Source organism: Chenopodium album, chromosome 17 (genome assembly GCF_948465745.1).
Source record: "Chenopodium album chromosome 17, dcCheAlbu1.1, whole genome shotgun sequence".
In the NCBI taxonomy this organism is placed as follows: domain Eukaryota; kingdom Viridiplantae; phylum Streptophyta; class Magnoliopsida; order Caryophyllales; family Amaranthaceae; genus Chenopodium; species Chenopodium album.
The window spans coordinates 9,788,328-9,860,416 of record NC_137850.1 but is presented as its reverse complement, the minus strand read 5'-3'; the positions used below and the strand labels follow the sequence as shown (position 1 = coordinate 9,860,416).

The window sequence follows — 72,089 nt, the reverse complement described above, 5'->3', positions numbered from 1 at the left end:
TTGGTGAACAGCCTTCTACGTTCGCCAAGAATATAACCAAGGCGGCCCAACCGGCCAAGGTTAAGAATGTGTTGGTGGGTACTTATGATGGTACCACCAACCCTGAAGATCACCTGATGGCATACACTAACCTTATGTGTTTACAGGGTTAGGACGATGCCACCTGGTGTCGTTGTTTTCCGGCTACATTGAAGGGCATTGCCCAACAATGGTTTGGCAATTTACCAGCCGGATCTATTGATTGATTCAAGAAGCTAGCCTTCTTGTTTGCCACCAACTTCTCAATGAACATCCCTGCTAAGAAAACAAGTTTAGACTTGAGCACCATTAAGCAGGGAGAGAGAGAAGGGCTACGCTCATATGTCAGGCGGTTCAACCTGATCAGAATCCAGATCCAGGGGCTGTCTGACGAGGTGGCATTTACACACTTCTTTAAGGGTCTGAGAGACGGGTCGAACTTCAAGTTCGACCTTGTCAGAAAAGGGGCATTTACGGTGCAGGCGGCCCTGAGGGAGGCGGAAAGCTATATTCAAGCAACCGACCTCTGCACGCCTGGCAGCCAGTCGGGCTCTAAGAAGTCCGACAAGCAAAAAGAGAGCCGGTCAGCTCAGCCGACAAAGAAAAAAGAAGAGAGTAAGAAAAGAAAAGAAGTCTAGGCGGTCAGTGATTTTGAGCAGCCGTCCCAAAAGAAGAAAAAAGAGTTTAAACCGTACGTTCCCCGGTACGAGTTTAACAAAGACTGCAACTCCATCCTCATGGAGGTAAAGGACCGGCTGTCTATTGAGAAGCCGAATCTAATGAAGAGTTCCGTCCAGTTACGAAACAAAAACAAATACAAAAACCAACGACTACTTCAGTCTTCAGCGGGCGTTGGACCGTCTGGCTGACAAAGGGATGTTGAAGTCCTATATTTCTAAGTCCCCAGCCGGGGCAAAGAAGAAAAATAAGGGTCAGTCCTCCAAGACAACCCACCAGCCTACTAGTAGCTCGGATACCGATAAGGATCCGGTCTACACTATAGCAGGCGGATTCTCATGTGGTGGCCCTACCATCCGGGGTACCAAAAGCCATCTTCGAAAGATGGACAAGGATGATGACGAGCAGGCGTCTGCCAGTTCCACCTTCCCAGATGTCCTCATCACTGAGAAGGACAGGTGCAGCGTCCGCCGTCCGCATGACGACCCGGTCGTCATTGAATGTAAGGTCGCCAACCAATTGGTTGGACGCATCCTTATTGACACCGGCAGCTCGTCGGACATCATCAGCCTCCGGTGCTTGCAGAAGCTGAAATACAACACCAGCAGCATGCATCCGGTCACCCACCCCTTGGTTGGTTTTGGGGGTTGGATGGTCTACCCAGCCGGAAGAATTAACTTACCCATCCGGCTGGGAGAAAAAGGCCAGGGGCGACATATTGTCGTCAGATTCTTGGTCGTTGAGGAGTTGACCGCCTACAACATTATTCTTGGTAGGCCAACCCTCAACGAAGCCAAGGCAGTAATCATCCTGTCTCTCATGCTCATCAAATATGAGCGGGATGATGGCTCTGTTGGTTCCCTGAACGGGGATCAGAAGACGGCCCGGGAGTGCTACCTCTCAGCCGTCAAAGATACTGTGGCCGTAGACGGCCAAGGGAAGGAACCAATAGACCTTGACAATGTCAAGGATGCCAGTCCACCCCCACCAGCAGCCGAAAAGAAAAGGAAAGTTGCACAGCTGGTGGAGGTGAAAAAAGAAAAGAAATAGCAATCACTGACCGATGAACGGTCAGAGGAGCTCCGTCCCCAACCGGCTGGTGAAAGTATTGATCTTGCTCTGGATGACAGCCATCCAGAGCAAACTGTAAAGGTTGGGACGGTTGCTCATGCTGTTCTGGGTGCAGATTTGCACCTTCTGCTAAAAGAATTCAAAGACATTTTTGCCTTTGAAGTGGAAGAGATGCCTGGCATCAGCTCGGATCTCGCTGTCCACAAACTCGCCGTGGATCCAAGATTGAAGCCCATCCGGCAAAAGAAAAGAAATCACGGCGAGAAAAGAAGTCAGGCGGCAGCTGCCGAAGTAAAAAAGCTGCTGGATGCTAGGTTCATTCGGCCATGTAATTTCCCCGACTAGGTGGCGAATGTTGTGCTTGTAAAGAAGCCGAATGGTACATGGCGGATGTGTGTAGATTACACAGACCTCAACAAGGCATGCCCTAAGGATAGTTATCCACTTCCAAAGATTGACAGCTTAGTCGATTCTACAGCCGGTCATGCCTTGATGAGTTTTATGGATTCCTATTCCGGCTTCTATCAGATACCCCTGTGGAAAAAAGATCAAGAGAAGACGGCCTTCGTCACTGATCAGGGGTTATTCTGCTACACTGTGGTGCCGTTTGGCTTGAAGAATGCGCCGGCTACGTTCCAACGGATGATTAATACAGTCTTCATTAATCAAATTGGGAGGAACGTAGAGGCATATATTGATGACATGATAGTCAAATCCAAGCAGCAGGCGGATCACCTTGCTGATCTCCGAGAAACCTTCACCACACTCAGGCGGCATAAGGTTATGTTGAATCCTAAGAAATGCGTCTTTGGTGTTGAGTCTGGGAAGTTTCTCGGATTCCTGATTGATCAAAGGGGGATAGAGGCTAACCCTGAGAAGATACAGGTGGTGATTGACGTGAAGTCACCCCGCACTGTCAAAGAAGTTCAGAGACTCACCGGTTTCCTGGCCGCATTGGGAAGGTTCCTCAGCCGGTCAGGTGACAAATGCCTTTACTTCTTCCAAGCAATCAGGAAGAAGACTAGGTTCGAATGGGGGGATGATGCTGAGGCGGCCTTCCAGAAATTGAAAGAACACTTGCACTCTTTGCCAAGGCTTGTTAGTCCTTTGCCTAGAGAAAAGTTGTACATGTACGTAGCCGTCTCAGATCATGCCCTCAGTGCTGTTCTCCTTGCTGAACGAGACGGCATCCAGCTCCCGGTATATTTCATTAGCCATGTGTTAAAGAATGCTGAACTCCGGTACCCCATGTTTGAAAAATTTGGTCTTGCTCTATATATGGCCTTCAAAAAGCTGAAACCATACTTTCTGGCACATCCGGTTGTAATTTACACCGACCAGCCCCTCAAGCGGTCAATGTACACCTTGGAGTCATCCGACAGAATGTTAAAGTGGGCTATTGAAATGCAAAGTCTTGAAATCACCTATGAACCAAGGAAGGCAGTGAAAGGTCAGGCGTTTGCTGATTTCATTGTTGAAATGACTCGTCCGGTTCCTCCGGATAATGTTAATCAGGTTTGGAAGGTGTATGTAGATGGGAGCTCTACAAAGAACGGCTGTGGTGCAGGTATTATCTATGAATCTCCAGAAGAAGATAAGTTTGAGTATGCACGACGGTTCAAGTTTCAGGCCTCAAACAATGAGGCAGAGTATGAAGCCCTGCTAGCCGGAATCCGCATGTGTAAGGCAGCAGGGGCAACAAAGATTGACGCCTTCTCTGATTCTCAGTTGGTCGTTAGCCAGTATGAGGGAAACTATGAAGCAACTCACCCGGCTATGATCAAATATCTTCAGGCTGTCAAAGAAGAGGCTGGGTCACTTGAAGAGTTCCGACTGAGTCAAGTGCCCCGGTCAGATAACAACCAGGCGGATGCATTGTGAAAATTGGCATCCTCCGCCTACCATGATACGCCTCGGTCAGTCTTTTGGGAAGTTCTGGAAAAAAGAAGTATATATGAAGAGCCCATTGGAATTCTGGACCGAAGTTCTACCTGGATGGATGGCATCCGGGCGTATCTAATAGACGGCACGCTCCCTGATTCACCACAAGAAGCAGATGTCATGAAGAAGAGAGCAACTAACTTCGAGATGAGAAGCGGAGAACTCTTCGAGGCTGGATTTCTCAAGCCCTTATTGAAGTGTGTTACCCCAGAAAAGGGGAAAGAGGTTCTCAAAGAGCTGCATGTGGGATTTTGCGCCTCCCACATAGGCGGCAAGTCCCTAGCCGTCAGAGCCAGGCGGCATTATTTTTGGCCTACCCTTGAGGCAGACGCCAAGGAATTTGTGAAGAAATGTGACAAATGCCAAAGGTTTGGCAAGCTTATACATCGCCCGGCTACTAATCTGAGAGCAATCCACAGCCCAGTCCTGTTTGCTAAATGGGGGATGGAAATTTTAGGTCCTTATACGCCTGCTCCAGGCGGAAAGCGCTATATTATGGTGGCTGTGGATTACTTCACCAAGTGGGTGGAGGCGGAGGTAGTTAAGAATATCAAGACAAAGGATGTCATCTCTTTCATTTGGAAGAACATCATCACCCGGTTTGGGGTACCTATGTCTATGGTATTTGACAACGGCCCTCAGTTTGAGACGCCCCAGCTCAAGACTTGGTTGGGAGATCAAGGGATCTCAAGTTACTTTGCCTCAGTCGGCCGTCCTCAAGCAAATGGCCAGGTTGAGGCTTTCAACAAACTCATCTCATACGACATTTTAAAGAAAATTGAAAGAGCCGGTGGTTTATGAGCAGAAGAATTGATTCATGTCCTATGGGCCATCCGGACAACTGCCAAAGGGTCAACCGGGGAAACTCCATTTCTCATGGTGTACGGTGCTGAAGCCGTCTTGCCCATTGAACACTATGAGCCCACGCTCAGAGTGATGCTCTATGATGAAGAGGCAAATTGGGAGGCCATGCGGCTGACATTGGACTCTCTCCCGGAACGCAGGGGCAATGCTGCCTTGCGTCATGAGATTTATCGTCTGAGAATGACCAGAGCCTACAACAAAAGAGTACACAAACGCCCTTTAAAAGTGGACGATTTTGTGTTACGCAAAATGGAGGCAATCGGTAGGGCTAATGAGCTTGGAAAGTTAACTCCAAATTGGAAAGGCCCCTACCGGATCTATGAAGAAGTAAGAGACGGCACCTACCGCCTGGAAACCCCAGATGGTAGACGTCTGCCTAGAACTTGGAATGTGGACAACTTGAAAAAGTACTACTTCTGAGACCTGTAAATTTTTGTAACAAAGAGTATTAATGAAAAGTGCTTTTTGTTTTCAATTATATTTTCTTTTCTTAGCTCCGTCTGGGTTTTCCCCATACGGGTCATTTTCTTAAAGAAACAATGTCTAAGTTTTAGTATCTCGCTTAAACGTCTGAATGACATGAGGCTAATGGCCAGATAACCAACTAAGTTTGAAACTTAGTATTAAATTCAAATGTCCGTAGTGACACGCGGCCTATAGCCAGATCCTAAAGCTAGGCACAAAACCGCCTAGTGGCTACGCAGCCGGTCTCCAACTAGACCAGAGGCCAATGGCCGGATGGTTGTCTTTTTCATAAATTCGCCTATCCCAACATGGATAAAGGCGTCCGGCGACACCCCTCCGGGTGCAATCGTCACAAAGAACAGCCTACCTGCTCATTCTACTTATCCATACAGACGGCAAAGATTGAACGGTTAAATTAGCCAACTCATAGCCGTCTGACTTGAATTGCTCCTAGGAACGTTAAAGACTGTGAACTTCCGGATGCCCTAGACATCAGCCGGAGTTTTATCACAAGCTCTTACTAAGGATTTTTTCATTATATAAAAATTATGTACTCACCCAATTCGGGCAAAACTTTTCGCGTAATGGCTATGATTGTTACCCAGACGGTCAAATACCACCTGGGGCAGAGGTTGTGTGCCTGTTATTTGTCCAGCTGTGTACTTGGTTTGGGGCAATCACCATTGTGATTGATTGTCTTACAAACATCTCATACTCTCTAAGTATAAGAAGTTTTCAAGACAATCAATCAGTTTCAGATGAAACCAACCACACAGTCGTCCAGGGGCAAGGACAGCCGGATTTATACCTGCCGCATGCTTTTCATAAGTGAGGCAAAATCACAAGTATATATCAAGTATATATGCAAAAGTGAAAAATTGAAAAAATTGTGCAAGTATAAAAACCGACTGAGTCGATATACTTTATAAATAGTTGAAATTGGCACAAAGGCCAAAATAATTGTTAACCGGAATTACATCCGGTGAAGAAACCAATGTTACCCGACTCCACAGTCGGTAAAAATGCATAACCTACTTGGCACATAGGCCGGAAAGACAAAGAAATTTGGCATACTGCCGCAGAAATACAAGAAAAGGAGAGCTACTCAGTGGGTTGCTCCGGCTGGTCCTGGCCTGTAGGGGGAACTCCCTTCGGATCAACAGCTTCTTCAGGCTGGACATCCTTGTTTCCCTGTTCCCCCTCTTCCTCCTCCGGCTCCTCGTCATCCGAGACCTCAGCCCCCTGCTCAGCTACCCAAGCCTTGAAATGAGGTGGAGTTGGGTCACCAAGGACTTGGGCATCGTACACCGCAGTGGTGTAATTATACCGAAGTTTGTACACCTCGAAGTCAACATCCGGGTAAAGGAGCCCCCAAGCCATTTTCAGGCGGACTTCATTGTCCCGCTCATTCTCATTGATGAGACGGCTCTGCTCAGCGTCGAGCTTCTCTTTGTGCTTGGCCTTCAGGGTGGCCAACTCAGCAACCAGCCGGGAGTTATCCTTCCGGAGATTCGCATTCTCCTTATCGGCTCCCTCCAAGGCCCTAAGATTCGAACCGGCATTTTTCAGCTGCAGCTCAAGATCATTGATCCGGTTGGTAGCCGCGTCGTTAGCAGCCGTTAAGGTCTTGATCAGCTCCTCTTGTTTCAACTCCACTGTTTTAATGGCAAGATCAGACATATAATATGCATATTCAGCAGAGTTGAGGTTTTGTTGAGCCCTCTTCTTGGCATCATTTACCTCATCTTGTTTTTTCCTGAAGGGCACCCGGAGCCCATCCACCTGGACCATAACCTACATAGGGTCAGCCGGTAAATCAAACGAAAAGAAACGAAAAATGAAACGAAAAGAAGCTAAGTGGCAAGTCCAACTTACCTCCGCCAGCTGACCCAGAATCTGGTCAAAATCTACCTTATGGCGGTTGGGGACGGAGTTCTTCTCCGACTGGGTGAGAGTTTTCACCATTCTCTTTGCAAACCCCGCCATGTCCGGGGGCCCAGAAGTAGCATCTGCACCATAAGAAGTACTTGGTGATAGACTAACAGCATATTTTGGCATTCATTCTTTGCCGGCTGCTGACTGACCCCCCGGAAGGGTCGACCATTGTCTTGACTCACATAAAGTCAAGCGGCCAACGAATATCAATCTTACCTTTGGCGTCAACTCTCCCCGTCTCCTCCCCTCCGGCTGCAGCACCACCTGCAGCTTTGAGTGGCTCGCCACTCTTTGATGCTTCTGGGGCATCCGGCTTTTTCTTGCCTTCTCTCTCTGAGCTTTCACTCAGAGACTTCAGGGCGGCGGGGCTCTTGCCTCCGGTTGTGGGGTGGTCTTTGGCAGTAGAGCTAGAGACCGATGAGCTTTTCCTCCCGGCTTTGGCAGCCGGTACCTTCAGTTGCTCATCCCCAGGTCTTTTTAAGACCTTTGTAATGGAGCGGGGGAGAATGCCAGTAGGAGCCTGCAAAAAAAATGAAAGCTAGTCATCCGGCATCAAAGGAACTTGAAAAAAATTCAAGACAAAAAATATAGATGATCTTACCTCGCCTTTCTTAGCCTCTGCGGCTGCCTTTTTGGCCAGCACCGGCTCCTTGCAGAGCTGCGCGGCAGACTTAGCCGGTGTTTTTGCAGGGTCCACCATGTTTCTTGCTTCTTCTGCAAAAAACTCAGAAAAAGGATTAGAACAAGAATAATTGAAATCACTGAAGTATAAAATGCAGACGGCAAATTGCCGGGTGGGTGAGTGAGTCTACCCTTGGGAAACATGGTGCTCAACATACAGGCGGACAAGAATCTCTCGTTCGAGAAAAAATCCGGATGGGGGATCCAGTTTTTTGGTACAACTATATGAGACCCATCCCCCAAGGGATCAGTTGTAGTCTTGAAAAACTCCGGCTCTATTATTTGCTCCCTGGCCTTGGTAGACAGAGCCGGGCACACACATTTCTGGCCCACCAAAGCCGGCTCCTTGTTGTAGCGCCGGAGAATTTCATTCATCTTCAAGGAAGGGGAGGAGATCAAGTACCATTTGTCTTTCCATCCTCCCCATTTGGACACCTTGTCCAAAGTCATCAAGTATTCCGGGAGCTTGGAAATAGTGTACCACGCCCCGTATCCGCCTGGGGCACTCTTCAAGTATTGCATATGGGCGAAAGCAGTAAAGCTGGGCTCAATATCCTAGAGCTCGCAGGTGGCAATGTAGCTCAGAATATTGACCCCAGAGTTTGGGGTTAGTTGCCACACTCCCAAATCGTACCCCTTCAAAATTTTCCGGATGCCTCTGTGAAGGGGGGAAGCGGAGGTCGGCTTCTATTACCACCTCATAGCAAACGAAATAGTTGTTTGCGTTGTCAATATCTTCCCCCCAAACCATTACAGCATTGGCAGGCGGGACTATGATATCCCATCCTTCTCCAAAGGGATGTTGCTGCTTGAAGGCCTTGAAGCCACTTTCCAGGAGAGAGATATCTCCCGGCCGCATCCTGGTCTTCGTAGGATCCGGATTTTCTATTACTTTTGCTGAATGGCGATACGCCTCAGCAAGGTCCTCTTGGTCAGAGCCGGATGCCTCGGCCTCTGACCTCTCAGCGGCTTCGCCACATGAGTTATTTTGTTGCTCAGGAGAGGAGGCGGTTTCCTCACCGTCTCCTTCTTCCCTTTCATTGCTCGAGGAAGTGGAGGGGGCATCCTTCTGGGAGTCACTTTGCTCAGGACCTTCATAGTCCTCTTCCCTCACTACTTCATCAGCGGGCACTTCCCTAATGCGCCGCCGCCTGGGTTTAGTAGCCGTTTGTTTTACTCTAGCCATTGTGTCCTGCACAAACACAGAGAGGGAGGAAGCTGGAGATGAGCAAAGCATTTCTGAAACTCCAGACAAGGCACCCCCGGTTCTAGACTCAGCCGTACTAGGAGACCGGCTGAATGTCCTAGGCAGTGCCGTGTGTGTGGATGGAGAGTCCATTTTATTTTTTGAAAAACTAATGTATACAGCCGGAAATGAATGTATACAGGCTAAAAGAAGAAAAAACTGAAAGAAGGGAACGGATAGTTAACTTGCTTTAAGTTCTGAAAATCTGAAAACAAGCAACAACCGGTGACCGGGTGACTTTGAGAAAGCACGCGGAGATCTTGAATTTGCTAGAACGCAACCGGGATCAGAGCACCTCTCTCTAGAATCTCTCTTTCTCTCTCTAAAAAGTCAATAAAAACTAAAAAGTGAAGAGGAGAGGGGGGGGGGGTAAATCCCTATTTATAGGAGGGTGAAACGGTGGAATCCCCGTCACACCTCCGTTAAAAGAGCCGTTTTTACTGTTCACCTTTCACTGGTGGACACGTGTCACAGGCGCCACGTGGCCTGCCACGTGCCACCTGTGAGGGGCAAATGTTTGGGGTATTTTTACCCTAAACACTTGGACCAATGAGGGCCTGCCACGTGTTAGAGGCTGACAAGTCACCTCTGACCAATCCCCAGCTGACACGTGGCACTCCCAGATCAATTCTCAGAATTGCTGCCTTCAAGGGCCCAATTCCCCAAAACCGCACTTTTGCGGCGCAGCCCACCTGCCCTAGGTCAGACTTACCTAGTGGAGGGCACTTTTCCCCATGGCCCTATAAATAGGGAGATATTCCCTCATTTTAGGGGCGATTGACAATCATTTATTACATCCATTTTCTCTCACATCAGAGAATATCTGAGCTTGGAATCCAAGCAGATCCCCACCTTAAATTCCGCACTTTTTATCCTCCTTCAAGTTACTAACTTGATCGTTGGAGGCGGAGCTCCACCCATCCGGAGTCTCCGTTGCTTTTGCAGGTATAGAGCCAGTCGGACCAGTCTTTGAGTTGTAACTCTCCCAAGGGACAAAAACACCCGAAACACTATAAGTTTGCACGCTTTGGGATTGCCATTGGTTGACTCTAGGATAAGTTCTTGCTAAGGTAGTCGGTTTAGAACTCGTAAGGCCCATTGAACCCAAATTCACTTGTTTGTGGTAAGAAGGTGTTGCTCTCATTAGGGGATTTGAAGCCCTAGAGGTAGTTTTTGTAACCTGATGTGAGTTTCATTGTTCAAGCCTCCAACAGTTTTTGTAAGAGCGGCAAAGGATCCTTACCAAGGCATGCTTAGATCTAGAACTTGGCGTTTAGCTTCCCGAGATCGCGACCGAACTAATTTAGGGATGACATGCAAAGAGCATTTTTCATTCAGTGACTATTTTGTTTTCTAGGATTAGCTTTTATTTGTATTGTCTCTTGTATTTTTGGCTGCATTTGCCCCTTTTGCTTGCCATGTTAAACCTTTTCCTCCTTGATTATAACACATTACAAGCCCACCGCCTTTTGTTTTACTTTCACCCTTAGGATCATGAAGCTCAAGCCGCGAAAGCTTATTGAAGTTTTGATTTGAAATGTGGAAGGTAATGGTTCTAAATGGAAAGTGAAATAATGATGTTGCGAATGTTTGTTCAATAAAAGCAAGTGCAAATCCTAGAAAAAGCAGTCCATACTTATAAAAGGCAAGGGCATCCAAAAAAAAAAAAAAAGAGAAAATTTGCCAAAAAAAAAAAAAAAAAAAAAAACGAGGTGTTGTATGATGATGAAAGAGGAAAAATGAAAATTCAAAAATAATTGGCAACGTAATTCAAGTTTATGGCAATGTAGTTTGAAAATTGGTAGATGTTTGATTTTGGAAAGGAGGCTTGATGACTATGATTTGCATGTGTTTATTGATTCATCCTCTTGTTTCCGCCTTTTGGTTTGTCTTGAACGCAATTTTGTGAGAGTTGTGGGTAAGCTCTTTGGAAACCCTCACGAGATCACAACTCGTCCTCATTGGCGACCATGAGGTTTAAATGGCTTGTTGCTTGCGCTAAAAGCAAATCTGATTTTTCTTTGTTAGCTTTAGCCTTTTCTAGCTTTCCTTGCTTGAGGACAAGCAAGAGGCAAGTGTGGGGGAAGTTGATGAGTGGCATTTATGCCACGATTAAGGTCTCATTTTACCGACTATTTTCCCATACTTGTAGCTTGTTTGTACCCTCTTTATTATCTTTAGTTCTTCTTTCTTTTGTTCATATTCTTTCCTAGTTTTTACTTCCTTTGTCTATTTTCTACCTTGGTTTCCTCTTTTGTTTTTTATAGGAACCATGGTTTTGAAAAGGAGAAGGTTCTAGCTAAAGGGAGCTAAGGGAAGCAAGATCAAGAGGAGCAAAGGGAAGGAGAGGAAGAAAGGGAAGCAAGATCAAGAGGAAGCAAGGGAAGCAAGTTCAGGAGAGGTGTGGTCGAACCTCCCAGAGGTTCGGTCGAACCAAGGTGTGGTCAAACTTTTCAAAAGTTTGACCGAACCTCCAAGGTGCAAATGAAGCGGTTTCAAATTAGTTTTCAGTGTTTTTGCACGAGGGGTTGAACCCCCAAAGTTTGACCACACCAGGAGCAGGGAGGTTCGGTCGAACCTACCTATGGTCCGACCGAACCTACCTAGAGTCCGACCGAACCTACCCAGTGTTCGGTCGGACCATTTCCCGATTATAACCAACTTTGTACGGATTATTTAAATCCCTCTTTAGAATGTTTTAGAGAATGAGATTAGCTTAGCTTGATTTTCTGATTTTTGGCTTAATCTAGAGAGAGAAACACCATTAGTTTTGGCATTTTAGAGAGAGAAAGTGTGGATTCCTCCATTGTTGAGCTTGGATTTTGAAGAACAAGCTTAATCAACCTCTTTGTAGAACTTCAATTTCAATGAATGAGCATTTCCTTACTCTTTTCTCTTTACTTTGTTGTTTGATTTTGTTTTATATTGCTTTTGCTTTGTTAATTACTCATTAATTATGCTTTTGCTTGTTAATTTCATGATTGACTTGACGATTGCCATGGATAGTGAGTAGTTATCTAGCCAAGGGTGTGGGGATGATGTAGTTGGAATTTGTTCATGTTATAGTGTTGGGATTCAAGTTGATTGTGATTAAAGTCTTTACATGCTTGATTGTTCTTCAATCTTCTTGCAAAGTGCACGTTGTTAGTTGATTGAAGGTGAATCTTTGCTAAATGAAACGATAGTTGACTTAGCTAAGTTCATTTGTATCGATTGTTACTTGATTGCACCTCCCAATATATGGTTCTAATGTGAAGAGCATGGAGGCTATGTTAGGAGAAGCCAATTGACCCCGAAATGTGGCTAGATTGGACCCCTTATATCGATATTCATGCATGTTTAGTTCATTATCGGTTTGTTCCCATGTTATTGCATGTTCAAGTAAAATCTACATCTACCCATTCCCCTTGGTGTTCTCTTTATATTGTCTCTAGTTTATTTCACTCTTAGCTCTAATCTCTTAGATAATTCCGTTCTTTGTCCCGAGATAGCTTAATTGATTAGTAGTGATCACAGTGTTTAGCTTCTCCCTAGGGTTCGACCCTTTGCTTACCTTATACTTGTATTTGGTTCGTTTAGGTTATATAAATTTTATTTGATTTAGGGTTAGGCACTTGACGACGTGTTTATTTTCCCTTGTTAATGGTGGGCTTTGTTCTTGTTTTGTTTTTGTTTTTGTTTTTTGTGTTTAGTATGGTATAAGTTGTTTCATTGGTAAAGATTTGTGCAGGATTAAAACGGAGGTTAATCCTTCAATTAAAATTAGATGAATCTGACAAAAATCTTCTTCACAACTACAACATATCAATAGATCTTCTCGTCGAAAAAGGATGTAAATCATTGCGATATGAAATAGGGTATAAAGAATGTTCGATTTGCAACAATAATCGTAGCTTTGCTGAAATGATGTTTTTATTTTGATTCAATTGTCATATATATATTAGATTTAAATCTCTTTGTAGATGTCGTATGAATCAAAGATACTTTGCCAAAGTATTTGATATATTAAAATTATAATGTATAATTGTGTGTTATTATAATCAAAGTAGTACAAGCAAACTTATAACAAGCATACTATATGTTAAATTGTTCACATATGCTTAAATTAGTTAATAATAGTTAAGATTATCAAATTCAAATAGATATATTTTACCCTTAGCCTATATTAAAACTAGCCCTATATGCACGCAATTTGTGCATGCAATAGTCTAAAAATGATTTATTTTATATATTTATTACGATTTTGTCACATATATATAATGAAAGCAAATGTTAGTAATAGTATATTATATGAAAATAAATACTTCGTTTATTAATTCACGAATATAAAAGTATGAAGGCTGACAATTAGGTTTGGTAGCTCGACTAACAATGTAGATGTTATGAGTTTGATTGACAATATTTCGTCATCGACATGTGAAGATCAATTCAATTGCGGAGTATAAAATAAAATAAAATAGCATTTACTAATATATAATCTTAAAATTAAGTTAATAATGTAAAGAACATGTTTTTGATTGTATAAAGTTATTGATTGATTGATTGAAAATTTAGAATTATGTATTAAGTTGATTTTATGGACATAAAATAAATAATATAATATATTTATTTTTGGACATAATTCAAGTAATTTATTTTTATTTATGTAATTCTTTGCTAAAAATGCTAATTGATTAATCTTTCTTTTTTCTTTGCTGATTGAATAATCTTTCATTATTGTCTTTGCTAATCATTTGATGTTTTTTATAATTATCTTTATCTAATTTTAGAGGAAAAGTAGTGTTTTGGTATTTTTAGGTGGATACCACAACCTCCTCTATTCACTTATTAATAAATATACTTGATTTTTTAAAGGCTTGGATTATACCACTTGTCATAATTTGATAAATAAATCGTTTAATATATAGATAACCTTTACTTAAATTCTAGTAAAAGATTTGTTTTAATTCCTTTGTTATTATATTCTTTCGAATAACTACATTTTGGTAATCTCATTTAATTTCAAGTTTTTTTGGTTGGTTCATCATCCATTTTTACAATCGTGAATTTGTATTATCGTGGTTTTTTACTCTAATCTCTCCTACTTTGTATTTGGTTAAATTTCAAAACAACAATGAAATAATCTTTTCAAATGTCAATTTGTATACTTAGTCATTGTTATATCTTCAATTCCTCTTGTAAATATACTCTTTAATTATAAACTTTTGCGTTAGTATTTCAGAATAGTTTCAAGAACTTTTGCAAATAATGATATTACGTGATTAGCAACACTCATATAATTTAAATTCTTGTAGAATAATTTGATGCGCGCGTAATTAATTTTCATAAATTATGTTTCTGTAATTTTTTCAATTATGCAGTTGAAAAAAAATTACGAATTATGTTGATTTATGTTCGTAAGTGATTTCAACAAATTTGATGATTACACTAAATTAGGTTACCATTTTATCAAAAATACATGTCGTGAGATCATGGAACTCAATCTAATATTTCTAATTTTGAAAATATTCATTATTACCTCTAACCACGCAACTTAGTTTTAACAAATGGATAATATATAAAGATCTGTGGTGGTCCAGTAAATAAATGAAGGGAGATTTATAGAGTTAGGTTAGGGTGGTCAGGACTCCACTAACCTTTTTAGTTACATCATACTGTTCAAACACAAAGTTTAAATAAAAAACAACCCAAATAAATGTTTATCTTTAGTTTTTACGGTGTTAACATATGCGTATTGTTCGTTGTATACATTTGTATACATGAACACCACGATCCACACATTGCATGATTTTTTAAAGGCAAAATTGGCCTCAACACTCTGAACTATGGCTTAGGTGCACTCAGCACCCTGAACTAAGCAGCATAGCCAAAACACCCTGAAGTATTAGCTTGGGTGCACTTAGCACCATAAATGAAAATTTCCGGCCAAAAGTGGCCGGATTCCGGCGATTTTTTTTTAATAAAAAAATGTTTTTTTATTTTTTATTTTCTTATTATTATTATTATTATTTATTATTATTATTACGAAAATATCTCGTTTAGGGTGTTGTTTTTTTTTTGACGAAAATTACCCGGGTAAGATTTTTGGGGTCATTTTTACCGTTAATGGGTCCAAATTAAGCTCGGAATTTGCAAAAAATAACGAAAATATCTCGTTTTACGTTCAAGAAATACCGTTATTTTTTTGCAAATTCCGAGCTGAATTTGGACCCATTAAGGGTAAAAATGACCCTCGAAACCTTACGAGAACAATTTCTGTCACAAAAAATAACAACACGCAAATTGAGATATTTCTCGACATGCAAAACGAGGTATTTCCGTTATTTTTTTGCAAACTCCGAGCTGAATTTGGAATCATTAAGGATAAAAATGACCCCCGAAACATTACCAGAACAATTTCCGTCACAAAAATAACACGTAAATCGAGATATATCTCGACACGCAAAATGAGGTATTTCCGTTATTTTTTTGCAAATTCCGAGCTTATTTGGATTCGTTAAAGGAAAAAATGACCCCCAAAACCTTATCTGGGCAATTTTCGTCACAAAAAATAAAAGGAAAAAAAACAACACGCAAAATGAGGTATTTCCGTAATAATAATAATAATAATAAATAATAATAATAATTATTATTATGAATAATAATAATATTAATAATAATAAGAAAAAAAAAACATTTTTTTATTAAAAAAAAAAATTTGCCGGAATCCAGCCACTTTTGGCTGGAAATTTTCATTTATGGTGCTAAGTGCACCCAAGCTAATACTTCAGGGTGTTTTGGCTATGCCGCTTAGTTCAGGGTGTTATGTGCACCCAAGCCATAGTTCAGAGTGTTGAGGCCAATTTTGCCTTTTTTAAATAACGGTGTACTGTATGCGTTGACAATGGCGGAATGTAATAAGTAGTTTTCGATCGATCACTTTGTTTATGAGAATAATTTCGTTTTGGTTTCAATGTAATTTAATTGTAATTTTTTCACATTCAAAATTTTGATGTAAGTTTTTTTTTTTTTTTTTTTTGAAGAAAACCGGCCAAGATATTATTAATTACGATCAATTTCTGCTAAAGTAATGAGAATTTGAGGAAAAGGACCCAAACATACATATTCATTGTAATCCCTTGTATCCCGACTCGCAACAAGGTGAGCCAAGGTGTTTCCCGCCCTTTTTACATGAGTGAAAGCAAAAACATCAGAACTAGAAGAAAGACTAATTATATCATCAATGAAAAGGATATATGGAGAGAAGCCCGCCACTCTTTGCTTGAAGTCCGAAACCACCACACTAGCATCACTTTGAACTTCAACCTTATGAAAACCCAACCTTCTAGCCGACCTGACTCCAAAGCTACAAGAAGCAACTTCTTCCATCTCCACTGATCAGCCTACACCTTCCCATCTTACAGCAGTAGCAATTAAATCACCTCCTTCATTCCTAATCACAACCCCAAGCCTTGTGTTACTACCAAGGTGTGCATCACAATTGAATCTTCACCATGCCATTTGAAGGACAACACCACGAAGTAGCACTCTGAAGTTGCATCCTACAGGAGCTCAAGGATACCCTTTTATTATACATATTGTGTTCCCTAACCATGCGAGTCATACCACCAGCAAGCATGATCGGATCAAAAGGCTCATCCTCAAATACGGACTTGTTCCTACAGCTCCAAGCAGCCCACATCAAGGACGCAATCACAACCAAATCATCCTTCGCAACATTGCTAGTGCACCACAACAGCCTAGCAGCAAAATTAGAGGTTGGAGCAGAGCTCAAAATACCTCGGAAGATTCTGGCCTCTCATATCTTCTTAGCTGAGCTGCATTCAAAGATCGTATGCATCATGGTCTCATCCTCCATGCCACAAACCAAATAGGTCTTGTCTTGCAGGATATGTCTATGGTAAAGCCTCTCTCGGGCAGCAAGAAAGCCTTTGCATGCTCTCCATAAAATACGACAGATCTTGGGAGGAGCTTTTAAGATCCAGACAACCTTCCAAACATCATCCCACACATTTCCTTAAATAGACAAATTAACCTCCTTGCTCAGCCAAAACAAACACTACACTCATACTCCCCTCTTCTCAAAGGCCACCAGAACATGGAGTCTTTTGGGCATCGGTTTGATAGTGGTATAGAAAGGACTAAGGCACACTCGCTAGCATTGAAAGTTATTTTGACCACTTCAACATCCTAGGAATAATTACTATGATCAATCGAGTCAATCACACGCAACTCCAAATATCGTTGCTGCTATTAGGAGTAGGAACCAATGCAAAGAAGAAGAGTTCCCAGGGAGCCAAGCGTCACACCACAAATTTATGGCACTTGCATTTCCCACCCTCCATTTAAGACCCTCAAGAATAAGGTACTCAGCACCCCAAATATTACGCCAACAGAAGCTAGGGTCGTAACCCACATTTGACTCCAAAACGTCACATTTTTTAAAAATATTTTGCTTTGAGCAAGGAGAGTAAAATAGTACCCGGGTTATGATGGAGGCGCCACAGTTGCTTCGCTAGTAAAGCTTGGTTAAAGCACTTCAAATCTCTAAACCCCATACCCCCACAACTCTTTGGTTGACACAAAAGTTCCCATCTTTGCCAATGCATCTTCCGAGAAGTAATTGTGGATCCCCACCAAAAAGGAGCCAAGAGAGCATGCATCTCATCAATCAGTGTATCAGGGATTCTTAAACATACTCATCATATAGGCCGGGATTGCTTGTGCAACGACTTTAATAAGAACTTCCTTTCCTGGCATACACAACAATTTCTTTTTCCAACCCTGCAGCTTCTTCCATATCCGCTCTTTCAGTACAACAAATAATGTTTTTTTCGATCTCCCAATGATGGTCGGAAGGCTAAGGTACTTCTCACGTCTTTCTCAATCTTGTACACCCAATGTATCAATGATTTCCTTTCTACAAATAGTATCAACCTTCTTGCTAAAAATGACATCGGTCTTGCTTAGATTAACTTTCTGAACCAAAGCTCTTTCATACTTGCTGATAATATCGGTTATAACGGAGCATTCTTGCAAATTGGCTCTAGCAAAAAGAATATTGTCATCTGCAAAAAATAAATGTGACACCCGAGGAGCACCCATGCAAACTCTAACACCATGAATGAGCTTATCCATAGCCGCTTTCCCTAACAAAGTTGAAAAAGCATCGGACAAAGCAGAAAAAGGTATGGAAAAATAGGATCTCCCTGTCTTAACCCCCTCATCAGAGAAACAGAACCTGAAATCTGCCCATTAATTTCAAAGGCAAATTTAACACTCTCCAAACATCTCATAATTATGTTAATCTATAGATACAAGAACCCATTTTTTCCATTACCTTCTGCAGAAAAATCCATTCGACTCAATCATAGACCTTACTCATATCTAGTTTCATAGCAATATTTCCATCCTTCCCTTCCCCCTTCTTTTCATTGCATGGAATACCTCAAAAGCAACAATAGCATTATCTGTAATACGGCATTGAGGTATAAAAGCACTCTGATTCTGAGACACCACACTCTCTTAAAAACTCTTTAATTTATTGGCCATAGTTTTTGAGACAATTTGATAAACTAATCGGCCTATAATCAGAAATAAACTTAGGGTCATTACATTTCGGGATAAGAACAACATAAGTATCATTGATCTCATTTAATTACCTTTTTTCCCCTCCACCATTATTTCAAAAATTAACAATATCAGACACAATAATATGCAAGCATTTTTGAAAAAAGAGAGCATGCATACCATCCGGTCCCGGTTGTTTATTAGGGTGCTTTTGGAATAAAGCTTCTCTAATTTCGTCACCCGATGGTTCACGATCAAGCACTGTATTCATATCTTCCGTCACGACCTTATCCAGCCCATCTAAAGCCCCCTAAAAAGCCAGTTGGATAGCTGGTAGCAAAAAGGTCCTAAAAATATGCAGCAATGAGTCGTCCGGGTCATTAGTGTATGTCAATCCCTTAATCCGGTTCTTGGCTTTACGTTGGCTTGCTTTATGATGAAAATATTTAGTGTTTTTTCTCCATTGCGAAGCTCATTCTCTCTAGCCCTCGCAAACCAGAAGGATTCCTCTTGCATATGAAGATCATCAAGCTCATGTGAGAAAGATTTACAAAGGTCAAGAGTTGGACGATCCATTGCATTACTCTTCAGTTTTCGCAGCATCCTCTTTACCTTCTTGATTTTATTTTTGATTGACCCAAAGGTCTTTTGTGCCCATGACTGTAAGAACTCCCCACATTTTTCAATTTTTTTCTTTATGCTCAAATCATAAGTTGCTGCCTAGCCATTACTCACCACGATCCCACATTCCTACTTCGACAGCCAAAGAGGCTCAAACCGTGCACTTCTAGCTACTACCCCCTCCATTTTCCTCTTCTTTAGCGTGACCATAATAGGTGCATGGCCAGAGCTATAGATAGGAAAGTTAGTAACTTCAAACTCAGGAAAATAAGCACACCAATCATCATCTTTTATGAATCTGTCCAACCTCTCTCTCACATAGGTAGACATTGAATTACCTCTTCCCCAAGTAAAAAAACTCCCTTTGAACCCCAAATCACGTAAGGAACAATCATTGATCGCCCCTCTAAAAGCATCCACGAATTGCGCACTTCTCGGCACTCCTCCCTCCTGCTCCGATAAACTAGTAATTTCATTAAAGTCGCCAAACATAATACACGGTAAATTACTAGTCGCCTTTAAAGAAGTCATACGAGACCAAGTGAGATGTTTTTGTGATTGTTTCGGCCACCCATACATACCAATATATAGTGCGCCAATACGGAGCATTATTCTCATCAAGAATATTTGCCTCAACATGATGGTTAGAGTACGAAACAATTTCCACATTAACATCTTTCCACCAAAAATCCATTCCTCCGGACCTTCCATTACTACTAATACACATCCCATCAGTAAACCCACACCTATTTTTTATTTTTTTTAAAACACTATCATTTAGGGGTGAAAGTTCGATTTTCGATTTGCTTTATAGGCCAAACCAAAACCGAACCACTCTAAGGCCCCGTTCTTTAGAGCTGCTCTGCTCTACTCAGATCAAATCTTCTCTGCTCTACTCTGCTAAAAAAAAAATCTGCTATGCTCTGCTCTGCTGACAAATAATAATTAATAATAACAATAATAATTAATATTCAATAATAATAATTAATATTGTATTGATGATAATAATTTATTAGTTTAAATAATTATAATAATTATTTATATTAAAAATAATTATCATAATTATTAATATTATTAATAATTAATATTTATTAATCATAATAATAATAATTATTAATAATAATTATCAATAGCAATATTTAATAATTCAAACTATTAAGAATTAATATTTAATAAATTAATAATTTCTAATAATTATATCAATTCTTTCAAAAAATAAATAAATAATAATAATAACAATTAATAACAATTTTTTTTTTTGAAAGAAAAATAATAACAATTTAATGTTTTGCCGAGAATAATAATAACAAGATGGATTAATTACTAATATCTTTGTCAACCAATATCTTTGTAGTCAAATGTTGCCAAAACCAATTCACAATATTGTCCCCAATTACCCATACAATTGTCTTAAAATTGGAAATAAAAAAAATAAAAAAAAATAAAACAAAATAATAACTTTCTCCATTAAAAGTCTACACTGCCATCAAAGTCCAAAAGCAACGTCTACAATGCCATTCAAAATCCAAAAACAAAAATACCCTTCAATTCGATAACACCGAAGCTTAGCACCCACAGTAGCCGCCGCTTGACGACCTGCCACCGAGTTCTCTCCCGACGCCGCCTGTCGACCAGGAACCTTCGATCCAGCCGCTCTTCCTGCCTAAAGAATTCCATCAGCAGCCCCTTACTCAACTTCAGGTAACATATTACCAAACTGTGATGTGGATTAATAGAATACAGTAGTTGTTTTTCTGTGCCCAATTCTCTCGATTAAATTGAATGTCATCTATCATTTCCATTATCTTTTTGTTGTTTGGCTGCTTGTAATTTATTGTTGTGGAACTTATTGCTCTTTTGGCCTTTGTCTTCCATTGACTTTCTCCATCAAAGCATGTTTGTTTGGATGCTTGTAATTCTGTTATTGTTGTGGAACTTTTATTGTTTGGAGGGCTAATCGACATCATATAGCACTCCGAATTTGGAGGGCTAATCGATCGGAAAGCGACAATGAAGATGATAACAACCAAGATCAAAGCAACAATGAAGATGATGAAAATCACAATCATATGGAAGTGGATGGTTAATTCACTACGATGTTAGACTCTAATCTAATTATGTTCCTAGTTTGATACGCGGTTGTAATAATTTGAAGATGTTAAACTGTTGTCTTTTATCTTTCTACTATTAACATATGTTAAATATGGTACATATTTATTTATGATTTCACTCACCTAAATCAATGGTATATGCACTTAATAATAATAATAATAATAATAATAATAATAATAATAATAATAATAATAATAATAATAATAATAATAATAATAATAATAATAATAATAATAATAATAATAATAATAATAATAATAATAATAATAATAATAATAATAATAATAATGTTGAAATCTGCTCTGCCCAGAAGCTCAAAAGAACAGGGCCTGATTCGGGTTTTGGATTTTACAAACCACACCACACCACACCACTCCAGATTACTTTTGAAACCTAACCAAACCAAACCATATAAATTTCGGTTTCAAAAAAAAAAAAAAAGAACCAAACCGAATTTTTTGGACCTTGTTTATTTAGGCCTTAATCTGCAATTTTTGTGGGCCATATAAACTAATCTGAATTCTAAAAGATCATATTCATCGACATAGTAGTAGCATAATTAGATTAAAACAACATTAACAAGTTCTAATTCAAAGTTACAAGGCCAATTTGAAAAAAAAAAAAACAAATCAACACTTCATCCAAAAAAATAAAATAAAAATTGTTCAACATTACAACAATTTTATTATAACAGCAGCAACACTTCATCATCACAGTATCATGCTAGCAGTAAGCAGTACATGGCAGATTGGCAGCAGGTCAGCAACACTTAGAGATCGACAGTAGCTACAAGCATAATCTCAAGTATAATATGTAAATCTTAGAAAAAAAAAGGCAAGCATTTGAAAATTTGAGCTTAGCAATTGATATGCAAAGATTAAAACTTAAAATCATACCTTTGGACGGTGGAGTGGGTGGACGGTGGACGGTGACGGACGCCGGTGGACGGTGAGTCAGTAAGTAGAAGAATAGGAGAGTAAGAGGCTGAGAGAGTGAGAGAGGATGCATGTTAGATTAGGGTTTTTTTTTTTTTTTTTACTTTATATACTTAGCAGTTTTGGGCTAGTGAATATTTGGGGTTTGGTCTGAAATTTTGGTTTGGTTTCGATTTTTTCAGTTTGTCAATTTCTCAAACAGAAACCGAACCAAAAGCCTATTTTTCTTTTAAAAAAAAAACAAACCAAACCACTTTCGGAAAAAAAATTAAATCGTATTTCTAATTCGGTTCGGTTTTAAACCAAATTTGTCTCACCCCTACTATCATCTAACTTCGACTCCATAATAAAAACTAAATTTGGCCTTTCCCTCCAACATTTATCATGGAGGGCATGAACTCTCCCCGCGTTGCCAAGCCCGTGGCAGTTCCAACTGAGGATTTTCTTTGTCCTTCAAGGGCTTGGGTAACACCAAGTCCCTCTACTTGAGAAATAAATTCCTTGTTATTATCATACTCATCATGCCCCCCCCCCCTTTTCACTCACCATACTGCCAAGATTTTTCCCATATTCCCCTAGTATATCCGCACTCCTTTTATTCCCAATCATCAAAGGAACGTTGTTCTCAAAGGTATCCATATCCATCACACCCTCATTCCTCCTTTTATGAACCACCCTCTGTTTCTTTGCTATGGCAGCGTTAGTAGTCATACGTGTAGAATGCACTACCTTTTCCACCACATTCTCTACCTCATTCTCCCTCTCTTTGTTCACCAAAGGCACCATCCATGTCTCCTTCATGATTTACATTCTTCACCGAAGAAGGTCTAAGAACAATATTACCATAATTCTCTGTAACAACAATCAATCTTGCCTCTCTGGATTTCGGGCTGTGATACACATTCAGTTTAGGAGGAGTAAAAAGAAGCTTTCTTGCAGCACTAGGTGGGCCAAGTCTAATAGCCTTGGGGTTGTTGTATGAAACTTTGCTACCAACTTCTTATTTGCCAAATTCTCCACCAAAAGTTTTTCTTCTTCTCTCTCTCCATCATAGAGCCATGGTTTCTTTGGTGCAGGGGTGCCACAAGAAAAGGTCCATATTGAAAAACTAAAGATTTCCCCTCCTCTCCATTTCCCTGCTCACAGCAATCTCTATCTAAGTGACCTAGACGTCCGCAAAAGTAACAGAAGTCACCAAGTCTTTCGTATTTGAAACTAATCCATTTCGATACGAAATATTTTATAGTAATCCTCACACCGCGCCTCAAAGGTTTTGTTATGTCAAACACAATTTTTATTCTCATGAACTCTTCCCATCCCAAAGGTCCGAGTCATCATACTCCAAAAAACCACCAAGCGCATCACCAATCTCACGAGAAAAGGTAGCAGTACGCTTCCCAAAAGGCACATGCATCAAGTAGTCTGACCCAAAAAGGCGATATGTCGAAAGAAACCTCCGAAGGCTGCTCATCACCATCGATGAATTTCAGCAAGAGAATTTGTTGGTTGAATGTCCAAAGTCTTTCTTCCAGAACTCTATTTTTATCCTCGTTATTGAAGAATCGGAATATGAACAGATTTGTTTCAATTGTTCGGATGGCTACTTCATCATGTCAATCTCCATAAACCCTTCAACACACGCTTCAAAGCTTCTATATTGTAATTTCATGGTTAACAATCTTTCCCACTAGACATAATTCCATCCTAGTATTCCCGGTATCATCCCCCTCTCCATCTCTACACTCTCCAATTATTAGGTTCTCCTCCTCCGTAAGTTTCATTGTCTCCCAATATTTTATCAAACCCTCCTCCATCTTCACACACAAGGCAAAATTCAAAGAAAAGGAACAATAATTTGATTGGTGTTATGATCAATTATGAAATCAGAGCAACAAGAGTAAAGTTGAACGAAAGCAATTTGACTTACGAACAACGAAACCCTAATGGGGACTTCGCAAACCCTACGCAAGGGACTTTTTGTAATTATGTTTTATCAGGTGTGCTCAAACTTTGATATAAGTTTTTTTTTTAATTTTTCTATTTTTGTTTGTATTATAGGTTTAGGATGATATAAAATTAAAAATTAGTTTTTTAATTTTTTCTCAAATCCTTTCTTTAGATTTTGCTTTTTTTTTTTTTTAAATTGAGAATTTGGAAAAATAATAACCAAATTGTTAGTATTAAATTATTTGAAAAAGAAAATGTCAACTAATACATGATTGAACTTTGTTTGTCACTAATTTGGTGCATTTTAATTTATGAAGGAAGTTTAGATGGGAAGTTAGTCATATTTAGTTGAAGTATATTATTCGTTAAGGAAATCAGACACATGTGCCATCTTTAAAAATAAATTGTACCCAGGATATTAAATTGTGAATTACATTTTTTTCTCCTCTAATTAAACTCTAATCATGTGTAATGTAACTTGATAGCAATACATACTTTGAGTAATTCAGATACATAAAAAAAATATTGTAAATAACCACTCCTTAGAGCACCTAAAATTGATTTTACTACCTTTTTTTTTTTAAAATAACTAACCTTAGAGTATAAAAATTAGAAAAACCACCTCTTTACATTTAGTTCTATTTTTTAAAAATAAAAACATTTGATTTTCGTGCCAAAACTTGGTCTATTAAGGTTTTGGGGGTCACTTTGAATTCAATTTGGGAACAAAATTTTTTTTTTTTATCGAAAATGCATTGTTTTTCATGTTGAACAATTACCTCGATTTGCATATAACTCTCAAATTGAGGCATTTCTGATACTTTTTGTGGGTGTTTTGAAAGAGCCAAAGTGACCTCCCAAAGCCTTAATTGACCTTGGTACAAACATGGATAACTTTTAGTTAAGAGGTGGTGATTTCTAATTTATTTTACTTTAAAGGGTGGTTATTTAAAATAAACAACAAGAGGGGTGGTAAAATCAATTTTAGGTGATTTGAGGGGGTGATTATTTACAAATTTATATACATATATATAAATTGACTAGGATTATAGCTTAGTAAAATAAATTGACTTTATGTTACTTTTTTTTTCATGTTTTGCACTATCTCTATTTTACAACAAATACAAAGTTTTGACTATGTATATTAGTTATCTAACTAGTTTGACTACATATCTTAAAAATTTATATAAAAATTAAATATTTGAATGTAAATCAAGTTTGATTGATCACAATGTACATTATCAAAAATATATGATTTTAATAATTAATGTATAAAAAAATTAATGGTCAAAATGGTGTGCTAAAAACACAAAATTCATTTTCGATAAGCAAACGAGGGGCAAAGCCCCAAAAACATGAATAACAACCAAACTATGGGGGAGGCAAAGCCACACTTATAAAACCTATACTTTTATATATTAAATAGCGTTCCTAAAAAGTTATATGCCATGTGGCACCCTCACCGTGTCATATTTCAACTATGAGCATATTCTAATGAAAAAGGTATATCATGATATTTGAACTCACAACCATAAAACTATGCATTAGAAGTCTTGCCATCTCATTTATTAATTAATCATGCTTTTATACTCGATTGGAGATCTCATATATATATATGGATTGGAGATCTGAACATTTAATAACTGCAATCTTAAAAGAAATTGATTCTATTATTTGCTAATTATGCTCATCGAGGTAATACATAAAAGAAAAAATAATAATTGTTATAAATTAATTTTAGCTATTTTTTTATTTTAATTATATTATAAATTATGTACAAAAGACATGTTTATGTAATTAGTCAATAGTTGTTCCATAAATAATTTATTCAAAGGTTTAATGAAAAACTATTATAAATAAATAAATAATTAAGAATGAACCTATCTATTCAATGACAAGTGTTCAAAGTAACAACCTGGGGCATCGTCTAGGTCACACACTAGTTATTATGTAAAATACAACCTCAAGCTAAAGGGGAACTTGAATCAACTCTATCTTGTTGTTTAACTAACTCTTTGATTGGCCAACAAATTTTCCGTGCGATTCTCTTCTCAATAAACATGTATCACCTTAACTTACCAAGTCGGATTAGCCACCAAATTTCAACAATTTATAATATGGTGGACACATTCTCCACCATACTCATCAGAATTTAACAAGGCCATAACCACTGCTTGCTTGGTTGTCTAACTGAACTAGCAACTTAGATAATCCCATTTGAACTAGTTGATAGGTTGTTGTACACATGTCAAAAATAAAATCCTAACAAAACCTCCTAAAAATATAGTAGGTAGGGTAAGTAAGGTCGATTCCATAAAGAGGTGGCTATTTAGTATGACTTTTAAAGATTTAAAATAAATAAACTATGTAACGAAATTGGAATATAAAGTCTAAACTAATGAAATAAGAATAAAAATGCCTAGGGTCATAGTTCAACAAGTTTATAGAGCAATTCAATAAAAATACCATTAACATTTCAATTAATCAAGTATCTAGAACAATTATCAAGCCTATGGTCGAGTCTTAACGCTCTCAATTCAAAATATGCAGTACAATCGTTAACATAATCAAAATTGCTAATTGTAGGTAAGCTAAAGGTTATCAACATTGGCCCGACCCGTTAGCTCGGCCCGATCCAACCCAAAAATAGGGCGGGTTTGGACAAGCATAAAACACATTTTTAGTTAAAAAGCCCGAACCCGGCTTGAAAAGCCCGCTTTGGCCCGAAAAGCCCGCTACTTTTTGTGGGTTTGGGCACGAGGAATTGTGTTAAGACCCAGCCCGGCCCGATTTTTTATCACCTCTAAGGTAAGCATCTAAAAGTATGATCTTTCAATACAAACTCTTATTAACAATAACTAATCAAACAATTGTTCAGGTTGCAAGATTAACAATAAATACTATCAATTAGTAAAATCAACAATAATCAAAATATCAATAACATCAATATAAGTCATTGTATAAACATGGATTCCCAAATTAAACCCTAGCAATAAAACTACTCAAATATAAAATAAATAATATAACTTAAATCTAATAAAGAAATCATAATTAAAATAAAGAAATAAAATACCTCTATGAATTAAAGTAACAAACTCAAGAGCAATTCATGGACGAATCCGTAGAATTTCCTAAGAGAAACAAGGTCTAGATAGAAAACTAAAACAATCGAATGTATAAAAAGAATAAAAGAAATAACGGAAAAATGATAATCCCTTGAGTATTTATAATATCCTAAATCCTAAATAAAAATAAATAATATAAAATAAAATAAAAAAAAATATAATATATATATATATATATGGAAATTTTGAAAAATACCACCTTCTATAATAGTAAAATTTTACATTACCACCTCAAGTTTTTTTTATTGTATCATACCACCTAGTTTTGTTCAAAACACTAAAAACTACCACCACTTTTCTACATGATGTCATATTGGGTCCCACTAACAACCTCCTATAAATTTTCCCTCTCTCTTCTCTCGATTTCCCCTGTTCTTCCCTTTTTCTGTCTCTTCTTCTTGCAAATTTTAATTCATTTCTCGCATTTTCACAATTTAGGGTATTAAATTCTACGATTATAACTTCAACCAATTGACAATTCAAAATCGAGGGGAAAATTCATGTGAATTTAGGGTTAGTGAAATCAAATTGGGGTTTTTCTCAATTCAAATTAGGGTTTTTTTTTTTTTTTTAAAAAAAAAAAAAAAAATCTTATTCATCCAATTAATGCACTGCCTCTTCAAAAAGGTTGCATAGTACAACGATGTTTCCGAGAGATGTGTGTCAACTTTGACTATGTCAATTATTCAAATACGGAGGGAGTATAAAGTCTGTAAAAGTTACCCGTTTATATATAAAAGTCACGCAGCTTTCTCTTCTCTTTAGTTAACAAGTGTGGAAAACTCGTTTTACATTAAATTAATGTAAGCCCGTTGTATGTAAGACGAATTGAAATTCATCCAACCCCTATTTTCCCCATCAACTCCTTATTTTCGGAGTTGACTCTTTGTGTAAAGGTCATGTGACATATATTTGTTTATATTATTTTCACCTCTTTCTTCTATTTCCCTTTAATTATATTAAAACACTTTACTCTCTAATTTCTTCAATAAAGAGGCAATTACTCTTCATCAATTACGCCTTCAAATTCTTTTGATCCTGTGCAACCATCTTCATCTCTTTCAAAAGCATATTCTTTCTCTCGTTCTCAACCTCTTTCATGGGGAATCCACCTTGAAAATCGCAAAGCGCAAATAAGGGAATCTGATTTGGAGGAAAACCCTACAGCCCTCGAAATGCTCAACCGATGTTAACCGATCAAGTGGAGTGATACACCCCATAGGTTAAATTAATGGATTCATGAACTAAAATTTCTAATTTTTTGAATTCAAAATTTTAAATTCCAACAATTAGCCCAATAATTGCCCTAGTACCGATTCAATAAGACCCGTAATATCAATCACTTAGGGATCTAATCAAAAAGTAAATGCTCTCGGATGGATATGCAACATGATTGCTTAAGACATCTTTCTCCGATTTTTTAGTTGACACTTTCTTTAGTCACGTTTGTCAATGCACAAATTCAACATTAATAACTTTAATTACCGATAAGCAAAATTATAAAAATTGATATTTGAAAATACATATCGTGATAAAATTAACAAGATACCACATAACTATATTATTCATTACGTAAAATACACAAAACACGATCGACGGAAAGTGTGTGAATAATGTTAAAATTCAAAACGTATCAACTAACAAAAAAAAAAATAGAAAACACCACGGAAAAAAAAATGCTAAAGAAAAAGTTATGTATTAACGGAGTACTTTCTTTTTGAGGTATCTTCACAATTTGCTACTGCTACACTTACAAAAAATTTTGCAATCAATCTACCTTATCACATGGTCCAACAAACTAAATGGTTTTTTTCCTAAAAAAAAAAAAAAAAAAAAAAAAAAAAAAAAAAAAAAGCCTAAATGGTTTTTATCTATTACTACGTACAAAACTTCAGTTTTGGACTTTTGGTACCTGTATTAATCTGATATCAAATGTAAATTCCCAAATAAGCCATACAAGAACTTGAAAGGATTGGAACTATCAAGGAGAGACATATGGTGAAAATTTTGATTCCGGGAAAACCATCTGATTAATGTATCATATCAAGCAGCTCATCAGCAAAACTTGCTACCCCGGGATGGTATTACTATCCTTCTTCCCAGGATTATAAACGCTGAATTCTCCAAAACCTCTCTTTCCACTAGAAAAAAAAAAAAAAAAAAAAAAAAAAAAAAAAAAAAAAAAAAAAAAAAAAAAAAAAAAAACCCACATAAATAAGTATCAGAACCTCATAAAATTAACAATAGAATGAACAAAAAAGTAGCTGGTAAAGGAATAGTTCAATAACTCTTAACAGAAATATCAGAACAAGCGTTTACATGGTCCAGATAGCTTCTAAGTCAGTATGAATAAGTATGTATATCAATAAACTTTTGTCCCAAAAGAGAACATAAATAAGCAAACCAACAATTTACTTTCAGAGAAGTCCAAGAAAAATACCAAGTATTATACACATTTTATCTTCATCTTCCAGCAGGATGCAACAAAACCACCACCCATTGAACAATTTTAATTTTTACAATATTAGATAATCTTCTTTTCAAGTTTAATTCAATTATAATCTTAACTTTCAAGAAATGTCAAAAAGTTTAAGGAAAGCAGCTTAATAACAACGGAATTTTTCCACCAGCATGCAACATAATAGCCTGGATTATAGAACCTTAACTTTGACCATACTAGACAAACTTCTAAATAAATTCCAAATCTCATACGTGAGTGACCCTAACCAAAAGCAGCTATATAGGAATATTAAGGAATTTTACTTAAGGAGCAAAGCAAATACCAAGCAGTTACAAAACATCAATGCAGATCAATAAGACAAGAGTAGAATCTAATGCAGACACAAGAAAATGCTGATGGATCTGACAGTTGAAATATATAGCAGAGTTTGCTAGCTATGTGATTTTCCCTCCGGCAAGTTTGTACATTTTGGAATATTTCTTTTTGTTGGGCTTATTATTTTTATGTGGATAATCTTGCAAAGTTGAGGTCTTTGAAATGACTTCTTTATCCTATCATTATTACATTGACCTAAATGTTAAGAGAGCTGTTTCATAATTATCAAGTGCTGTAGCAATTGATTTTTCACGTGTAGCTGAATACATTATAAATTTTTCCTCCCAAAATGATGAGCTAATCTGCATACATAATTTGTAGTATAATTCAGCCCATATTTCTAAGAAATTGACAGGGTTAGCCCTTTGACAAATCAAGCCATTTTCACGGTATATTTAGAGCATCAAGGAGAAAAAGTCAATCCAAAGATCTCAACTTTGCAAGACTACACAAGTAAAAACATTAAGTTCAATACTCAATCCAAGACATATCAACCTGCTAGAGAAAAATTATGTAGCTAGCAAACTCATGCAGCCCATGCAACATGAACAACCAGCCCAAAAGTGCCTCGCTCAGAACTTACAACATTTCAAGATATACATTCATGACATCCTTTACATCTCTCAATTCATACATCATATGTGAGCATTTAGGAGATTAGATGGGTGATAATGGTCAATATGCTAATGAGTTGTATGTTACAGATATAGATAGGCGGTTTGCTTCCAATTGCACTCCAAAGAAAACAACAGACAGGATACAGGAGCATAGTATGGAATCAGAAAAAACTAGTAATACAGGGCCCGACAAAGCGATAATTTGAAATTCAAAATTTCACTGACAAACAGCCTTTGTAGTTTGTACACTATATATGCTGTCTATGCATATGCAAGTCCATTAGTATAAGAGAAGTGAGGGGTTGGAAACGTGGGAAGTTGGAGGACACAAGAGAAGCATTAAATAAAATGATAAGCATGATGTAGAACAACTTACCTGTGCTTTACATCCCATCCGCCAGGAAGATAACGGGGATGAAGAGCATCAATAAAGACTTGTCGCCACCTTTGACAAAATACATGAATCCCATCCTCTCCATGGTTTTTGAGCAAATAATCCACAACTTTTTTCCCATGAGGCCCATGTCCTAACAATGAAACCTTTGACTTACACTTTCTACCATCAACAGCTGCTTGCTGAGGATTTCTATTCTCACAGGTATTTTCAGTATCCAAAAGCATCACATCTTTGTCATCAGAGGTTCCACTGTCGGATGAAGTCAGAAGTACACCGTTTACAGTAAAAGCATCCCCGCTGATGTCTTTCACAGAAAACGAGGGTGTCTTTACATTTGTTTCAGGCTTGTTGACTAGCTGCAAATACGATGCTTGATATGTTGCATCCAGTGATCCACTGGGCTTACTAGTTACTAATGAATAATGGTTGCTTGGTTCAAGCATGTCAGCAGAATTGTTCCCAGGTACCTCACCTGAAAATTTTTCTGCCAAGGAATGTTTATAGGAAGCCCCTCTTTTTTTCTCAAATTTTCTCCTTTCATTAGGACTCATGCCAACATGTAAAGCTGCCTCAAGGTCTTCATGTGATATCTCCCTACCTCCATAATAAGTCCGGACAACCTTTATAGATCCCAGGTAAAAGATGAGACATTATCAGAAAAACAAAATCTTATATCACACTATTAAGCAGCAAATGCTTTGCTCTGGAGTTAAAACACATAACATAATATAATTCAATTTATTATGCAAAGTAACGCAGTATGCACAATGGCTGAAGATTGAACGCTGGGCATATAAGCAAACTTGGCTACCCATCCTCAGGCAAAGGAAATTGAGAAATAAGAAGAAAAGAAAACACATCAGATAAAAAAGTTACGACCTAGTTTATTTTTAAGTAAGTGTAGTACAAGGAGATGATTTGAGTATATAGTACACTATATTGTTCTACCATAATAGTGTAGATACACAGACAAGGAAAGTAGGAAAGTGAAGACAGTTGAAAGAAAAACTGTGGATAACCTTTGCTAGCAAAACCGTGAGTGAAAAGCATGATAATGTGTGTCATGATATTTGTTGTAAAGAATGATTAGGATCCATAATAATGGAGGTTACTTGATTTTGAATCCTATCTTATTTATCCACTAGATAAATAAATTTCGGTATATAAGTTCTTCATATCATCCCCACATGACCGATTGACCATTGAGGAGTATTTATGGCATACTACATGCAATCTACCTTGTTCTTCAATATCAGCTTTTGAATTCTAAATCTAACAATGCAATCAATTCAAGCAATGAATTAATAATAGCAGCGCTACAACCTTCTAACCCAGTGCACACAAAAAGTAAGGTTATACATGAGAATGATTGAATGAAAGAGTAAGTTTCTAAGCCAACCTACATTCACAAGCATGCTGAAAAAGTGGACAAAGCAGTCAAAATCCCATTATCAAACAAGAAAGTTTGCAACTTATACCATAGATGTAACATCAATTGATAGAAAAAATAAAATAAAATAATTTAAAACCTGGAAGAGGCCACCAGCGACCAGGACAAAATAATCAAGATACAACTCACAATGATAATACACCATAGACTTAAATTTTATGCTTCCATACAAAAAATAAATTAAAGATAAAAATGAAAAAAGTTCCACACCTTCACCAATTCCTCATAACGTTTGGATGGCATCCTTGGTCCATGCCTCAGAAGCGCCATTGCTGCTGTTCGCAGTTGCAATGGTGAAACACCTACTTCCTGATCTTGCAGTTCAGGTGTCTCAGTATGTTGCAGTTGTCCTGAATCTACCACTTTTGTCACATAAAGTGGTATGCGATATTCAGCAGCAACAAGTTTTTTATACTTTTCAGCAGCGGCGTGAGCAACTTCGTGGCAATCAACACACAGCAAGACTATATCATGAGAACGGTGACTTTTAAGGTGCTCGGGAAAATGCATTCTGTAGCAAGAAGGTATTATCCGATACCTTAAATAATGTTTGTTCTCACCACAGCTAACACACAAGTTTCTTTTACTTTGGATGTAGAAATCATTGTCTTCATCTTCTGGGCGTCCCTTGGGTTCAAACAAAAGCATGATAGCTTGAGGGTTGTCATCCATAAGTTTTGCTAATTTGCGGCTAAGGTACCTATAGATGCAATATTATTAGTAGCAAATAGAGGGGTAGATGTAGCCAAAGATATTTAATCACGACCAACCATTCAAGCTTTTTGTGATCACAATAACATAGCAACCGGCCGTCACTAGCATATATCCTACAGTTATGATAAACTGGAGCTTTGCATGAGAATTTTTGAACAAAGAGCTCTCTTGAAGCCTTGCGTGTAACTAGCTTTCCACTTCTCACCCCATTTTTCGTCGATATTGACCCATTTTCAAGTTTCAGGTTGGAACCAAAGAGAAGATTGTAGTTGTAAGTAGACAGAGAGCAACTCCCATTTGGACCAAGGTGCTTATGAAGAAGCCTTCTCAAAATATCAACAGAGTTGCTTTGTTCTTCTTTCAACAATCCATGGACATCATCCCAATGACTGTAGATCACAGGAGATGGTGATATTATGCTGGATGAGGATAGGTTTAAATCATTATCTTCATCAGCTGCAGAAATGACAGTGTAGATTTCTGTTTCGGATACTGGGTTCTTTTCTGCAAGAGCAACAATAGCCTGGTCTGATAATACATATCTCAAGCTCTCATCATGAACACGAGCCTGAAATTAAGAATTGAAAATTGCTGAACAGCACAATTGACAATATGATGTAAAAGGCAACTAAAGAAGTAAAACTGTTAAAGAACACTATACCAAGCTAATTTTTCTCATTCAATTGAAAAAGCACACAATAATTTTCCAAGTGACTCATAACAGTACAGAAGCTGTACAAGACCCAAACTCAAGACAAACAAAGCGATGCAACTTCATAGTGAAGAAACATAGATTTCATCACCTTTCAGACAGTACACAGGCATCTAGAGGTATTTAATGTCTGTTATTAAGGTATTTTCGTCTCAAGGATAAGTTGGTATTGATTTAGTCAGAGGTTAATGTCCAAAGTATTCCCTATTCTTCTTCGATATGATATAGAACAGAGGTCTATTGAAAAAACAGAGAAAGTTGATATTTCTGAAGTTACATAATCTCATTCTATGACAAATTTTAACAGCAAAACCTAATCCTTCAACTTGAAAGAGCTCTAGAAGAATTAAGGTTTGTGCATCATATACTATACATGAAGTTACTTTATTTTAATTCAACAAATCTCAATGGTCCAATAATCTAGTGTTATTGAATTAACAGAGAACGATGCAATTACCATCAGGTCACATGACTCATGGTTCAAAAATATGGTTTTCATTGCGATCGCGGTTTTGCAAGTGCGAATATGATTCGTCAATCATGAACCATGTTACGGTTTTCACAATGCAAATCTAATTTCAAAGTCTTTAGGATTTGATAGTAGTTGTACACTATTTGAATAGTTAAAAATAGAATAGTAAAGCATTATAGTCACTAGTGGTGACTGGTGAGACATGGGGAATCTTTCACTATATCTATAAATCAAAAGTAACTTTTGAGTGACACAAGGAATTTAACGTTCAACACGGGGTGATATAAGATCGGAACATTTGACTCAACCAAGGTTGTGGGTTTTTGACATACTCCTTGTTGATACAAACAATTTCAGTTCGGTCAATTGATAATTCTTTACAATACAACCCAACCAAAATATTGCGGCTTTGTGTTTACACCATAAATGCAAGCTTTTGATTGCTTTAAAATCCAGCCAATCACAGTTCGCCAAGAAGCAATATCCCTGTGGATGTCCAGAATTTAGGGCTCTAGTCTTCAGGTGGCTCCTGATCTAAAGGCTACCTTAAATGTTCTTTTTTCAGTACAAACATAGTGATCACAAATAAATGAGGAAGCCCTTATTAATGCTTACATTGTATACTCTTCCATTTAAGTGATTTAACCATTCATGTACTTATTTCCTCAAACCCCGTACTAGCTTTGACCATATAAGAAAATACAATTCCCAATTCCTTGGTACAGCTCTTTGTAGCTCACTTTTTCATTCGCAATAAACAGCTTTCTAGATCTTCCGTTCACTATACCCTCATTTAAGTTATCACATGAAAGATAAACCACAACACCTTGGTTACACTGCTTTTGGACTGTACATAACTAAGCTGGAGAAACATAAATTAAATCCACTAATAGTTTTGATTTATAACATTATGGCCATTCAATGTAAAAACCTAATTTCTTGACAGAGTTACCTAATCGAGTAATCGATGTAATATCAGTCTAAAAGCTTTTCGATTCTCAAGCATTAATTAGAGGCAGAGTAGGGACTCCCTTTACAAATTTACTATTTGAAATAATCAAGAAAAAATATTTTTAAAATATGAAAGGAAAAAAAACACTCTCCCAAACAAGAATGGAACAATAAATAAAAAAACACACAATCTCCTAAACAAGAATTGAACAAAGCAATTCTGTTTGTGTCTAAGGATAGATGTACCAACCTTAAAGAATACAGTTGTGAAAACTAATTTGAAAAAATAATGTTAATTTGTGTTTAACAGTGCACATTGTGCAATAAAATGTAATCTTGGATGTAGGCATGAACATGTTTCTGATTGGATGTGCCAAACTGGCAACATCTAAGAGAAATTACCCACTTAATAAACAACGATCGAATTGATGGTCCATGCATATTTTAAAAAGGAACCGTAAGTGTCAAAACTTAATTACTAACCATTAAGTCTCTCCAGGCGCAAAGTTTTCTTATGTGATTCTGGACCTGGTAAAAGCATCAGAATAGCAATATTAGTATTTCAGGCATAATAGCTACATCATAACAAAAATTTAACTTGTGTACCTGTGGTCCTGAAATTTCAGAGACAGAAACTCCTTGATTATTCAAATAACGAGAAATTATTGATGATGCTACAGATTCTCCAGGAAAAGAATCAGACTCTTTGCAGAACAGTTGCAAACTAATCATATTTGACCTGCGAATAGCCTCGGGGAGGAATTGGAACCTGACATCCTGAGGTGTTGAATCTTTTGGTTGACTAGTATCTGTTGACATTTTTTTCTATGAAGAAGATGATGAACAAATTCTAATCTAGAACATTCAAGGCTGATAATGCATACAAACAAAGCTTCCAAAGTACTTTTTCTTACATGACAAATTTATCTATACTTAGGGCATGTTTGGATTGAGGGAAATGTATCATTAGGGTAATAAAGTCAAACTAAGCAAAATCAAAGTAAATAGGGAAAGAGGAGATAGCGATGGTGTGTTTGTAAGAAAAATTATGTAGTGATGGTGAGGTATGAGGTAAAGAAAGAGGCTCATTTTGGGGGTAATAGTTACACTAGGGGAAGTGTGTGTAACTATTACCTCATTATGAGGGTAATAATTCCTCCATCTCTCTCTTTTTCTCATGGAACAACTACCTTATTTCATTTATAAACACCATAACTCCTACAACAACACCTCTAATTACTTATGTTTTTTCAAGTTTGACTTTTATTACCCCTTAATACATTACCCCAATCCAAGCATGCCCTTAGCCTATTTTCTCTTCACCTTATATAAGAAACTTAGGCCTTGTTCTATTCACCTTTAAAAATAAAAGAATTATAAACAAGTCAAACAAAATAAATTAAAGAATTTTTTTGTATTCTACCACCCAAAAATAACCCACTTTTTGAACTAACCACCCATTTTAAATTTTCAACATAAAATGCCACCCAAAAAAAAATAAAAAAAAATAAAAAATTCACCACCACTAAACACTTTATGACAATCTGTCAAGAAAACCGTTAAATCTAACGTTTTAAAAAAATTTCCTCAATTTCCATGCCAAAAATATGCTGCTTAGAGATTTTGACCCTAATGGGTGCTATTTAAGGTCAAAATTAACAAAAAAAGTATTGGAAATGCCACGTTTTGCATACCAAGATATACCTCGATTTGCGTGATGCACACAAATTGAGGCATTTTCGATAATTTTTTGTCAATTTTAACCTCAAATCGGGACCTTTAAAGTCAAAATAACCCCTAAAACTTTAATAGAACAAGTTTCGGCACGAAAATCGATGAATATTTTCAAAAATATGAAACTTAATGATTTTTTAACGGAAAGTGGTATATGGTGGTGAAATCTAATCTTTTGTCTTTTTTTGGGTGTTATTTTAAAAATAAAGCGGATAATTATTTCAAAAAGCGGTTATTTTTAGGTGGTAAAATACAAATAAACCTAAAATTAAATTTAGTAAATATAACTCAAGTTCAGTAAAATAAGTTTTTAAAATCAGTAACTTTAATGAACAAATACACTACATCAGTTCTTTTATGTTCAACTAAGTCTATGGATATGCAATTTGAATATTGAAAAATGTGAGTGCGTGTAACATAAAGTAGGATTAAGTGAGAGAGAGTTTAAAAAGGTGGTTCGGTGTAAGAAAAGAGTGGTTAAGTAAAAAATAGTGTGTGGAAAGACGTAATTATTATGGAGTAAAAGGGGTAAGATGGAAAAGGAGATAATCTTAAAATAGAATAAAATAAAGTGAGTAAACGACAAAAAAGGGACTATAATGAGAAGTGGGTAGAACAAAAAATAATAAAGGGAGTAATACTATAATATACTGAATCAATAAAAGTAAGATTTCTAATTGATGAATCTAAACCAAGTTCAACAAAAAATAAATTAATTCCGGTAAAACTAATATAAGTTTTAGTTATGTAGATATAGGTGAAAAGGGAGTAATACTATAATATACTAAACCAATAAAAGTAAGATTTCTAATCGATAATTCTAAACCAAGTTCAACAAAAAATAATTTAATTCTGGTAAAACTAATATAAGTTTAAGTTATGTAGATATAGGGTGAAGAGAATAGGATAACACTCGTTAAAAAAAATTATGCGTGTAATTCGTAAATCTTGTAATATCCTTGTTTGGATCAATTCAAAAAGACAGGTAAGATATGTATATATATATATATATATATATATATATATATATATATATATATATATATATATATATATATATATATATATATATTGCAAGAATATTCTTAGTGCCCAAGGGAATGGAATTTCCCCATGTAAAGCTACTTGCCCAAGTACATCATCTCCCTTCAGATTTGGAGAGTTTTCTTTCAGCTAAGTGAAAGTAATTCTATGTTAACACTTTAAAAAAACATATATATATAGCAGTATTCAGCTTGAGTTGATGAAGCTGTCATTTGGAAGAATTCTTTCCCCCACCCGCTATTCCTATTTATATCTCTGAATTATCATGAGCTTTCAATCACTCAGTTTAAAGAACGATTTTGTTTTTAAATTCCGAGTAACGTTTTTTAATCCTTAAACAAGGGGAAAACATAATATGTATTATGCAAAGTATTCATCCGTGATAGATGTGGAAGGATTTTTCTCATATTGAGTTTTTAATCATTTAGTATCTTTTTTTCTACTGCATCTATTATAAAACCCCAACAACTTTAAAATAAATAGTAGAATTATACCTTTATCTTTTGCTTCAAGCTCCTTGATCAAGCATCGTGCTATATAAAGAAGAAAATGTGCATCTAATCGGGCATACTCCACCATCTCTTCAGGAAGAGGGCGCTGTCTCCAATCTTCGCGCTAGACAAAGTGGCAACATCACATCAATAGTTACTCTATATTAAGATCTTCTCCTTTGATCCTCTCTCCTTAGGGGTATGTGGAAAAGAATAAAAAATGATATAGAAATTTCAAACAGATTATGAAGAATCTAATAGGTCTGTGCGTAATATACTAAATTACTAACATTAATACTTGTAAATCTAGAATTATAGGGTTATGATTATGCCTTTCATGATAAGCTTATTAATACAAGTATTATATATTCCAAATATTAGGAATCCATATGCCACTTACATAGAATTGCAGTTTACCATAAACACCAGTAAATTGGATCTTCTGCTTTGGCAACTATTCAATATTAAAAATTAGCCAGGGAACTAGCAACAATATCAGAGATCAATTTAAGCTTAGTATCTTAATCTGCTCTGCCTTATTGAAAAAATAGTCAACAATTCATTATCTGCATTATTCAAGATGTGCGTGTACTAATTACAGCCTTAAATTCCCTACTAGTCTACTTACACAGCTTAAGTTGAAAAAATATTTAGAAAGCATCCTTCTGCAAGGCAAATGCTAGGACAACATCCCTTTTCTAGACGTGAAATTTTGTTAACTTTGATAATTCACCAAGAAAATTTATTGTCTTTAAACTAATTATCTTACCCTACATAATTAGAACTTACTACACAGTTTGAAAAACTAAATACACTTTGTTGATTTGTTCCCACCTCATAGATGCAAACACTTAAGTTTCACCTTGGAAAAACTGAGGAAAATCACCAAAGTTCATATTCCTCTTTTGTGAATGTAATAAACTAACCTAAGGAGGGACACTATGGGTAGTCTTGTATTTTTAGGTTAATAGTCTCCAATTTTATTATAAAAAGGGGGGGGGGGGGGGGGGGGGGTGGGGGGCGGAGGAAGAGGTAGGCAGATTTTTGGAGTGAATCCTTAGGAGAGTTGTGACCTCAAGTCACTATTTGAGAGTTGTAACCTAAAGTCACTAGTGGAGACTTCCAGCCTAAAGCCGCTAACTTGTGAAATCAAATGTTATCAATCAAAGCTTCAATCTTTGCTTTTTAATCTCATTTTTTTTTGCAACTTACCTTGAATCTATTGCAGTGTATCAGAAAGACAGAAAACTCAAACAAACTGATGGAGACAAGTGCGATCCTGAAAGAGGGGGTTCTACTTCAGACTACCTATGCCATCAGGATGCAAATTCGTAATTCCAACTTTCTGAACATAAATGTCAGTTCCTTATCTTCTTTGCACAACTCTTGCAAAATCAATAGGTAATACAAAGAAAATCATACTATTTAAAAGCAAAATGTAAGCCTGAACAATGAAATGATATGATCCTACCTGTAATAATTTGTTTGTGGTAACACCACAATAGGTCTCAAGTAAGTATGCCAGAGATTTATGTGGTTTAGATAGAATTTCACATGCCTGCACAAAAATAAGGTAGAGGCATCAAGGCATGCATCTTCAAAAACAAGCACCCAAACATGATTGATAATCTACAATAATATAATACAGTATAACACTTTAATAAACCTAGTTTATGCTACAACAGACCTTGTAATAGTACTGGAATAACTGATATTCTAATGAATTATCTTAAGAGATTTTCAATAGGATCATTAATTGTACACTTCATTATTCCTTTCAACCATTAGACTTTTAAAAGATTTTGCACATGAGGATAATTTATTCTGCATTTTATTAACTTTTACAACCAATTGACCTTTAATTGACAATGTGATAAGGGAAAGGACAAAGACCTTTGCAGTATCGAACATGTTAACCACATAAATGTGGAAGTCTCTTTGCAGCCAAAGCACATCATTGTCTGCACCGTGAAACACCTGCAAGTGAGGAAAAATGATCACTGAAGCCTGTATATTTCTGTGAGTATAACTACCTAGTTATTGGAGGGATAGGCAAATAATCCACAGCAAAGGCATTACATTCAGCAATAAGTCAGACTCACTTAACTCTTAAAACATAAAGAATGAAAAAAAGGAAATAAATGCGCTTCTGCTTGTCTACATTTGTATAATCCAGTACCATAAGTCAGACTCACTTCTGTTTATTAAACCATTAGCTACAACAACAAACAGATGTCAAAGTCTTCAAATCAGAAACAGCAGGCCACATTCTGCAGTGTACTTTGGAGCCCAGTACGGATGTGCCCCCCAAATTCCAGGGACCAGTAGCTTCTGTCTAACAGCTATCAGATTAGAGCCTTTCCTCCCATAGTTTCTTTGCATGTGACTTCAAAACATGTTCCGAAGCTTAAGTTCAAATCAACATCAACAAAAATAGGGGATCAAGGAATGTCCAATTGCCCTCGAAGTACATCAAAAATCATAAAACACCCTCTCAAGTATCGTATAACTCAGAATAATGAACACTACACAAAATTAGCACTAAGAACTTGTTCACTTTACCTTATTTTTGTTGAACTGGAATTACTTTTATTGTAATGAAATTCTCATCACTGAATTGAAATTATTTTTGCTGAACTAAAATTATTTTTTATTGATTCTCTATTATATTTCTTCTTCTAAGTTACAAATTTTTACTAAACTGAAATTATTTTTGTTAAACTAAAATTATTGTCACTCAACTGAACTTATTTTTATTCAACTGAAATTATTTTTACTGAATATTTTTTTAAAGGTGAAGTGAATAGGGCCTAAATGCTCTTCATTCATGTCAAGATGAGGACTAAAATACATTAAAAATAATGTAAAAATGACCACTTATCAAACTACCCCAAGGACCAAGGTTACCCAATTGTTTGTCCCTAAACAGCCAAAATGAGGTAATGTTTTAAAGAGATCTTTCAGAAAGGCTTGGCCTGCAAAAATTCATTTTTTTCCAAAGCTGCAAAAGAAGACCATGAAATGGATGCTAAAGGAGGAGCATAGTAAGAGACTAATTTCTACCTAGCAAGCCAATAAGAACAATATTCAACCCTTTTTTGTTTTAACTGATTAAAACATCCTTCTTCTAATCTTCTATGAATCTCAAATCAGTCCTACAAGGTGACATCACAAGACTCTCACACAGGAGCCACAAAATTAAAACCGCAAAGTAGAGACCAGAGACAAAGAAAGTAGAACGAGCACTAATTATCTCATCATTTCAATTTCCTCACTATAAGTTTGAATTGTGACTTTCTCCACCAAATCACCAATAGATACACACTCTTTACTTCTAATCATAAGGGCTTTATATGGTTGTAATGAGACTTAGGACCAAAATATTAAGAATTATAGAAGAAAGTGGTGGTTAAAACCTAAACTAGTGTGTAATGAATCAACCCAAGCCACCCATTCTCTACACTTACAGCAGGAGATAACAGTAGCAGGGAAGCACAAACAACCCAAAACAACAAGTAACGGCAGAACACTAAGGCAGGCTGCAGGGGACTGTTTACTTTAGTTTGGCAGTTTGTGGAAGAATACAAAATTAGTTTGGTATATTTAGAGCATATCTTTCATTCAAAAAATTGTATTGGAACCTTGGAGAGTGATGGCCTAAAGCCATTAGTTTGTAGCTTGTAGTAACCAACCTTTTGGTTATCTTTCTATCAACCAATCATCCATCTTTTTCCTTGTTCTTATTTTCATGTTAATCAACGTTTCAATACGGTGTCCGTTGAATTTGGTATCCGAGCAGCCATGGCGCGGCCAACAAACACGCAACGAATTAAGGCACTAGAAGGGCAGTTGATAGAGGAAGTGTCGAAGGTGGATGGGAGAGAGAACTACATCCAAAAATTAAAACTGCAGAGTAGAGACCAGAGAAAGTAGAACAAGCACTCATTATCTCATCATTTTAATTTCCTTACTATAAATTTGAATTGTAACTTTCTACACCGAATCACCTACACACTCTTTACTTCTAACCATAAGGGCTTTATATGCTTGTAATGAGACTTAGGACCAAAATTTTAAGAAATATAGAAGAAAGTGGTGGTTAAAACCTTAACTAGTGAAGCAACTTCAATCATAGAACACCAACTAAATTCAATCACAAGTACAGATTAAATTTCCACTTAACCATCCACTTGACAAGATTACAACCACATTTAAAACTCGGAGCCTGATTAACAATCGCAGCCCCTTTTTTTATCTTACTTCCACCTTCGGTTACCCATGTACCCAATACCCCTGCATTGCCGGGTTGTGTGAAATTCGGGTCTCTCACAGGCTCACAGCTCGTGTAACCCGTATCGCAAATACTATTGCCGTCCATGAAAATAAGTCGGTATTTTAATTTTTATTTAGTTGGTTTGAAATGATAGTATGTATTTTTGTTTGATTACTAACTAATTATGGAGCTATTATAATAATAATATAGGAATATCGTTGCGAGTATTTATATGGTGTGACAAGTTAAAAAGAGAAGAGATTATGAAAGTTTGACCCGAAGTCCTTAAAGAGTGACCTAGGGGAGGTCGTACTCATGGAAATTGATAATTAAGGTCAATTCTTCATACTTAAAGTTGGAAGCAAAATATCTAATGCTTTCTATATTATTCTGGTAGTAACAAGCTATGTGCATAATTTGGAAAATAAAAAGTCATACAAAAGTGTTTATTGTTGGGATTTTTTTATAAGTTAGTAAATCTTGGGAAAACAAAGAAGTCATTTAGGTTTTGCTGAAGTTATCACGTGGTAGATATTTACCTTGACAATATTAGGATCAAAGAAAACAGACTGCAGCATATGAATGGAGTCGTGTAAAGCGATGGTGTCGACAAGATAATCCTCCTTCTGAGTTGAAATCTGTTTGACATACAGGTTTATGATGAGATTAACACATTCAATTCCAAATAGGAATGAGGCATTCTCCTCGGGCTTAGGAAGGGAAGAATGCAACAGCAGGCAATACCTCGCCAAAAACAAGCTAGCCTAATCTTCTATATCAAAATATTTGGTGAATAGATATTAAGGGAGAAAAACTTAACACATTACCTGTATTAAAGCAGTGAAACCCAGAAATGATCGTAGGCTGTGCTGCTCTGTGTCCACAGCAATTAACTTCTCTTTACTCAATACATCAACAAGTTCTTGTAATTGTGACTCTGACTCCACCCTGACATGAAACTTGCTCATTTCCGTCATTGATGTCTCATCAAAAATGATATAATCATTTTGAATATTCTCCAACAACGTCATAATCTCTCTTTCATAAGGGTGTGAATTTGATGATTCAGCGGCTACAGAAATGATGAACAAAATCCCAAAATTTAATTTAGCCTGCATTTGCCAATGTATCCTCGAAAAGGAGGGAAAAGAAAATTCCATCTTCATTCATTTCACTATTCTGTACCATCAGTTAAGACATTTCAAATTGAATACACCAAATGAAATGCATATGCATACATACATTTCAATATAACATGGAGGTAAGATAAGTCAGCTCGATAGTATTTGGGATTTTTGGGGAGGGGAAAAAAAGCCGAGGGTAATATCTCTCTTTCAGTCTTTCTCACCAATTAAAGAATTGAACACAAAGTTAAAGAATGCATGACTCCTAGTCTAGCTCACATTAAAAAAAAAAAAAAAAAAAAAAAAAGTAAATTTCTCCAAACATCCAAAACATTAGACATTCACACTCCAATCTGGCAATATTCGATAACGTGTGCTCGATTCTCCATTGTATTGTAGGCATCAAATGACACCATGGCAAATTAAACCGATATCAACTATGCATAATGACTTTGATCAATCAAAGTTGCAGCTGAACTATTCAAGTATAAATTCAATCAATCAATTAGGGTTTAAATTAATAAACAGTAACATCATCATACTAATTCTGAAAAATTGGAAGTAATTAGCTCCAATTAAAATAAATATGAATCTTAATTCAGACTAAAATCATCTAATTACAATATAAATCTGCTAATTCAAACTTAGTTTCACGCATCAAAAATTCTGTCATGAACAATCATATACTAAAATTCAGCAAGAATAATTAAAATATGACATCAATATCAATCAATTATTAGAGTTCATACCATTACTAGAATCAGAAACCCTAAGATGCTTGAAAGAAGAGTAAGAATTATCAGCCAAAACTCGCTTGAAAGAAGATTGTGGCTTGAATTCAGAGGATAAATAGCACGATAATCTGGTACTACGACGTCGTCGGCGATGATCAAAAGTAAAGTAGAGAGAGATTGCGGAGATGCATGCGATTGCGATTGCAATGCTGATTTTCAGCTCTTTCTGTCGCATTTTCTTCTTGTTCGTTTGAATTGGAGTCAATTGTTCACTGCTTTTATGTTTTGAAAGAAATGTTGGACTTCAAGAAGCGGCGGGAAACTAGAGACTATTAAGAGCATGCCCAATGGTTAACCAATTGGGTTGGTTGTTAGGAGAGAGAAAGTGAAAAAATAGTAAAAAATTAAAGAGAGGGAAAAAGTTGGGGGAATATTTCAATAACCTTTTTTTTTTTTTTTTGAAATAATATTTCAATAACCTGGTTATTGAAATAACCGGTTATTTGGGGTTGGTTATGCAATTAAATATTGCAAGTGGGTGGGTTGTCATACTCTTGATGACGTGGCACAAGAGGATTGTGGCACCTATTTCTTTAATCAATGGCTGAGATTTGCTCTGATTTTTATTACCGTTGTAATTTTGTAACGGCCATAATTTTTAAAATACAATTCTAAAAAAAAAAAAAAAAAAAAAAAAAAAACCAACGGCTCTATTTTATTTTTCTATATAAAATGAGCCCAGTATTGAGGTATTTTGAAACAATTTTTTTTTAGTGAATATTACTCTCTTTATTATCAAATTGTGTAAGAGATGAATATTCCAAAATCTAATAGAAAAAAAAAAAAAAAAAAAAAAAACCCACAAAATCTCAAAACTCATCACAACCCCAAAATAATCCAAATTTTCAACCTTACTATTCTAACATTCCAATTGATCTCAACTCAGATTTAGATACAAATTTTCAACAATTTTCAAATTATGGTTCACAAAATCTCAATTTCTCAAATCCAAGTACTTTCACTTCTTTTCCTTTTCAACCACCACAAAATCCTAATTATTCATATTCTCAAAATGTTATCCCATCTTTTGAGAATATTCAAATCTCGCAAGGTGATCCAACATTTCCTATGTCCCAATTTCCTATGTCACAAGGTGATGATAGTGTATTTCCGAGTGTGAATTGCTCATACACATCGAATGCATCAGATGACGACAATGAACCAGAAGTTGAAGTCAATGAAAGAGGTCATGAAGAAGGCAATCAAGATGGAAAAACAAAGTTTTGGTCAAAAGCTGAAGAAGTGGTTCTTGTGAAGGCTTGGCTTGAGGTTAGTCAAAATAAAAAAAAAAAAAACTAACACTATCATTATGCACTATATGATCGTTGAGGACGAAAGAGATACGTATAAAACGTATTACGATCCAAATGAATATGATCAAGCTACAAATGCGTCTTCAAGTAATAGAAACACTGAAGAGCCTTTTCAGTTCGAAAATAGCAACAACCGAATTGCAAGTTTGGAAATTTATATGTCTAATAGAGCTCGTGTTCGTGATGAACCTATGCATAAAGCCTTGAAAAAAGACTTAGTTGAACATATGTGGCTCAAATTCGGTGTTAACAGTAGACAAAATAATTTGCGTTAATAGTTGTATAATCGTAACATTAAATTATTGTATTTGTACTCAAGCACGGTTCGTTTTTATCTTTTAAAGATTGTTGTCATTTGTTAGAATATGTATTATTTTTATTATTATCGAATTTAGTAAAGTTGCAATTATTGTGTATTTCTTAATTGTTGTGTATTTCTTAATTAACGACTAATTACTTACTAATTAAATAATATAATGCATTAATTTTAAACATAAGTCATTTTATTTAATTAATGTATGCTAATAATAATTATTAGTTTTAATTGATTATTACCAAGTGCATTAGTTATATATGATAGGATTTAAGAGAGATATTGTGTGGTGGGGTTGGGTAAAAGTAGGAGAGAGAAAATTTATAACCAAAAAGTTGTGGTTAACTATTGGGAGACATTGGTTATTAAATGGGTATAAGAGTGGTTATAGGTGAGGTGGAAGATGTAGAAATTAATAAAAATAAGCAATAACCACAATGGTTGTGGGCAACCATTGTGTTTGCTCGAAGGGGCATTGACTCCAACGCTAAAGAGGGCTTGTTAAATGGGTTAGGTCCAGGAGTAACCATAATCTAGTTCGGATCGGAAAAATGAACCGAACTAAATGAGTCATTTCAAACGGCTAACATTTACGCATTTGTAAATGTTTATCGATTTTCCTAAGATCATCCACATTAGTAGGTAATTTGATAAAAGTGGTGATTTGATAAGTGGGTGAGGATGCTTGCGGTGGAGCAAATTGAATGATGGATGGATTTAGGTAATACTAGATGAAGCCCGTGCGATGCACGGTTTGTTTGATTTTTTTTAAAATAATTTTTGTTTTTGTATTAATGTGCTAAAATTTATCATATATTTAGTTAAAATTCCTAATATTAAAAGATAATATATAATATTTAAATAATTTAAACTTAAAAATTTCATTCGCCAATTTTGCCTACGTAGCATTTGAATTATTTAATTTTAAAAGAAATTAATAATCTCTTATTTAATTCGCCAATTTTGCCTACGTGGCATTTAAATTATTTAATTCTAAAATAAATTAATAATCTCTTATTTAATTGGCTACAACAAAAATTTATAATCCTACATGGCGCGCTAAGAAAATTAAATCCTACGTGGCTCTTTAAAAACTCGGGAAAAAAATCCCCTTTATATATATATATATTAGATTCTATTTGGTCCAAATTTGATATATTGTTATCTCTAGAATGGAACACCTTAAAAATCGTAAATAGTCAAATGGAGTATTTCCTCTATTTTTTAAATGTTACACTTACCAAATGCAACTGTTTTTGGAAAATTTCTCCATTTTACTACTCCCACTGTTTCAATTTGTTAGTCCCATATACTATTTTGGGCGTTTCAAAAAGATCTACCCATATTGAATGTATTCCACTTTTAACTTAGTTTTTATTTCCTATTTTATACATATTAAATTCTGATTGTTTAATTAATTGATTGTGAATTGATGACATGACTCTAAGTAAAGAAATTATTCCCTTAAATTATGCAATTATGTTTGACGGTTTCCTAAAAAAATCAAAACAATTTAAATAAGGCAAAACTATTTATGAATTGTTTTGTACTTTAATGTTAGATTCCAAATATTCTTGTTTACTTATTTTATATGATTGATTCAATATGGGACTATCATATTGAAATGGAGGGAGATGGTCTCAACTAAAACTCACTATTACCCTTTTTTTATTATTATTTACTTTCCTCTCACATCCCTTGCTTTTTAATAAAATATTAACCGCACTATTTTTTATATTAAATTTCCACCACCGGCTGACCCTCCTTACTTTCCTCCATGTGTTTTTTTTCATGTTAAATTTCCACCACCGGCCACCCCCTTTCCTATTCCCCCCTCACCCCGTCGTAACCACCCCTCCCTAAACCCTAACCCTGACTACCCACCTACCACTTCAGCCACGAAAACCACCCCAGCCATTTTCAAACCATTCACATAAAATTGTGGGCTTTACGAGCAACCTAGATTGCTCGATTATGAGGGATGAATTCGATTGTGTGTGTGTGTTTATTTTAACCTTTGAGACATACATTTAAAATATCAAATTGGAGAAAAAATTAGGGTTATATTTCAAACTGAAAGAATTGAATAATTAGGCTTTTGGTTGGTGTGTGGTGGACTGGTTGTGTGGGTTTCTGCTGGTTGGTGAGTCCACTTGTTTTGGGGTAGTTTTAGAGGTGGGTTTTTGGTTGTGGGTGGTTTGAGGTGGCTTAGCTTTCTAGTCATGGGTGGTTAGTTCATGGATCGAGGGTGGTTTTTAGGGTGAATTAGTGGTGACAAGGGTTGGCTGGTGGTGGTAGATCGCCGGGGTGGCTGGCTGGTGATGGGATTAGTGGTTTTTTTTATTTATAAATTAATTTTATTATTTAATAGTTAAGTGGGAGTTAAAAGGATAATTAGAAGAAATTAGAGTTTATTATACATTTAATTTATTTAAAAAAATAGAAAATGAGTAAAAATAAGTTTTAATCAGTTAATAATTTAAGTTTAATAATAACATAGATTATTGTGACACATATGATATTAAGTAAATGATTTTTTGATAGATTTTTTAAGATAAAATTGTTGTATAGAGTTTTATAATCGATAGAATTCTAATATTTCTTATATACAAAATTAATCATAAATTTTAATAAATATTCTATAACTCGGTTTCATTTCCATCATAAAATTCATTTTAAAGAGTTCTTTGAAATAAGATCCATTTATTATATATTTATTTACTAAAATATAGAATCAGTAAAAAAATAATTTAAGTTTAATAATAACATAGATTTCAATTTACAAGCCAAATTATATAAGTACACTATTATTAAAAAAAAAAAAGCAATATAATACGTATGTCTAAATATCCTGCATTATCTCATCAAAAGGGATTATAGGACCGTAGTTAACATTCAAGCCAAAAATATTATCAACAACCTGGGCATCGCCCGGGTACAAAACTAGTATATATATAAATGTGAGTTTTTTCCAGAGTTTTTATAGAGACACGTAGGATTTAATTTTCTTAGAGTGCCATGTAGAATTATAAATTTTAGTTGTAGCCAATTAAATAAGAGATTATTAATTTCTTTTAATTTCTTTTAGAATTAAATAATTCAAATGCTACATAAGCAAAATTGGCAAATGAGATTTTTAAGTTTAAATTAATTATCTATAAAATATTTTCTTCTGATATTAGGAATTTTATCTAAATATATAACAAATTTTAGCATAAAAATACAAAAAAAATGTATATATATATTTTAAAAAATTTAAACAAACTGTGCATCGCACGCACGGACTTCATCTAGTATTTTATATTTATAATCAAAGTAATTCATTGATAAACATGTAAAGTCAAGAAGAAAAGAACTTTTAGGAAGGAAATTTTGGAATTTGGTACCTCAAAAATGGGGGTTGTTGAATTTTGGTACCCGTTTAAAACTTTATTTTATTTGGGTACCCATCCAAGTTTAAAATTATAACTTTTGGTACCTCCATCCCTGTTCCGTTAAGTTTTCCGTTAGTGGGGCCTAGCCATAGTCATGCCACCTCCCATTCACCCTTTCCTCCTCCTCACCCACTAAACTGCCAGGCTCCCTCCCCGTACCGCCTATTGGCGACCCCGAAAACCACCCCTTCACCTCCAAAATGAACCACCACGACTCCAACCAACACCACCTTTCACCACAAAATCCGCCATCCAACACCACCTTTCACGCAAACAACACCCACGCAGCCCCACCGCATTCACCTCAAACACCGCCCCAATAAACAACACCCAGGTAGCCCACAGTCGACCACCATCAAGCAGCCCAAGCACCAGCAATTAACCACAACAGCACCAATAGGCAACATCCCACAATCTACACCAAAACCACCACCGCAAACATTGAAGCCGCCACAACCACCGCATTCGCCTCGAACACCGCCGCCATGAGCACCCTTAAAGCTACCATCGTTGTTGTTGTTGTATGATTTGAGAAGAGAGAAAATAAATTGAATCCAAAAACCCTAAAAAATTGATTTGGGGAAAGGAGGAAGGGTGGTGTCGGGGGCAGCCAAGAGTGGGAAAGGGGAGGGAGTTCGGCGGGGGAAAGGGAGGGGATGAACTCGCTGGCGCCGGAGAAACCTTTGGCCACCGGCAGCCGGCATGAGGAGGGGGAAAGGTGGTTGATGGGGAGGGGGTAGGGTGGTTGTGTCTCGGTTTTGGGTTTTTTTTAAGTTTTTTATTTTTTTTCTTTTTTTAAAAAAAATAAATTATTAATTAATTAGATATTGGGCCCCACTAACGGAAAGTTTAACTAAAGTTGACGGAAGTACCAAAACCTATATTTTGTAACTTTTATGAGTACCAAAATAAAATAAAACTTTAGATGGGTACCAAAAATCAACAAGGGTCATTTTCGAGGTACCAAAATTCAAAATTTCCTTTTAGGAACAATGAATGTACTTGAGAATGTAAAGGCAAATCATATCATTCTTTGGGTGATAAAATAGAGGTCAAATTAAATTAACTAACTCAGTGTAATGAAGTTTGATGACATCGTTGCAAACGTATTACATTCTGAATATGAACCTAGACATGATTTCATCTGTGAAAATTCTAAGGTGATCAACTAAAGTTTATCGGCTTTAATCATGCTTTTTTTTAGGAACTATGGATGTACGTGAGATTGTAAAGGCAAATCATATTATTCTTTGGGTAATATAAGAAGGGCCTGTTCACATTTATTGAACTGAGCTGAATTGAACTGAACTGATTGAAGTTGAACTAAACTTAGCTGAACTGAACTGATTGGAGCTGAACCGAACTAAACTGAACCGAAATTTTAGACCATGGATTAATGATTTCTAACTATGGATTAATGATTTCTATCTATGGATTAATGATCTTTTGTTTATTTATTATTATATATATAAGTGTAATAAATATATATATAAAAAAACAAAAATACATAAAAATATATAAAAAAAATTTATGAAAATTAATAACAGTATATATAGTGGATTGTGGAAAAATATAAAAGTGTTAAAAAAATAAAAAATAATTCTGCATTTTAAAATTTTAAATTTTGTAATATTATATATATATATATAAAGTAATTTTTTTTTTTAAAAAAAAAGAAAAGCACAACCCTTTTTCAGATTGGAATAACGTTTCAATAGTACCCCAAAACAATATAAAAAAATAATTGAAAAAAAACTGATTTCCCTTCTTTTTCTTAGCAAAATAATAATTCTAAAACCCCAAAACACCCTTCAGCGCATCCTAATACACTCGGGTACTTAAGTCCACATGTAGGACCTGAGTTGAGGTATCATTTGCCTTATTTCAAGAGAACAGGTCCTCCACAATGAATGTTTGAACAATTCAATTACCTACAATCTTCTTGTCAAAATGTAATTGGGAGAATTTTTGCGAATCTGAAAAATAGGTTGAAGGTTGTACAATCTAAATCGATGTCGCAAATGGACTTTTGTTATTAGTTGCAAATAATTGTTGCTTGTTGTACTCTACACAATTTTGTTCGTTTACATGAACTAGGGATTCCATTCATGCACTAAGTTGAAGTCATGGGACCAACAGAAGATCATACTATGTACGAAGATAACAAAAAAGCAGCTATGGATAGTGTACGAGAGTAAATAACTGATCAGATATGGAAGTCAATTAAGAGGAATGCCGAGGTAATGGAGCAGAAGAAAACGAAGAACTAACTGATTATGAAAACTAGTAACTGTTGTGTAGTCGTACTCTCATTTTATCAATGAGTTCAACTGTAAAAATGTGTATAAAAAATATAACCATTTGAACAACGAATATTATTATTATTATTATTATTATTATTATTATTATTATGATTGTTGTTGTTGTTGTTGTTATTAATAATAATTATAATATTATTATTATTATTATTATTAATATTATTAATAATATTATTATTATTAATATTAATAATATTATTATTATACAAAAATAGACAATGTCATACAACGTACAAAAAATTAGTGGGAAGCCGAGATACAATCTGGGCCCCCACTCCTCGAGCTATAGCAAATTCTATCATAGTGAAAATATAATCAGCAGCACGTGCCCCAATGTCTTGAGTTTTCAAGAACATTTGGATCCGCTTCAGCAATGCAACCGCCTCCTTTTCTAATTCCACAAGTGAAGAGAAAGAGAAAGGAAGGAAGCCATATCCAATTGCCCGACAACTAGATTCGTACTTAACCCGCTTCCATTGAGTCGCATCAGCCACAACCCGTCCAGGAACAAAGTCAAATAACCTAAACTGTGTCAAAAGAGAAGACCATGTCAAGTCAACATAGACATCACGACTAGAGCTGTCAAAAGCTGACCCGACCCAAACCCGATTATTAACCGACTGATCTGAACCCAGAAAAATGGTGACCCGAACCCGATCTGACCCGACTTGAAACCAACCCTAGACCCGAGTTAACCCAAGTATTTGAGACTCGAACATGAACTGACCTAGAGATGACCCGACCCGAATATAACCCGTAAATTATTGACCTGAGCCGAACCTGACCTAAACCGAAGTTACCCAAATCCGTTTTAACCCGTCAAAACTCGAATATAACCCAACCTGTTACTAACCCGACCTGAATTCAACCCGACTTGTTCCTAACCCGACCCGAATTTAACCCGACTCGAAATTCAACCCGATCTGACCTGAAATCAACACGACTTATTATTGACCTGACCCGAAATCAACTCGACTTATTAGCTCGTGTTTGTGGTTTTTGGGGTCGGGGCAGGTTGTGTGGGTAGTTTTGGGGGTCGGTGATAGGTCAAGTGGGGTGCTAAAGGGCCGACCAGCCGATTTTTGGTGGTTAAGGGGGTGGCCGGCGGTTTTCCGGCGAGATAAGGGGATGGGCTAGGGTTTGGCGGTGGTGGGTAGGTGGCTAAATTTTTTTGGGTTTTTTGTTTTTTTAATTTTTATGAATTAATATAAATGGACCAATCATATCATGACATGTGTCATGATTAAACCCTAATGACTAAAAGAGTTAACGACCGTTAGTCATTAATGGCACTCGGTGAATTTTTTAAAAAATGGGTGGCATTTGGTGAATTTTGAAAAACTTGATGACATTTGATGAATTATTACAGTGCTCAGTGAAATTTAATGAAATAACCGAAATAAAAATTAAAAATTAAAATTGGTGATTTAAAGTTTTACACATATTTTTGTAGACAAAAAATTAGGGAAGGAGAGAATATGCCATCTACTAACTAGGGGTGCTAATCGAGTTGAGCAGCTCGCGAGCAACTCGAGATCGACTTGGTCAATGCTCGGTCAATACTCGACTCAAAACCTTAACGAGCACGAGTCGAGCATCGTAAAACTCGACTCGATGCTCGACTCAATAAGCTCGCGAGCAGCTTGATAATATATATATATATATATATTAATTAATTATAATAAAAATAGGAAAGGTAAAATGAAAATTGTTGCATATTAAAAAAAATAAAGAATGAATCACTAAATCCACTTGCTGTTAATTGTACATTCTACAAGACCATCAATTAGCCCATTACTATTTTTTTTAGGAAAGCCCATTGCAAACTACTCACTTACTCTCGTTTTCAACTACTAATAAAAATAAACCCTAGCTTTCACGCCTCCAGCCACCATGGGCTCCTCCACTTTTCTTTACTCTTTCCCTTTTTGCTTCTCAAATCATTCTTGGTTTAATTAACTTTTGTTTCTTATAGATCTGTAGGAACCTTCAACTAAACTAATACTTTGTTCATTTATTCGAAAAAAAGTTGGTTAATTTTTTTACCTGGGTGTTTTTGGTTTAATTAATTTTTCTTTCTCATAGATCTATAGTTCTTCATCAGTTTTTTGAGGTAAATACAAACTACAAAGTGATACTCATATTTTAGTTAAAGGTTTCTGCCATTTTCTTTTTGTTTGGTTAATTGTAACTTGCCTTGTATTAAGTTACAAAAAAGAAAAAGAAGAACAATTTTACACAAGTTAATCTCGAGCAGAGCAGCGAACTGAACTACACGAGTTACGAGCCGAGTCGAGCACGAGTCGAGCTAGGATTAAAATAATCGATCACGAGTCGAGCAGCGGGTTAACGAGCTTAGCAAGTAACGAGTCGAGCACGAGCACGAGCCATGGTCTCCGATCACGAGTCGAGCACCCCTTAGCTCACGATCGACTCGCTCGATAAGCTCCCCTACTACTAACACTTCGTACTATAAAAGAGTGGTATGCCCAATATAATAATGAAGGAAGCTGCTATTCTTTCTTACACTAGCTCAATCCAATTTTTTTTATATCTTCTTTAATCTAATATATATATATATATATATATATATATATATATATATATATATATATATATATATAAAGGAGAGTTTTTTCCCGAGTTTTTAGAGAGCCACGTAGGATCTAATTTTTGCAGCACGCCATGTAGGATAATAAATTTTAGTGGTAGCCAATTAAATACGAGATTATTAATTTCTTTTAGAATTAAATAATTTAAATAACACGTAAGCAAAATTGGCAAATGAGATTTCCCATTTTAAATTAATTAAATATAAAATATTATTATTTGATATCAGGAATTTTTTCTAAATATATAACAAATTTTAGCACATAAATTTATGTATTAAAAAAATTATTTAGAAATTTCAAACAAACCGTGCATCGCATAGGCTTTATTTAGTGTTTGAATAAAATAAAGTTCTCAGTCTCCATATAGAAAATGTCTACTTCTACTGGACTGACTTTTCGAACCCGGCATGAAAGTAAGAAAAACAGGACGAAATATCCACTTCTACTAGACCGGCTTCTCGAATCCGGAGTCAAACTTAGAAACAAAACAAAAGAGTAAAACAAACATGGAGCAAACCCGGATTCACGAATGACCGTCTAACACTTCCTGTGGCGCATAATCAAGGTACAAGAGGTATATTGGCTTCTAACAAGTCGTTTGTTTATTAAATTTATACAAATTATACATAAACATTTTTAATACATTTGTTTAAAAATTACTTGATTTTTGAAATTTACATAATTTGTTAATTTGTAAATAATTTTAATGGAATTTGTTAATTTATAAATAATTTTAATGTAATTTAATAAATACAACAATTTTTTTATAGACAATAAATACAATAACTTTATACATCATGTTACCATTTTTAATTATATTTCAAATTATTAGGTATATTTATCGAAATTAAATATTAGTTGTTATTGAACTTTTTAACATTTGAAAAAAAGGAAAATTTGTCATAAATAATACGACCTTTCACCCGTCCGCTAAAAACAAGTCGACCTCTTGATTATCTCTTAATAATACCACCTTTAATACTAATCCGCTCTAATTAGGTAAAAAAAACTGGCAACCTAGAACTAATTAGTTAATAGGTCAAAAAAAACCCCTTGACTTTTTTTTCCCTCCCAAATTGCACAGCTGGCGATTAATTACTCCAACTACTCAAACCTTACTACTCTCTTTTCCGCCATTATTGAAGCTCACCTAAATTTGTACTAGTTACAGAGAGTGACAAAGGCAAGTCGGGAAACTAGTCGGAAGATACGAATTGCGCCGGAAATTGCCCTAAAGTTGTTTGCTTGCAACGGAATCACCATTAAAGTCGCTTAAATTAAGGTACGATCTTCAAACTCTTGTTGTTCTTATTTGTTCTGGGTTTTGTGGACTGATTCGATTATGCATGTTTGGTATTTGGGGGAATTAAATGTGTGACCTTAGTTTGTGTTTGATTATGCTTGTTGTATCTTAATTTGGTTTTGTCGAATATGTTTGATTTCTTGTAGAGTAACATTAATTGGATTGCTAAATTTAGGTTTTTTTGGGGTTTTTTTTTGGTGCGATCTATTATTGATCTATGTGTGATGATAATCTTGGTTTATGTGCTTAATTTTAGGTAAAAATGAGCAATAATAGGTTGTTCGAGAATGTGACTTTGAGGTTTTGGTATGGGGGCAGATTTAAGCATGTTGTTGGTAATGGAGAGTTAGTGTACATGGGTGGTATGGGAAGGACATTTCAGGTTGCTCATGATGAATTATGTTATTGGGAGCTAATTCACTTTGGAAAGAAATGTGGGGATTATAGTGACATTGTAGGGCTATATTATTTAGTTCCCAATATGTCTTTAGCAGATGGGTTAAGAAAGATATTAGGGGATGCAGAAGTGTTAGAAATGGGTGAGATAGTGATGAAGCATAGGAGTGTTGATGTGTATGTGTTGCACCATGGAGAAGAGACACACTTGTCACCACAAAACACATCTCCTTCTGATAGCCACACAAGCCCACCAATTTTAGAAAATATCCCACCCCTCATACCAACTAAGCCTAAAAAATTAACTCCCAAAAAGGGTCCACAGTTACATCTCTTGGGCCCACTTAGAAGAAGCCCCAGAAAGCACATGGAATCCAATGTAACAGCATCAACTTCCTTACCTGGTCCCCCTTTAACCAAAAAAGTTGGCTCAAAAGCATCTACTTTACCACATGCTTATAACAACAGTTTGACTCAACCATCCACTACTTCAAAATCTGTTTCCAACTTAGAATCTGCACATGACACTCTCAACCAAAATCAGCCAAACCCTAGTGTCACTACAGAGTATGAGTGGGAAGATAATAGACCAGATAGTCCACTGACCCTTAAAGAGCTTTGTGATTTTGGTACTGATTCTGATGATGAATCAGATTCTGAGTTTGTGCCTGATGAGGGTCAGGATGATGAAGGAATTGGTGAAGATGATGATGTAGATCTAGAGGTAGAAGATGATGGTTACTTTGAGGTTGATGAGGGTCTTGATAGGGTTGATTTATTCACTGGTGAGTCAGACAACAGTGATGAAGAGGTTGAATTAGCTAGACAGAGAGTGAAACATTGCAACAACCAGATCCTTGAAATAGCAAGTCAGCTCCAAAGAGAGGCCTGTGAAGGGAGATTTGGTGGTCCTAAACAACCAAAGGATAAACTAGACAGTGCTGCTGAAACATTTGGTGTTGGTGGTTATGTTAGTGAGTATGACAACAGTGATGATGAGATTCACACACCTGAGAACAGTGATGATGAAAATGTAGGAGCAAGAAGGAAGGGAATGAGAGGTATGCTTGTGAGTGGTGAGACTGATTTTTCTACATTCACTTGGTTAGTAGGTCAGAGATTTGCAAATAGGAGTGATTTTAAACAGGCTGTAGCTAGGTATGCAATTATGCAGGGCAGGGATTTGAGCTTAGTTATGAGTAACAAGAACAGGTAGCAGCACGTAGGAGTGAGATGTGTTGAGGGGTGTCCTTTTTATTTGTATGGTGCATGGCATTCCAAAAATGCTACATTCTTGGTGAAGAGGGTGGAGGGCAGTCACACTTGTCATAGGAATATGAACAAGAATAGACAACTCAAATCAACATGGGCTGCAAGAGAAATGTTGGAGATTTTTAAAGTAAGGCCTCACTGGCCAGCTAAGGAAATCATTGAAGCAATTAGGAGAGCTTATAAGGTTATTGTTAAGAGGGACTTTGCATAAAAAGTCAAATACCATGCACACAGACTGCTCTATGGCTCCATGAAGGAACACTATATGAAAGTGGAGAGGTATATAGAAGCTATCAAATCATCAAGCCCTGGTACAAGTATTCAGTTGGTGGTTGATACTTCCAAGCAGACAAATCCACCTATTTTCCAAAGACTGTACACTTGTTTTGAAGGAGTAAAGCAAGGTTGGAAGCAAGGTTGCAGAAAAGTGATCTGTATAGATGCAGCTTTCTTAAAGACCTTCCTTGGTGGGAAAATTCTCAGTGCTGTTGGGAGAGATCCTAATGAACAAATGTACCCAATAGCATGGGCAGCAGCTGAAGGTGAAAACAACTCATCTTGGACATGGTTTATCACCCAATTGCAATCTGAGTTGGAGCTTGGTGATGGCACTGGGGTTGCAATTATATCAGATGAGCACCAGGTAAACACTAAACCTCACTTATGTTAATAAATTGCTATTATTTCAGTTGTGGATTGCAATTATCTATCATGTTTGGTGATTTATGTGTGTTTGGTGAGCTGTAGTTGATTTGTGTTGCTGTCTTTTTGTTTTTTTTTTTTGGTTTGACAAGGCTATTATTCATGCTGTTGCTGCTGTCCTTCCAAAAGCTAAGCATCGTCACTGTGCTAGACACATTTTTTGCATTATGGCATAAAACATTTAGAGGAGATGAAATGAAATTACATTTCTGGAAAATTGCTAAATCCTACAATAGGGCAGATTATGAACAGTATTTAGAGGAGTTGAGAGAGTTAAATCCAGATGCAGCCACAGCTTTCACTTCATATAACCCAAACCTCTTTTGTAGAGCTTTCTTGAATTCTGACACTAAGACAGATGTAATAACATTCAACTCATACATTATTAATGCCAGAACAAAACATCTGATATATATATTAGAGGACATCAGAGTGGCTTTGATGCAAAGGTTGGTGACTAAAAGACAAGAAATGCAGAAGTCAACATCTGTTTTGTGTCCTAGAATCCTGGCCAAATTAGAAAAGGAAAAACGTAAGGCTGCATTTTGTGATGTTTTACCTTCTTCAGACACAATGTTCAATGTGAAGCATTTCCTTGACCAACTCAAAGTAGATCCAGAGGCAAAACAGTGCACTTGTAGGAGATAGGATATGTTAGGGGTCCCATGTTGTCATGCCATATCATGTATCTTCTTTAAGAACAAGGATGCTGAATCTTTTGTGGATGATTGTTATAAGAAGGATTTATACCTCAAGGTTTATGGTGGGTCTATTCCTCCATGTGAAGGAGAGAGACATTGGCCTAAGGTGCCCTGCAACTTAGACCCACCTGCCATCAAAATAGGTCCTGGAAGACTTAGAAAAAACAGGATGAAAGATCCTTATGAACTTCTAAAGAAGCCAGGCTCTTTATCAAGGACAGGAATTGAAATGACATGTAGTCTCTGCAAGGTTAAAGGCCACAATAAGAGGAGATGTCCTGATAAAGACAACTATGTTCACCAAGAGCCAGCAGAAAAGAGGGGAAGAGGAAGACCTAGAAAAGATGGGTCTGCAGGAACATCTTCTGATCAGCAAGCAAGTCAACCCCCCCATGTTTCAGCTTCTTCTGCTAGTGTGCAACACCACTCCACCACTGCACAACCAACACATTTAGGCAGGGGTGAAAGGGTAATTTACAGTGGTAGGGGTTCTAGAGGTGCTGCCAGAGGTGGTGCCAAAGGTGGTGCTAATGCAGGTCCTTCAGTTAGGGGAACAAGAGGAGGAAGGGGGAGAGGCAGAGGAAGGGGTTAGGTTCCAATTGGGGTTGGTGTGCTTTTCAGTGTTGATGGTACCCTAGTACTACAAGTAAGCTTATTTTCATCTATTCTTTGCACATGTTCTTTGCTAACTGTTAACTTAATTTTTAAAAATTCTATTTCAGGCCCCCTCTACAAGGAATAGGGCAAGGAATCAAGAGCCACACATATCCACACAGTCAAGCCAAACCTCTACAGTCCATCAGCAACAACCATAAAAACTTGTGTTCAGATTATGTAATTTTGAGAAACTATGATCAGCACTTAGTCTTTTGAACAACAATTTAGTGTAAATTGGTTTGTGTTTTGAACAATGTAACATGTGTAAGCTAAGTCTTTTGAACAATCATTCTATATGGTACCAAGCTTTCACATCTATAAAGACAATGATTATGTTATCAAATTATTTCTGATTGCATTTCATTATTCAAGTACCATTACATCTGAACACCAACTATAAATACAAAATCAAGTCCCCTTACTACATCTTCAAGGAAATTACAACCCCACCTGAAATCCCACCTAAAATTTGACATAAAACAAGACTACAGCAAAGAAAATCCAAGAAAAAACCAAAGCTATGGATAAATTCTTCTCGTTCCTCGAACAATTCATCATCTCTACCCGCATCGCATACACTTCGTTCTTCATTTCTTGAACATCCTCTTCTAGGTTATCCTTCTTCAATTGTAACCTCTTGATTTTATCATCTCTGCATTGTTGCTCATACTCCAATTCGGAAATTCTTGTTTCCTTCTCCAAAACATGTTATTGAAGATCTTCTGCATTGTTGCTCTGATTAACCCACCTAAACATTTCACATTGGGTGTCCTACAATAATGTAATTGAATTTGCAATTAGAAACTGTCAAACTCAAATTAATCAACTTAAACTAAATTACAAGAAATTTAGAACATTTTAGAGAAATTGAGAGCAATTTAGAATAAACGGCCACAAAGGACAACCATAAAACTTCATCCCGATGTTAGCACCCTTTTTTACAGATCTAACCACCGCAAAATTGCCACAACTGCAGCGAATTTTCCGATTTTCCTCCCTCGCAAAGCTTGACAATGAACCACTAGATGATTGCCTCTTGCTAGCCATTCAATTTTTGATATTTTTTTTCTTTAAATTAACAAGGAGCACTGGAAGAGAGAGCATTTGAGTTTTCATGTTAATGGTGACAAATACGAAGAACACCTTTATAAAGAAGGATAAATAGAAAAGATAGGAGAAAGGGGTTTTTTTTTTAAATTAAAACAAATTTCCCAACGGTCAGTGACACGTCACCAGTTCACCTACTGTAACCGGTTACAATTTAATGAAACCTAATTAGAGCGAATTAGTACTAAAGGTGGTATTATTAAGAGATAATCAAAAGGTCGACTTGTTTTTAGCGGACGGGTGAAAGGTCGTATTATTTTTGACAATTTTTCCTTTAAAAAATGTGGGTGATTATATTTTTTTTAAAGAGAAATATAGAAATTATATTTTTACGAGAGCTTGTTATATACATCCGGGTGTACCATACAACCATAAGTGTTTTGTTCTTATTTTGATGATTGTTTATTATTTAATCATCAAATAAAGAGCAAAAACTAACCTTGGGTTAGTGGGGTGTACGGTACACCCGAGTGTATATAACAATTTTTATATTTTTACTTAGTTAGCGACAACCGAGGTAAAAATATTCCATGTATTTGTGTTTCTATATGATATTTCTAACCGATATCTTAAATGGGTAATAGCATAACCATTTTCAAATATATTTACGTGTTCTGCTATGATCATTGCATTTCTCCCTACTATTCTAAGATTAGATAAAACACTAGGTTAAGGGAGAGAATGGTGGATTTTTGGGTAATGGTCTGTAATACATTAGATTTTTTTTTTTCTTAGAAATGATTTCTTTATTTAAATATGAAGTAATTTTAGTTCATACGGGTTTGGAGCTATCGGAACCATGATAATGTGTTTATCACGGGATAATAATCTCCAATATTTGTGGATTATTGTCACTGCTATTATTTGTGGATTTTAGTTATCTATCGTTGGATAACTAAAAGAGTTGTTAATGATGAAGACGTTGAAGATATAGACTTTAAAGATGAAGTTGGGTGGTTCAAAAAATTATTACTACATATATTACGAGTTGACAGTTGTTGTTTGTGATGTTGGTGCTGTTCTAAAGAAGTTTAAGGTGGCTATCATTCCACATGTGTTCAGGGAAAAGAATGAATTGGCGCAAAGCTTGTGCTTTATAGTAAAGATATGGTAATGGGCTATAAAACTCACTACTTGGTACCCGAATGAGTTTGAGGTCTGTATGAATCATATTTGGAGGGTGTGGTGGCTGCTACTAGAAACTAATATGCAAAGCTACTTCTACATGGATGAAATATACTTTTGGGTTTATTAGTTATAAGGAAGTACATTACCTAGTTGATGTATATATTGTTATGGCTTTGGTCTTGTGTCTTACAGCTGTAATTAACTAATTATGCCTTTTCAAAGGCTATTTTTTTGGGCTGCATCAATTTTCTTGTACAAATTATTGATGTTTGATATAAATATTCTAATAGCATTAGCCTTTTTATAATATAATTTCCTAGTTGTTGGCTCGGGCGTTATATTATTAAAGATTTGATTCATAGCTTTGATAAGACCGGATATATTAAAGATTAATTTATGGAGGATTGTTTGACTTGGTACCATGTTAGATGGTGTAATTTAAACGAACAAAAATTAGGGGAAGCAACAAGACTTTCCCTTCAACAAAGGGAAAAATGTATAATTTAGGATTATAGGGGGTATTTTCTTTACTCATGACTTTTAATATGTTGTGTTTTTAGTAAGTATTTAATAATATGATTAAGTAAATTTTTATACATGCACAAAAAGTATAATGTATTAGATTATAATATATTTAGGATATTTATGTCAAAATATTTTTTAGGGAATATGGTTATGCTAGTATATCTTTTAGGAAGATTGTTTCCTATTTTATGAGCTTAGGTTTTGTATAAATACTCAACCTAAAAAAATAATTCAAAGAATAGAAATTTCAAAGAGTATAATATTGCATAGCAAAAGCAAATATTTGAATCCCACCGGTGGGTCTAACTTTCTAACCCACCTTATAGATAAATCTTATTTTATAGAACTTTTTAAAACAAATTTTATGATGGAAATAAAACAAGTTATAAGATATTTATGAAAAGTTATGATTAATTTTTTTATATATGAGTTATTAGAAGTATTGATAATAAAACTCTATACAACGTTTTTATCTTAAAAAAATCTATCCGAAATTCGATTATCTAGCATCATATGTGTCACAATAATACGTATATGTAGCGCGACACTTGGAAAAAAACTGAAATGCCAAGTGTCGGTATCTCGTGGCCTGGTTGTGAGACTGTCTTTATATATTAGTGACTAGTTTTATGTCTGGGCGATGCCCAGATTGTCTTAAACTCTTAAGCTTAAATACGATTAATAATAACCCCTATTGATAATGTAAAGTATTAAGGCATACGATATCATATCTAACAAAGGGAAAACTAGGTCGTTGACTAATCCTCCCTAAGCCAAACAAAATTTATAAACAATTAAGAAACCTCAGTACAAGTATAGAGGTAAGTCAAGCGTCGAACCCAAAGGAACGGTTATGTTCAAGCACTCTCAATTGTGCGCCTAAGCTAGGTCGAAGTAAGGGTGAAGAAGGTAATACTAACAACTACTAAAACAAACAAGCAAACAAATGAAACACTAGGGAATGGGGATCAACAAGTAATCATGACAATTGTAACAACTTGGGAAGAACATGCCAATCAATGGTTGTGAAGACTAATGATAAGAGCTATCAATTGGAATCAAAGAGGTATCTCCTAATCGTTAAGCTAGTGGTCTCTACTAATAACAAACTAGGAGAATCACAATCCAAACCAATCGATAATTGCAATTCCTAAATCAATGGGTCGTGTCATTAGCAATTACAATGCAATCTGGCATAATTCTCAAGGCCTAATCAAATTACACACATGCAAACTTACATTAAGTACTTTAATCTCAATAATTAATCAACATATTTCCCAAATTAATCACAATCAATCAATCATACAAGTTTCACCTAATCCCCACCCAAACAACTAGTCAAGAATCATCATCTAATCAACAAGCAACTAAGAAATCAAGAATCAACAAAATATGAAGAACAATTGCACTAATCAAGAATCAAACATCAAAATCATATAAAACATCAAATTAAACCAAGCAATAAAATGAGATAGAGTTAGAAATGCTCATTGATAATAGAGAAGATCTTCAACACAATTGTCACCCTTGTATCATTAATCTCTCAAATCACCATTGAAATCTCTCACTTTCTTTCTCTAAATTTACTCCTAAACTAACCCTAAAACTAGAGAGAGAAACTCTCAACTAAGCTAAAATTATGACCAAAATTATGTATCAAAACTTCTTACAAAATCGGGTTAAGAAAGGTATTTATAAAAGGCGCGAAAATCAAATCGAGCGAAGCCGGAAACAGGGAGGAGCGCCCGCGTGGGCAGGGGTGCGCGCCCGCGCTCTTCTGGGTTTCTTTGACTTCTTCGATGCCTCGTGCGCTCACAAATGGGTCTTCGTGAGCTCCACTTGATGAACATTGGGGGTGGCAGTTTCCAAGGGCCTCCACGGTGGGTTCAACACCGTTTTTCATGAGAGCGCAGGAGCTAGAACTTGGAGCATCCAATTCCTTGCATCTTGAGCTTTCCTAATGCTATAAGTTTGCTCCAAATGCATCTTCAACTTAGTTGGCCACTAATATCAAGACCCAAACCTCGTACAATACCTATAACCACGAAAAGAGAGCAAATAATGTAGAAAACACTAGGAAAACCATAAAAACACACAATAAGAGAAAAAGGGTAAAATAAAGAGAAAATGCATAAAAATAAGCATTTATTAAGAAAGAAAGCTATGAAAAGAAGGTAAAAACAACCTAAATACTCATCAAGTGAGTGTCATAAATGGCACTCATCAAATACCCCCAAGCTTAACTTTTGCTCGTCCTCGAGCAAAACCAAAACAAGTAAGGGAAAAAAATGATGAGCTTATTCAAAAAATAAAAATAAAAAGAGAGGAGACAAGAATATACACTAACTCACTTTCGTAGGAATCACGGTTGTTTTTAGCTACAACAAGCCCTTAAAATCCCAAAGTCGCCAATGAGGACGAGTGAGGTCTCGTGAGGGTTTCCTAAGAGGTTAACCCACAACTCTTCTCAAACCAAGCAAACAAGGCAAAACATGAAAAAGAAATTAAAAGAAAAGAAAAGAACACAAATGTTCATGAATGGACTTTTCAAAATGAACAAGCACAAATGAATGCAAGTCTTTCTAAACAAATAAGGGAGTGCACATTTCAAGATATCCAAGGTTGATTGAAACATAAGATATGCTAAGTGACAGGCTAAAGTCGTATCACCTAACCAAAAGTAATTCCTAAAACCACTAACTAATAATAGATAGGGAAGTAGGGTCGAATCCACAGGGAAACGAGTCTTTCTATTCCTAATTAATTATTATAATCTAAATTATTAAGTAACCAAAATTTGTTATTTAAAGGAACTATACTACGAAGAATATGAGTAGGGAGAAATCAAATGATAAAAGACTTAGGGCATAGGTTCACCAATAAATAATATTCCAGGGTAAAACATAACAATCAATCATCAATGCATCAATTAATCGGATCATAAAGGGCTTTCGCTACGTATTACAATCACAGAGTTAATTTACCGGTATTAAATCTCATCTCTCGAATCTCGACCTAACCATTTATAAATTAGTCTGCCTATTGAAACTAAGCCCAAACATCAATTCTCATCTCTCGAATAACGAATCAATATTGCTAAACTCATACGAATTAAATATGGCCAAATCTAACCGCATAGCATTAAATCAATCAATAGGAAATTAATCAAGCATTGACAATTAACAATAATAAATTATCCCTTCATATTATTTATGGATTCCCATAACCCTAGAAAGAAAACTACTCACACATAATTAAATATAAACTAAACAAAGCAATTAAACAAGTCATGATTAAAGAGAGAGAATAAATAACTGAGATTACAGGAGAAGAAATCGTTACCAAAGTTGAAGGAAACAAGAGATGGAACTAAACAAAGAGTTGTAGAGAGAGAAAATAATACTAGAGTTTAAGAGGAGAGAGAGAAAAGTTAGAGAGAGAAAGAGAGAGAGAGTAAGGGAAGGGAGAAAAGAATAATAAACTCGCTTAACAAAAGCGTATAAATACTAAGCTCGAAAATACTAAGTTAAAACAACTTAAACGACGCTTAAATTTCTCCTCAGAAACACGCGCCCGATCGGGCCCGCCTTTTTCTTCGTGAGCTTCTCTTCTCGCGCCCGATCGGGCGCGGCACCGCCCGATCGGGCACGCCTTTGGGCGAAGACCCTTGTTTAGGCTTGTAACTCGGCCCAAACCAAATATCCTCCTGGGGGCTTTAATCATTCGGTCCAATGCCTCATCTTCTCATAAGTCGAGCCCTTAATCACTTGTTTGATGACTCTAACCGATCTTGGGTTACGAAAGATGGTCGTGCTCCTCCAATGCTCGTAGTCGCTTCATAAAATCCCGGAAAAATGCTCCAAGAGTGCAATTCCCTATAAAACTCAACCAAAACCATGAAAACACTAGAAAACACATATTAGTAATAAAAGTGGCTCTGAAGAGCCAAAAACATTACCAATTATGACCAAGGGACGGGGGTAAAACATTATATAAAATGGACATATCAAACTCCCCCAAGCCAAACCTTTGCTTGTCCCTAATCAAAGATCTCATCAATGAATATATAAAACACGCTTCATCCCAAGTAAACAAAATCAAGCACAAACGATTCAAGGAAAATCTAATAAACATGCTTCAACATCAACCAATCTCATCCATCCAATCACTCGTCCTCCCTAACAATTGTCAAATAAAGCAAGCCACAAGAGCATATAGAATTCAAGACTAGTGCTCACACACTCAACTCTCATTTATGTGGCGAGTAAAAGATGTACTCGATCGCTCTCCATCCCAACCCCTTTATGTGAACAATGCCCTCCCAAACTCACAACTCTCGTGTGTTTAAAGAGACAAGCACTCAACCTAGTAGTCGACTTGAAATATGTCAAATCATAACTTGCATTGATAAGCAACACTTTCACATTCGCACGACTCTATGCACAAGGTCGGAAGGTCTTTAAAGCTTGTAATGTAAGGCTAGGGTAAAGGGTAGAAAATATTTAGGAAAAAGTGAGAGAAAAGCTATGCTTAAGGGAGAAAATCCTAATAAAACCAAGGTCAAAAATAAATAATGACCAATCATCCCCAACATACCCAACTCCAACAAAAGTTCACCAAATATAACTCCAAACATTCAAACAATCCCAACACTTACAAATTTCACTCATAAAGATATGATAACATAGAACTAGAGTGAACAAACAAACTTTGAACTCAATTTTGATACTTTTTTTTTTTCTTTCTTTTCTTTTGAGTAACCCTCACATAGAACACTTGATCCTTGAAACATTTTTTTTTCTTTTCCTTTTACTCATATTTTTTCTTATTATCTCACATTGGAATTTAACTTTGAAACACAAATTCTTATTTTTCTCCAATCACAAAACCAAAGAACAAATTACTCATCTTATATTCCCACATTGTGCAAATTATATGCACACTACAACTCCCTCACCTCACTAACTAAAAGCTCCCCCCAAGCCAAGCTTGGGACTAGTAACCAATGGGGCTAAAAAGGCTTGTAATGTGGCTAATAAACAACAAAAAGGCACAAGCAACAACATGGGTAGCAAGAAAGGAACAAATGTATCTAATATCGTCTGAAGGCTACCTAAAAGAATGAACGCCTTCGTCCTCCACAATGAGCATAATGGTGAGCCATATAAACATTACTCATAGTTGCAAACCAATACTCAAATTCATTGACATACCAGGAAGTATCACACAATTCCTAACCAAATCAACTAGTCAAGCACTATATTCACAAGTAGTTGGACAAAATTGACTCATGTTAACGTTCTAAGGCAATCAAACATCAAATCATGATCAACAAATCCACAATGCTCATCATCATATACCAAGAATCAAAACAAAATTTTCAAGTATGGGGCATAGGGAAGCATGATTTAATATTCATTGGAACGTATTTTTGGATGTTTTTTTTTTTATTTTTCAATTTTTTTATTTTGTATATAGGAAAGCAATAAAACTATACTAGAAAGCAATAAAAGAAAGAAACCATACCTCAATCCGAAAACTCCCCCAAGCCAAAATCAGACAATGTCCTCATTGGCTCAAGAATTAGCCTAGCATGGCTAAACGTCATTTGGTTTTAAGAAAGAGACAAGGAAAATAGGGAAAAAGATAAAAAGAAAAAGGAAAGAAAAAGGAAAAAGAAAAATAAAGCAGGAAAGGGGGTATGGCGCGCCCGGTCGAGCGAAAATAAGGACATAAACTCGTTAACCTCGCGCCCGATCGGGCGGCTCTTCGCACGATCGGGCAATTTTGTGTCCTCGATAAAGTTCTTTCACGCGCCCGGTTGGGCTCCATCTCGCCCGGTCGGGCGAAATTTGTCGTATACGGACCTCTTCTCCCGCCCGATCGGGCGGGGGTTCGCCTGATCGGGCGAAATTAAGGCCACAATCTTTCTTCTTCTCGCGCCCGATTGGGCACGACTTCGCCCGGTCGGACGGATATTCCGTAGCTTGCACTGAGGGTTCTTTATCATTAATTGCAAGGGGAACCTCCTTAGGCTCAAATTGCCTTGGTTCCCCACTCGACTAAGCCACTACTACTCGATCAGGTGGGACTCTCATTAAGGGCTCAATTATCGCAACCTGTTCACCTTGCTCCTCGTGCTCATCATCAAAACCAAGCCCTTCACAATATAGAGCTCGTTCTATTGCATCCACTTCTTCCTTCCATGTCTTAGTTTTACTTGTAGAAGATGCAACACAAGATACCGCCACCAAGGGATCCTTAACAAGAGCTTGGGGCTCATTAGAACAATTATTTTCAACCACATCAATGCTTAAACACTTCTCCTCAATCATGGGGCTTTTAGGGGCATTATTTAAATTAAAAACAATATTGTCATCCCCTACTGATAGTGTCAATTTTCCACCTTGTACATCTATAATTGCTCCCGCAGTATTAAGGAATGGTCTACCCAAAATGATTGGAGTTTGCAAATCCTCAGCCATATCAAGAACAACAAAGTCAACAGGTATAAAAAATTTACCTACTCTAACGGGAACATCCTCTAAAATACCTAGGGGGTATTTAAAAGAACGGTCGACCAGTTGCAGAGTAATATTAGTAGATTTTAATTTACCCATATTTAGCTTTGAACACACAGACAATGGCATGACACTAACACTAGCACCTAGATCACATAATACATTATCAATCTTCAGATTGCCAATATGACAAGGAATAGAAAAACTACCGGGGTCTTTTAGTTTAGGTGGAGATTTATTTTGTAGTACGGCACTACATTCTGCAGTAAAAGCGACAGTCTCTACCTTACTAATAGACCTTTTCCCAGTTAATATTTCCTTCATGAATTTTGCATATGCAGGAATTTGTGTAATTAATTCTGTGAAAGGAACTGTTACCTGCAAATCTTTCACCATCTTCAGGAACTTACCAAACTACTTATCCACTTTAATTTTCAAATGTCGATTGAGGAATGGTAGTTTGATAGTTGGCTTTTGAACATCATTACTCTTATCTTGAATTGCAACCTTCTCTGGAGATTTACCCTACAATGTAACATCAGAAATATTAGTACAACCTTTTAGCCTTGCAGGGCTATTAGCAACATTGTTAGGTTTAACGGAATCAAGATTAGCATTATTCATTAGAACAGGTTCATCGTCTCTGGGCATAGGGGGCCCTTCATAGTGTGAACCACTCCTTAAAGTAATTACGAAAGCTTGATCTGTAGGCCTAGTTGGCTGTGCCGGCAGGGCTCCTTGTTGACGGGCTTGTAGAGTAGAGGAAATCTGCGCAATTTGATTATCTACTATTTTGTTATGTGCTATGATCGAATCAATTTGAGCATCTCTACTCTCCATGTGCTTTTGCATATTTCCTAGCATCGCTCTTATTTCTGCCAAAGCAGGATCATTAGGTGGAGGAGTTTGTGGTTGGGAATTCTGGCCAGCATTGGGGTGGTAATATTTCTGCTGGGGTTGTTGTGGCGCCTGTGATTGTTGTGGAGGTGGTGTAATTTGAACATTGGTGCTCCGGTAAGAAAGATATGGATGATTCTGGAACCCAGGATTGTAGGTGTTGGAGTATGGGTCGTTCTACCTATAAGCTTGAAAGGCATTGACTTGCTCCACGGAACTCCTGCAATCTTGCTCCCAATGACCTACAATTCCACAGTTTTCACAAAAAGCCTCATTAGCATTATTATTAATTGCAGAAACATTAGCTATATTTGCAGTACTAAGATTATCTAATTTTTGACAAATAGAGGTTAATTGAGCTTGTAAAAAGGATACAGAGTCGACACTATGTTTCCCTTTGTTAGCAAAGCCTCTAGGATTCCCATATTGGGAATTGTGGATTGCCATATCTTCGATAACTTGACCTGCATCAACATTAAGGTTTATAAACCTCCCACTAGCTGCATAATCCAATATTGTTCTAGATAAATTTCCAATCCCATTATAAAAGGCTTGGATTAACTGCCACTGTGCCAAATTATGGTGGGGACACTCCCTCTGCAGATCTTTAAATCTTTCCCAAGCCTCATATAAAGTTTCATCTGGCTCTTGGGCAAAGTTTTGAATTGCGCTTCTTAGCAAAGCTGTCCTCTCTGTAGGGTAATATTTATTATAGAAATTTAAAACAAGAGTCTCCCAGTTAGTTATACCAAGTGCAGTTCTATTTAATCCATTATACCATAATTTGGCTTTTCCACATAAAGAAAAAGGAAAGAGAATCTCTCTGATTTGGTCCTGTGTGACCCCAGCTTGCCTGATGGTATTACAATATTGACAGTAGTCTGCAATATGAAGATTTGGGTCTTCACCCTTAGCCCCACTGAATTGCTTCCTTTCTATCATCGTGATAAATTGGGGTTTAATCTCGAATTGTACCCCATCAAGAGCCGGAGTGGGAGTAAGATGTGGAAAATTTGTAAGCGTCGGCTGCGAATAATCACTGAGCTTTTTAGGTGCCGTCATCTCTAATTCTGAATCTGAAGGTACTTCTGAATCACTTAAATCAGATGGAGGGCCGCTAGGAATATTACCACCAGAACTTGCCAGTATTTTCCTGTATAAATTCTTTTATCTATGAAAAGAGCGCTCGATCTCAGGATCGAAAGGAATGTAACCTGATTTGAAACACCTAGGCATAAACAAAGAACTAGACGACAAATATGAAAACTGTCCCAAAGAACTTACGTTCTCTGGGACGAAAGAAAATCATCTAGACTATAAAAACAATCAGAAATAAAAATAAAACCGTTTCCCCGACAACGGCGCCAAATTTTGACAGGCTAAAGTCGTATCACCTAATCAAAAGTAATTCCTAAAACCACTAACTAATAATAGATAGGGAAGTAGGGTCGAATCCACAGGGAAACGAGTCTTTCCATTCCTAATTAATTATTATAATCTAAATTATTAAGTAACCAAAAGTTGTTATTTAAAGGAATTATACTACGAAGAATATGAGTAAGGAGAAATCAAATGATAAAAGACCTAGGGCATAAGTTCACCAATAAATAATATTCCAGGGTAAAACATAACAATTAATCATCAATGCATCAATTAATCAGATCATAAAGGGCTTTCGCTACGTATTACAATCACAGAGTTAATTTACCGGTATTAAATCTCATCTCTCGAATCTTCACCAAACCATTTATAAATTAGTCTGCCTATTGAAACTAAGCCCAAACATCAATTCTCATCTCTCAAATCTCGAATCAATATTGCTAAACTCATACGAATTAAATCTCGCCAAATCTAACCGCATAGCATTAAATCAATCAATAGGAAATTAATCAAGCATTGACAATTAACAGTAATAAATTATCCCTTCATATTATTTATGGATCCCCATAACCCTAGAAAGAAAACCACTCACACATAATTAAATATAAACTAAACAAAGCAATTAAACAAGTTATGATGAAAGAGAGAGAATAAATAACTGAGATTAAAGGAGAAGAAATCGTTACCAAAGT

The 72,089-nt window shown here is 36.2% G+C and overlaps 1 protein-coding gene across 1 annotated transcript; it reads right to left on the bottom strand.

Annotated features, from left to right (window-relative positions):
• Positions 1 to 28,920: 28,920 nt before the first annotated feature.
• LOC145587573 (protein RRP6-like 3) lies at positions 28,921 to 45,283 on the bottom strand. Its single transcript, XM_081644300.1, has 12 exons — positions 44,774 to 45,283; positions 43,728 to 43,972; positions 43,440 to 43,538; positions 40,521 to 40,604; positions 40,099 to 40,185; positions 38,631 to 38,751; positions 35,965 to 36,167; positions 35,842 to 35,886; positions 33,280 to 33,791; positions 32,720 to 33,209; positions 31,039 to 31,679; positions 28,921 to 29,350 (listed from the first exon to the last, which is right to left on the bottom strand). Exons 1-12 carry the CDS (start codon positions 44,991 to 44,993, stop codon positions 29,278 to 29,280), a joined length of 2,820 nt encoding a protein of 939 aa, XP_081500426.1. The 5' UTR covers positions 44,994 to 45,283; the 3' UTR covers positions 28,921 to 29,277.
• Positions 45,284 to 72,089: the final 26,806 nt, after the last annotated feature.

Coding starts and splice junctions, on each gene's coding strand:
- LOC145587573 (XM_081644300.1), bottom strand. CDS start 44,993: ATGCGACAGAAAGAGCTGAAAATCAGCATTGCAATCGCAATCGCATGC. Junction 35,887..35,964: donor CTGAAATTTCAGGACCACAG/GTACACAAGTTA, acceptor TGCTTTTACCAG/GTCCAGAATCACATAAGAAA. Junction 33,210..33,279: donor GATCACAAAAAGCTTGAATG/GTTGGTCGTGAT, acceptor TTGCATCTATAG/GTACCTTAGCCGCAAATTAG.